Genomic DNA, 70,723 nt, shown 5'->3' on the forward strand with positions numbered 1-70,723 from the left:
CCGGGCTCGGCTCTGCTACCAGCCTCCACCATCCGCACCAGGCTCGGCTCTGCTACCAGCCTCTACCAAACTGCATCAGGCTTGGCTCTGCTACCAGCCCCGTTTCAATAAAAGCATATCCTTATTCAATCACTGGTGTGTTACTGAACTCGTGAATAGGCAATATCGGACAAAGTATCCTGCAGATCTAGCCTTCCAACTCTGCTTAAGTCAGTGTTGGGACCCTCACGGCCACCTACCTTTTACCAGTGCTTTAAATAGCTGCGTCTTCTTCATCAGGATGGCCGTCCAACTGAGCAGCCCACCACTGATCCTGCAGCCAGTGTGTTGAGTGCTGGGGCCATAGGCGGAAATTCCGGGGGGGGACACGACCCCCCCATCCTGGGGAAAATAGGATTTGTCCCCCCAATAAATCACTGTAAACATAAGGAAATTTAAATAATATTAATAATATACATTTAACATATTACAATGTAGGCTATGTGTTACAGCAGTAATTTTGGTGTCCCCCTCAGGAATTGCTCTTGAGAAAATTTAATATAATTGTCGCCCCAAAAATTGATAGCAGATTTTCGCCACTGGCTGGGGAACAAAGTACTGTCACTCGATAGAACAGTTAAACACACAGGTGAATGGGCCTACATTATTCCGGGCGGAGTGTCATTTCTAGGCCCCATCAGTTTACCATGTTGAGGATAAATATATCTCATGGCACGGTTTCTTGTGCACATCTCAGTGTGCCGTATAGAGCCAGGGTAGGCTACCACGTGTAACCCAATAAACAACATTAGATCTTGTAGACAGATTATTATGTTAATGCATTCGGTTGTATGTGTTCTTAGATTATAATATTATCACTATAAATGCATCCCTGCTACCAGGGGGAAATTATCCTTTTATTCTATTCTAATATAATCTTCATGTTAACAATAGTTAACTACAGGCTATCAGGTCTAATTACAGGGGTAATTCCGTGTTTTTTGTCTTGAATAAACGTTTCCAAAACTCAGATTTTGTGTCCAATGTGCTTTCATGGAAATCATTTTGAATATCCTAAGTTTCGTTTCTGTAAAATCGGTTCTCTGCACAAACTCCGTTAATTTCGCAGGTGTGACCGTCTGCTCCCATTGAAGTTGTTCCCCATCACTCAACACCATGAACCAATCAACTGCTCCGGTCGATCTAAAGGGTTGGGCTTTTTATATCAAATAATTGTCCTGTCGGAGTGTGAAATTCTGGAAATTGTTATCCCAGTGGTAGTTTGGAGTTCAACGTGTTGCATTTCAACGCGGACCATTGCCGGTAAGCTATGTCATAGATAACTACACATTTAGGGTATAGGCTGTTTGTATGGCATTAATTTGCTTCTCAGTAATCGACTGGGTAAATAAGTATTAGGATCGACACAGTGAAGTCTATCAAAATGTTAATTCGATTTTTCAAATGTCTTATGTTGACTGGTGCTTTACAATATAGGCTACTTCATGTGATGCCAAAACCGACTGTAATCGCGCTTCAGCATCTATGACCGTCTTTGTAGTTTCATACCAGTCAACAAAGCATTAAATGGAATGCCTTTACATGAACCGTAAAGTAACAGCCTTAACATTGTGCTATTTGTTGTTCCGTATTGCAGGCTGAAACCTTGTGCGAAGAGTCCGTCTACCCGTCTGTTTTTCTGAGTAAATCTAGGGTTAAATTTACATCATGGCTCTGGATCTGTGCGGACAGCTGTGCAAGGTTATTCTCATCATCTTCAACATCGTGTTCGCCGTAAGTAGGCTACAGTAATTTTGTTTCTCATTGTCAAACTGCGCACACGCTTCGCGGGGGAAAGTGGGGGTTTGTAGTCATTTGTCCACGAAAAACACTTTTCACCTGTGAGACGTAGCGTAGTATACGAAGTTTTTTTAATGCTAATGTGTATCGTAAATAGCAATGTCAACTTTAAAATATGGAATGCCGTGTCAGTCAAAATGTAATAAATAAATAGATAGGTAAATAAATAAATAGATAAATACATAAATGAATATGGCCATGAAATAAACCCTGAAATAATAAAAAATATGTTAATAAATATAGCATCATATAATTATATAGCTGAATCAATTTACCTACATCAATAAATAAATACATTTACTTATTTCAAAATGACATTTTTTGAAAGACAACATTTATTTATTTCACAGGACTTTTATTTGATTTCCTAATGCTACATTTATTTATTTTTTGGGACTTTTATTTCCTGCCACCACATATATTTCCAAACACCACATTTATTTCTGTGCTGTATTTATTTCAAATCTAACATGCAATCTAACATGCAAGCATACCGGAAAATTATTCCCTGAACCCTCGCAAAAGGGCGGTCGAGCAAGCTCCTGGAAAATGTTTAGCTAATTGAAGGCATGTTTATCTGAAAAAGAGAGAAAAATAAATGCTTGTCATCTATAAACATATTGATGAAAACTTCCTTTTACTATACAACCTCACTGCAAACTGGATGTGCTGCTGCTGTTTCATTTTCTCTTCATACCTTAAATTAGAACAGAACAGTTGTCATTGTTCTGCAAATACCCTTGAGTATGTCTCATGAGCATGATTTAAATAATCGTCTAAAAGAGGACATTCGTAAACCCCCTCCTCTTTGTCCTCACCCTTGTACTCTATAACAAGTAAACTACCTGTGCTACAGCCCAGTACTCTACCTGTGCTACAGCCCTCTACCCTACCTGTGCCACAGCCCACTACTCTACCTGTGCTACAGCCCAGTACTCTACCTGTGCTACAGCCCTCTACCCTACCTGTGCTACAGCCCACTACTCTACCTGTGCTACAGCCCACTGCTCTACCTGTGCTACAGCCCTCTACCCTACCTGTGCTACAGCCCACTGCCTTACCTGTGCTACAGCCCCACTACCTTACCTGTGCTACAGCCCCACTACCCTACCTGTGCTACAGCCCACTGCTCTACCTGTGCTACAGCCCACTACTCTACCTGTGCTACAGCCCACTGCTCTACCTGTGCTACAGCCCACTGCCTTACCTGTGCTACAGCCCACTACTCTACGTGTGCTACAGCCCACTACTCTACCTGTGCTACAGCCCACTGCTCTACCTGGATACCGGCACTCCAACCCATCATCACTATCTATGAACATGTGCTTAATTTTCCTGTCAATGTGTCTGCAGCACTGACACATACCTGACACAACTCCACATACCCCTCCTGAAAATCCGACCATAAATCAAACTACCACAGTCTCTTTTCCCTATCATATCTTACATGGAAAAGGGTCTTACCATTAACCTCCTTTTCCCCTATAACTGTGGCTCTGTACCAGACTTTAGTCCCATCCTCATCAACTTAACTACTCTCCTAAGATTCCTAGTGAGAGTCTCTAAAGGAAATATTCTCCTGTCCTTACTTAAATTGAAGACGCCAATCTCATTTTCATCCCTAGTACCACCCATCTAAATCTCAACTGTGCTGATACAGCTAACAGTTTGGATCTCTCACCTAAACTCTCTAGTTGCTCATCTATTTCATCTAAAGTTGTCCACAAGCCCCATACTTACCGATCTCCAATGACAGCTTTTGCTTTGTGGCAACATCTCTAACTTCCCTCTCTCTCTCTTTGACCCTAGACACCTGCAAAATCCAAAGTGTCTCATCCCTAATGGCTTGAGCACGCTCACGCATTATCAAACACATTGTAAACTGACATATAATAATAATAATAATAGATTGATAAGGTTCCCTATCCCACTGGCGTTGTTAATTGTCGTTGATTTGTGGACTGTGAAAGGGTTAACCTGGGAAAATAAACGAGGCGAGGTTTACACACCCATGTCTCACGCACAGACTTGAATCTGAGTGGTTTTATTTCCCCGCGGTGCAGCTGATTGGCGCTGCCATGCTGGGCCTGGGTCTGTGGCTGCGGTTTGGCGCCGACACGCAAGGCCTCTTCGACGTTGACTTCAACACACAGCAGTTTGCCATCGGTGAGTGACTGGGACTCCAGTCTTATCAGAAGGGGACATCAAATGCAGCAAAGAGGAAGTTGAACTTAATGTAGCGTAGCGACTTTCATAGCGACCTTTAAATATATTTTGACTGTTAAACTACCTGCTTTGTTTTTCCCCTCTCTCTCTCTCTCCCCCCTCCTGCCCTCCCTCCCCCCTCTCTCTCTACCTCTCACTCTCTCCCTCTCCATCTCTCTACCTCTCCCTCCCCCCCTCTGCATCTCTCCCTCCCTCCCCCTCTCCCTCCCAGCTGTGATTGTGCTGATCGTCCTGGGTGCAGTGATACTGGTGGTGGCCGTGTTCGGAGTCTGCGGCGCCTGCAGCGGGAGCAGCGGCGCCCTGACAGTGGTGAGACCAGAGCAACCACGCAGCGGCTTCACACGATCATTTGCAAACGTCGACGCTTTACCCCAGAAAAAACATGAGTTCTGCAGGCGTAGTTTTCTTTCTTTTCACCTACTAGCTACTTGTCTACTTGTTACTGTAAACATGGAGGTCTTACAGATCTGTAAGGTGCAGGTGTCTGATACACTCAAGTTGAGCATCTCAGAGGACTGGACAAAGAATACAGAAATGAATGGCAGTTAAATAGTATCACAATATGAGACGTTTTACTCTCAGGGGGGTCAACATAGTGTTCGCAAGCACGGACAGAAGATGCTGCATTCATGGTGCTAAATAGCTTTTGTTTATTATTTAGAGGGCTCCTAGAAACCCTCACAATAGAACAATGGATGTTTGTGTGTGTGTCTAGTGATGAAGTCTATTTTTTTACCGTGGCTGTGAAAGTCAATGAAGTCAGTTGCCAAGTACAAGTTCAAGACAAAATCCAAATATTTATTACAGATCTGTAAGGTGCAGGTGTCTGAAGTTGAGCATCTCTGAGGACTGAACAAAGAATACAGGAATGAAGGGCAGTTAAATAGAATCACAATATGGGAGGTTTTACTCTCACTAGAAACTTCAGGGGGGTCAACATAGTCTTCGCAAGCACAGAGAGAAGAGGCCACATCCATGGTGCTACATAGTTTTGTTTAATCTTTAGATAGGGCTCCTAGAAATGGCCTTGACTTTCCTCCTATTTTCCTTGTTCAAAGTTGCATGGCATTATACACTTTGGTAACATTGTGTTCTCTGACCTACAATCTAGTGTCACAGACATTTCCTAGTCGCATCTCACAAGCAACATAATTCATAGATGTCACGATCCCAGGTAGATCCCAGGTAGATCCCAGGTAGATCCCAGGTAGATCCCAGGTAGATCCCAGGTAGATCCCAGGTAGATCCCAGAAAGGGAAGAGGACCCAGACGCAGAGTAAAAGGTGTTTATTTCACACAAAGGACAAAGAAATAATCCAAAGGACTAGGCACAATACAAGGTCAAAGAAACGAGGCAAAGGTCTATAACACTAATTCAATCCAAATATATATATTCTCAGGATGTCGCTAACACAAACAATACCTCACAATGAAACAAACGAAGGGCCTGACTTAAATAGGCACGCTAACGATTAACAGGTGAAATCAATACAACCAAATGACAGCCAGAACAACACGGGACATAGAAACGTCATACTAGACAGTGGAAAACTAGAACCTGAACCAAAACCAAAAGAAACAGGCTACAAAACAAAACAAAAATGGAACATAATAAAACAACCCTCACAATAGATCTCTTCTCTTTTGGATATGACCAAGGGTCATGTTCTCATGAGCTAATATAGCAGGGTATAGATCAAACATTGTTTATTATATTCAGAACATTCAAAACAGTATAAAAGTAATAAAGCAATCATTAGTTGTAATCTTGAATTATTTTTAATTGATCAGTGGTTAATGACAGACCTCTTCACCACATGTGAAACATTGGAGTGGTCTGGTGACCCGTGAGAGTGTGTCCATGGCTCTCTGTCACAATACTGAAGTTCTCTCTATCCCCCTTTCCCAGTTTGCCATCTTTCTGTCCATTGTATGTGGGTTAGTGATTGCAGCAGGAGTACTCGCCTTCACAAGGAGTGATGAGGTGAGTGGGAGGGAGAGGGAGAGGGAGAGGGAGGGAGTGGGGGGAGGAGGGGAGGAGACAGTGAGGTCATGTTGAGCAAACAGCCCAACACGGATGCAGAACGCATTTCTTTGTTGACTATTGCAGCAATGGAGCTTAATATTGACGCAACTCGCAATCAAAGCTTTCGTTTGTTCTGGGGGGTGTTCCATCAACTTCGCTAACGCAAGTCGCGCTAACACGAATAAGTCTCACTTGGGTAAACGTCAACTTAGACTTAAGCCTCAAGCCGTTCCACTAACGTTCCGTTCCACTAACAGGCAACGCTAATTCAAGCTAGACCTCAATAAGTTTAGACTGTGCAGCCCAGATCAGGCGATCGTCGAAAAGAGGAGTTATGTCGCAAAAAGTATAGCGTAAAGCAGCAGAGGTGTGTTGTTTCAGCAGCGTAAATTGATTTTTTGAGGGTTTTTTTGTCCCTAAAAAGGGCAATGTTGCCGCAATTAACATGGCAAGGGAGACAACTTGTCAAACCATTACGACCGTTAAAATGCGTAAATTGTAGACCTACCAAATCTACTTAACATGTGTATATATATATATACACTTTCTGACAGGCTAGCCTATGGTCGATATTCTCAACAGGAGATTGAGAATAATAGCCCAAAAAAGAACGTGGCAGCAATTGAAAATTGTAGGATAACATTCAAAACACTGAAGAAGGCCATGGTTAATTGCACTTGATGTGGGCTAATAATGTTTTTGTCTTCACATCTTGAACAAAATTAATAAATTAATTCAAAATAACTTTGCCACACGCATTTATTAACTGATAGGCTAAATGCTGAGCTTTAAGATAAAAGGGAAAGATAACCATGACTTAAATGGGGATTCACTGAAATGACTAGTATTGCACAGATCCAGCACTGACTTTTTAGATCAGAAGGTGACCCAAACTGCACACTTTGTTTGGCAGAACAGTCATTTAAAATTGCTCAGCATGACTATCATTATTATATTACGAGTATTTCCAATTAACATAGTCTGCCTCCACAGATCCAGAGGGGGCTTGGACAGTGACAGACTGTGGCTGTGCCAAGTGTTGTCACAGCCTCACTTTGGGAAAGCATGCCCTACTACGAACATTAGGGGAGACTGTTTGGCACAGAATCTAATTGTCTTCTTTGGAAAGGGCAACATTTGGGACACTGTCATGTAGGGGCAGCATAAAGGGCACTTCATAACAGCACCTTTTTCCATTGGAAGTAAGGGCATGGGAACAGTCCAATTTAGGCCATTGTAAGGGCACCTTATAGGGTACTACATCACATTTTCTATACTATAAAGGAACTCTTTTTACATTTATAGAGGGCACACTGTCATTTATTGCATGGGGCATCCTGTGCACTCAAGCATATTTCACAATGTGAATGGCAGACAGTAGGGCACTTGGTCTAATTTTTGCCACTCTGGGCATTTTAGAAACACTTTCAACCATGGGGGCACCAGGCAGTCACCCCCTGAGTCTTCCAATGGTTTTGGATACACCCATGGGTACAGTATATTGCACCTCTAATATTGGGGAAGCCAGAGGAGAGGTAATATACAGGCTTGTCAACATATAGGCTACTTTAAACAATGAAAATACTTTATACAATTGAATAGAAAGTCCTCCTTGATTCTTTGTGTTTCAAGATTACCTGAAAAACTGATGATAATATTCAGGTACTGCTTTGGAGCAAGGTATACCCTTCATATTTCCTGGCATAGTTGCCCGTTCAAGAATGTCCCACATGCAAAGACATGCAGACAGACTGAACAGTGTCAAGGCTTGGCTACAGTGGGTTTGCTTCCTTGTGTGTGATTCCAGCAGACTACACAGTCTAGGCCTAGACTATGTAGTCTTTCTACTATTATAGTCTACTCTCCTTTCTATTACTTTTTACAAAGGATGGTAGGCTGCTCTTATGTGTTCATTGCCATCCTTAAGAGTTGCTAAAGTGTTATTTCATATATATATATTTATGTTTTTTATTTTTTTTAAGAATGACAATTACATTTATCTAGATAAACTATGCTGGGCCTGCTGAACCTATACTTCTTCCACAGATACTGGTCAGGGAACCATTACTTCTGTCTCTGAAGACCCTTGGGGCTGGTGGGATAAACGCTCTTTGTATAATCTGAGCACCTTCATCCACCACAGGGTTGTCAAAGAACGGATACGCCATAATTGATTGTAACTTGTCTAGACGCTCTGCTTAGTTTCTAAGTCCTTATTTTATGTCAATTAACCAATGGCTTTTGAAAACAAAAGTGACATTATTTCTTAACTTGTTTATTTAAATTAATATATTTTTTGGAGATGAAGTAAACATGTAGCTAAATCATTAATATCTGCACTTCAAAAAGTCTGAATTTACGTTTCCGAACACGGACTAAATTGGTTTGCGCGCAGGAATTTACTCGACGGAACTGTCTTTTGAGATTCTGTTTCCACCTGTTTGAAATTATTTGCAACACATTTTAGTTTAGCTTGACTTTTAGCCTGACACGGATCAGGCTAGTTCAGAAGTATAAGTTACCTTGGTTACGTAGCTAGAACTAAAATAAGCCACCTTAATGGAACGGAACTCTCGCTAAAGTAAGTGAGACTTGGCGAGATAAGTCTAGCTTTTCCTTAATCGACGTTGATGGAACACCCCCCAGGTCTTTCATGTGATGGAATCGAGACATACTTTTGTATTGATGACCAGTTCCACATCATTGGCTTGGTCTACCTTCTGAAGAGCGTTGCTGTGTGTAACAATACTTCTCTGTACCAGGTGGGGGAGCAGATGGCCATGTTCTACGCGACGGTGTATGCAAAGTATTTGAATACGGGTGACCCTAGCATGACGGTCACTCTGACCCTGATGCATAACTGGGTAAACAAACATCCCGTCACACACATACGAAAATTCTGTCTTTCACTTCCAAACCTACTCTTCACAGCACAATTCGAATAATGTTCCAATAATATTCTTCCTGTATACATTATCACCTGTACAGTGTGATTGGCATCTAGAATACAATAGAAATATGTGCAGTTTTGGCATATTCAAGAGTTGGAAAACTCAGTAACACATGCTGTCTGTCTGTCCCGCTCCATCACGTCGTAGTTCCAGTGCTGTGGATTGGTGGGAGCCCTGGACATTCTGGTCAAAAAGACGTGCCCCGAACACAGCTTCACCGAATTCTTCACTATGCCTGTGAGTATGAATGTAATGCACTGTAGAAAACGTCATTGAATGTTGGATCTCCAATTTCGAATGACTCATTCGTAGTGGCAGTTGTTGCACTTAAGTCGAGTTTGCTCTGGACGGAGACACTTGGGGACAGTGAGATGTTCTCCTGTCGTCCCCGACCCTGTTCTCATCCGCAATTTGAAATCAAGTGTAGACTGTGCCATCATTTGAACGGGCTTCCTGGACATGCTGTTGTATCTGCTAGGGGGTGAAAAGAATAGTTTTCAACTTCTGAACCGAGAAACCTAACATTTTCCCTCCCCGCCTTCTTCCCTCCACCCTCCTCCCCAAGGCCTGTCCCCCAGCCATCGTCGACCTGTTTAAGGACAAGGCTCCGTTGGTTTTGGGCCTGTTCCTGGGTACAGCAGCTCTGCTGGTAAGAATCCAACCACACACACACAGTACTCCTGGTATAGGCATGTCCCATTTAGACAGCTCCCACCTCTGCAAGGAAATCAAGCGCTCCTGAATCCCCCCTCCCTCCTCTCCCTTTTACATGATCCTGTCTACCTCCACCAACCTCCCCTCCACCACCCACCCTGACCCACACCAAGACCCTGTGGTCTCCCCCCCTCTGACACTGGCCACGTCTGCTGATGTCTAGGTGTGCTGCTAAGCAGGCACTCACACACTCTCTCTCCAGTATGTCTGCTTTATATACCTGTCTTCCTGCTTGTCTCTTTCTCCAGTCTGAATTAAAGGACTGGAGGTGAAACTGTGGGAATAACGTGGTGGTGATCTTTCAGTGCTTACTAGACTTTAGACTTTATTGTCCCCAAGGGGAAATACTAACTTGATAGAAATGTATCCTTGGTTTGGTGGCATTGTCTCGGCTGCGTTGTGTATCTGCACCTGCGACTGTCACGCGTCTCTGGTCGTGTTTATAGTGGCGTCCATTTTTGTGACCAGTGTCCACCCTGCATTAAGACCCTGAAATGAAATGTGGCATTAACCACTTCCTGGTCTCCTCCCCCTCCTAAACCCTGTTTCTAACATCCTTCCTTCACCCCCTCCTTTCCTAGGCCATATTGCTGGTATGCATTTCTATCCTTGTGAAGGAGATTAAAAGGACAAAGCAGTTCTCCAGTTACTAATGTAATGCAGATTGTGATGCTGCTATACAGGAAGCATGCATATATAAATGGATCCAAACAGGTACTGCAGTGTATAATATATTTTGGTATATTTGTTTGTTACAAGTGAACTGTTATAGATGGCTAGGAGTCTGCTTTTATATTGTATATGTTTTGGATGTTCAACAAAAGCACCTGTGTACCCTCCGCTTGAATAGCAGTCAATTCAAGTCAAGCTAATATTAGCTTACTTATATTTACATTTAGTCATTTAGCAGATGCTCTTATCCAGAGCGACTTACAGTAAGTACAGAAACAATTCCCTGAGGCAAGTAGGATGAAGTGCCTTGGCCAAGGACACAACGTCATTTGGCACGGCACGAATCGAACCGGCAACCTTCTGACTAATAGCCCGGTTCCCTAACCGCTCAGCCATCTGACGCTACTTACATTTTAAACATCATAAGTCCTCAATATTGATATGTATGCTCTTCCATACGCACGCCTAGTCTCACATTACAGAACCCAAACCAAACCCAAGGGCTTCTGTTCCAGAGAATCTCTTTCCCTCATTCCCATAATGACCACGGCCAAGCGCTGGGCCAGCGGCCTCTAAACTGAGCGTTTGACTAAATAAACACTTGATAAGGGCCTCTGGAGCCCCAAGTGTGGCCCTCAGAACAGAAGCGGTGTCACACCAGGTAGGGGGCTTTAGTTGTTGACCTCCATTATCGTTTCCCCTCTGGCTCGGTCTGTTGGCCTGAGACTGTTCACTGCTGATGAGACAGAGGTTCTACTCTGAAATGACCAAAGGAAGTTCAAGTGTCGAGTAGAATATCATTTTCTAAAACTTGTTTTTGCACTGTTGTAGGTATTTCTACTGTATGCATTGTACTACTGAGTCTGATGCATAGTCTGTTCAAAATAAATATTATTTTTTCTTAGCCCCAACTTGCTTAATTTCTTGACTGAATATTTCAGTAAAAACACTAACACATCATCAATATATTGTTTATTCAGCTCAACGATGCAGCTTTGGTCCTAGAAAACAAAATTACACACGGCAGCATTACCACATTAAGCCTCAAGAGATGGACAGTAAACATGCTCAGTAGTGTGGGGTAACCGTGGAAGGTTTTATATATTCCACATTTTATTGTAATTGTTGCATTTATCTGAGGTGGTACTAAGCTTACTATATCCTGACAGTTTGTGTAACGGGCCTTCTACGTCCTTCACATCTAAGTAAAATATTCTCAATCACCAGGTGATGTCATTTCAGAACCGGAGGGAGATTACTGGGCCCTGGTCAAGTTACATCCTTGTTATTCAAACTTTGAGATCCTTTACCATCTGTGACATATAGAAGGTTCTTGAAATCCAGTTTTCAGAGAGGCCTCAGAATGAAACAGTCAGAGCAATAACCATACAAGTCAGAGAGGCCTCAGAATGGAACAGTCAGAGCAATAACCATACAAGTCAGAGAGGCCTTAGAATGGAACAGTCAGAGCAATAACCATACAAGTCAGAGAGGCCTTAGAATGGAACAGTCAGAGCAATAACCATACAAGTCAGAGGCCTTAGAATGGAACAGTCAGAGCAATAACCATACAAGTCAGAGGCCTTAGAATGGAACAGTCAGAGCAATAACCATACAAGTCAGAGAGGCCTTAGAATGGAACAGTCAGAGCAATAACCATACAAGTCAGAGAGGCCTTAGAATGCAACAGTCAGAGCAATAACCATACAAGTCAGGTGGTCACATGGTTTCCTCCACTCAGTACATGCTTATCAATGAATGGTGTTAAATTCCAGTATCAGTTGCAACGCCACCTAAAAGAATCCATGTTCCACATACCTGACAGCGATGCAGCCCACAGAGCAGTCCCTGTCTGTGGGGGAACACACATCGGTGGAGCACAGGAAGTGGACCTGGGGCAGAGAGAGACCGTTATATCACACTGCATATACCCAGTAGCCATCCTATAGGGTCGACACTAGACTGCTCCTCCCATGGGGTCTACATTAGACTGGTCCTCCCGTGGGGTCTACACTAGACTGGTCCTCCCATGGGGTCTACATTAGACTGGTCCTCCCATGGGGTCTACATTAGACTGGTCCTCCCATGGGGTCTACATTAGACTGGTCCTCCCATGGGGTCTACACTAGACTGGTCCTCCCATGGGGTCTACACTAAACTGGTCCTCCCATGGGGTCTACACTAGACTGGTCCTCCCATGGGGTCTACACTAGACTGGTCCTCCCATGGGGTCTACATTAGACTGGTCCTCCCGTGGGGTCTACACTAGACTGGTCCTCCCGTGGGGTCTACACTAGACTGGTCCTCCCGTGGGGTCTACACTAGACTGGTCCTCCCGTGGGGTCTACACTAGACTGGTCCTCCCATGGGGTCTACACTAGACTGGTCCTCCCATGGGGTCTACACTAGACTGGTCCTCCCATGGGGTCTGGTCACCAGTCTAGTGTTTACTGTGTTCACCTCGGGGTTCTCTGGGTGGGGGGTAGTACTTCCTGTCTGGAGGGAGAGGGGTCTCTGTGTGGACAGGGCCTGGAAGGCGGTGACTGTGAGCCTCCAGGTGTCGCTTGGGGGAGGGGCCGGGAGTGCTCCGTCTCTGGGACAGCTAAACATGGGACACACACACACACACAAAACAGTATAGTTCTGTTTAGTACACTTCCCAGTACAGCCTACGGCACTCTTAAATGTCAAACGGTTGTTCTAGTTCAACAGTGCCTCATCCCTTCAGGTTGTACTCGATCTACCACGACTGGAAAGGTTGAAAATGTCTGCTTCGCCACACAGCTGTCACCCTTCCAACCATGTCAGATCAAGCATTTCCTCTCAAGTCAAGAGAACGAGGGTAGGTATGTAAGGCTGGTTGTCCCCCTGCCCCCACCTCTCATATGCTAAAATCTGGAGTCGCTGGACGGGGTCTCTACTTGATGGCTCTCACATTACATTGTGTAACTTCCTTTAGCATTGCTCGTCATATGTTGGTAAGTAAGGATCAAGAAGTGGTCTGATTGGTTGTCCTTGTGTATAAAGGGAATTGTAACGCATTGTCCTGTGGATCCTTGATCTCCTGAGACCTCCTCAGCTCTGGCTTGTCCTCATACTCATTCTCTCTGCTCACCTCTTGCCGTCTCTGATTTACAATAATCATGGTAGCGATTAAGGGTTGTTAACCATTTTGTAACATGTTTGCCTTGTAATTGATTTCAATGTTATTATATGCGTTTTTCATTTTAACCTTACTTTGACCATTCTTGCTCTGATTTAACCCATAAAGTCAAATAACTAATTCCATTGGTATTGGCATAATTTGGTTCATGTTAATACACTGTTCAGATTCCCATCTTCCTTTAAGGGAATTAGTTTTGGTTGTGTGGCCAATATTTAACCCCCTACAGGTACGACCATTGGGACCAGACCCCAAGCTAAATCTGGGTTGTGGTAGGATCACCCACCCGTCGTAGACGAGCATCCAGCCGGTGTGAGGAGAGTGTGTGTAGGCCAGGCAGTGGTGGACGAGCAGCACAGAGCCAGGCTCGGGGGGGTTCAGCAGGACCAGCTCCAGGTACAGGGGCCGGCCCAGGAGCAGAGCCAGGGGCAGGTGGGGCTCTGGGAGGAAGCTGTCATACTGCTCATCTGTAGGGAAGGGAAGCGTTGGGTAGTATGGAGTGGGGTAGGGTAGAGTATTGTATGGTAGGGTAAAGTAGGTAAGTACTTTGCCTCGGGGGGAATGTCCCTGTACTTACTGTAAGTCGCTCTGGATAAGAGCGTCTGATAAATGACTAAATGTAAATGTAACTTTATTCATCACCAGGGGGAATTGTTATAACCGTTAGAGCTCCAGTGACAATTCTGGACAACCTCATGAGGCTGGGATCCAAAACCCAGCTTACCCAGTCTGTCCAACCAGCCATCGCAAAGAGCTTTGAGGTGAACACCAAAGACTTGGTACCTGTGGCTATTCGCAGCTGGACAGCCATGGAGCTTAAGCTAGCCCTGCTCGGCGTCTGGACTGGAGGAGGCAGAGATGGGCTCATCCTCCTGATGGTGATCTTCCCTGGGAACCCGGGAGACCCCATACACTCCACCATCAGTCTGGAACACACACAAACACACACAGTTCTGGTGGGGGATCCCTGTGGACCAGAGTGCGGGAGGAAGGATCGTTGCTGTACCTGACAGGAGCTTCCTGGTGTGTGCCGCCGGCCTCAGTAGGCGGAGCCTGGAGACCTCTGACCTCCAACAGGTGGACAACCGTCTGCCCTGCCTCCTAACCGTCAGCAGCAGGTGCACGAGAGGGCAACATTTTAATTTACCATCAGATTAGCATTAAAGGTCCCATGACATGAAAACTTCAATTTAGGAGGTTATTTAACATTAATACGAGTTCCCCTAGCCTGCCTTTGGTCCCCCAGTGGCTAGAAATTTTGATAGGTGTAAACCAAGCCCTGGGTATTCTTCTCCGCCTTAGAGAAAATGAAAGCTGAAACGGCACATCCTGAGGAAAGCTCATTGTGTGACTGCTCGTAGTGGCTGTAATTCTGCACCAAGGCTGAATTTCGGGAACGAGACTTCAGATACAGTATGAGGGGACCACTAAGGCCTATATAAAAGCATCCAAAAACAGCATGCCATGGGATCTTTAATATATTAGCTTTGTGTGTGGAGAATCCACCATGCAAGTATCCAATTACTTACAATAGTCATACAATGAATAATTGTAACTGTAGGCTCAATTAAATACAGTGAACAACTAGAAACATGAGGCAGCCATTTATACAAACAGCTCATTAGTGATGTTGCTATTAAGGTGAAGTTGCTTAGCTAAGTTAGCTAGCAAGGTTTGGTAGTTTAGGCAAGGTAGCAGTGTAGATGAAATGGCTTCATTAAGTTGGTGAGTTAGGCCAATTAGGGGATCAGGAATTAGGTTCGGTAGCTAGCTAACTTGGTAAATGTCTTACATATTTCTGGACTCCACAGCCATGGAGGGGTACAGTGTAGACGTCAGAGAAGGTGGAGTCAGTGAACATCACCCTCTGGGGGGTGCAGGATATGTTACTGGCCTTCAGGGACAGGGGAGGGGTCACAGTGGACTCCACCAGGGTACTAGGCACCACAAAGACAAAGTGACGTCCTGCTGTACACCCTGAGGGTTTGGACACACACACACACGGTTGACATTCCCTCCAGATACTAAGCTGAGGCCTGAGCAGAGAAGCTACAGTTCCTCTGAACTGTGCCTTCCTCCCTCAGGAGTTACCACCACATGTCCTGCTGCATCTCCCCACACCACATTAATACTAAACCCACCAAGGCCTGTATTCACTAAACAACACTGAGCTGTATTGCTGTATTCCAGTCTATTCCATATATCCTCATGAAAAAAGTAGACCCTCACCACTTTGTGACTATGTATTCTTGCATCAAGTTATGCCATTGATCGGTGGTTAAGAGCCTCACCTTTGACAGTGTAAGTCTCTACAGGGCCACTGCAGATGGAGCCAAGACCACAGGGAGTCTGTGTGTCAGACACGGAACTGAAATCTGAACAGAAGACGAGATGGAGAATAAGAAAAAACATGAAATTCTTCAAAGAACATGTTTGTTTATTGTTCGCTTTGTGTCAACACGGCTCACCTGCCTTTCCAGTAACCTTCTCATCGCCTAGGAACTTTGGGTGAAGATTGGCAGGCTGCTGTTGAGACATGGGAGGGCTGGGCTGAGAATACAACATGCCTTTAAGGCTCGGACCTGAGGGAGGGGTGACCGATTGGTCAAGATCCAGGGGGGGTTTAGAGAGCTCCAGCACTGGAATCCGTGTACTGCCCCCTTCCTGGTCAGGTGTAGGTTCTCTGGTCTGGTAGTACTGGTGGTAGTAGTAGTAGTATGGGTACAGAGGATGATCAGGTTGGATATCAGGAGCTAACAGAGATTCCATGGGGAGAGGTTTGTCAGGTAGAGGACCAACCCTTGGAGGAATATGAGAGTCACCGGACGCCACTTTGGATTTATAGTCAGATCGTGGGGAGACTGAATGGTGACGGGGTGCCATGGTAACAGTAGGGACGGGGGTCTGAGATGGAGTTGTCCCCGGTGTTGTAGATGGAGGAGGGAGAATGTCATCAGGTAGGGGTGTCCTGTAAGGATTACCGCCATGGTAGTAGTGATGGTAGTAGTAGGGGTGGTAGATGTAGGGGTAGGGGTAGGGGGGAGGCAGGGGGTCAGGTGAGGGAGCAGGGGGGGGTGTCGCAGGGTTCTGGTCCTGCTGGGGGGTGTTACTTGTAGCTGATTTGGAGAGAGGGGAATTAAGGTAGTTGGGAGGAGGAGGGGGGTGATATAGAGGGACAAGGGGTTGGGATGGAGAGGGGAGAGGAGAAGTTCCAGTTAGGATTTGGGGAGGATCAGAGGAGGGGGGAAAGGAGGGGGTCGGACCGGCTAGACGAGGATCTGGCAACCATGGCAACCATCTGAGGCGGCCTCCCGGGCGTGACTCATAGCCCGCGTCTGCAGGGGCGGATTCCTCAATCCGTTTGCCCAGGGGGCGAAAGGGGTTGTGCAAGTCTGCTCTGGGGGGGTGGTTGAGCTGGGGGGAAGGCGGAGGGACAAACCGACCCGCCTTGGGGCGGGGCCGAGGCACGTTGGGGTAAGAGATGGTCACGGTCCGGGAGGTAGGTGGGCTGGAGATGGGGGCAGGCGGGTCGATCCACACTGCTCTTTTACTGGGGACGGTCTGTTTTCCAGGTCCGGGTTCTTCAGCTGGGTCTGGGTCTGGCTCTGGGAATGGGACAGGGATTTTGGGGTGATGGTAAAAGGGATAGTAAGGGTGAAGCTCCATGTCAGAGGTCTGGAGGGGAGCGGACCGGGGATGAACTGGCGCAAAGGAGTGCAGGATGGAGGTGGATGTCTGTGTGGTGTGGGCCTCAGGGTAGGAGTCTCGACTAGGGGTAGGAGGAGAAGTGGTGGGCGGCTTAAAACCAGTTTCTGACCCAGCTGGACCCACGGCGGGTCTAGGGTGCGGGAGTAGGTCGTTGGTGGGGTAGGAGGCCCAGTAGGACTCACTGAGGGGCCTTTGATGTTGACGGTAGAAGTGATAGATGTGGGGACGAGGTTGGAGGGGAGGAGTGCTGGAGGTGTGGGTGTAGAAAGGTTGGGCCCTGGCTACCAATGTCTCTGAGGACGGGTTGGACGGCCCCATGTTTGGGTGTTGGCGAACCGGGATGGCAGGTGCCTCGTCTGAGAGACCAGCAGGACAGACCAGGGTCACCACTTCCTCTCTGATCCGAAGGGCCAGGGTGTGCTGGACATCCTTGATTAGGACACCACAGGCGGTGTAGCTAGCAGACACTAATATCTCTCCTCCATGCTGCCTGTTGAGACTGTAGCCACACTGCCAGGCAAGAGGCAGCAGAGGGAGCCATTCCCCTCTCACTGCAGGGGAACATGACAACATGTTCACTGAAGGAGAGCACCCCAAGCTGACACACCCGACAGTTGAAATGCGGAAACTGCCTGGTCTGACCCATTTACGGATCAATATTGATACGCTACTGTGAATAAACAGTCCTACCCTTGACTTGTAGCTCGGCTGTAGCCCCTTGTCCAGGGAGGGTAAAGGTCAACCCACGAGAGGCGCAGCAGACCGAGGACTTGAGGAACTGGACCACATGGGCCAGGGTGGGAGACGGCCGGGTGCGGGACTGAGTTTGGGTCTCCGAGACCGGGCAGGACATCTCCACTGGGATGCCCCTCCAGATAAGGGGAAGAACATGCCTCCCGTCCTGTTCACAGCACATACACTGCTCATTAAAGGAGGGAAAACCGTGGTTATGTTGGAGGGGGGAAACATGGGATTGGGGAACAACAACCTCTTGTTGGACGTGGCAGGCGTTGTATGGCACTTCGAAGCTCAGGTCCCTCGAGTTGGTCTTCACCAAGTAACCACACTGAGGAGGCAGCCGGGAGAGAGGTAAGCCTGATGTGTTGGCTGAACGAGAGGATGAAAGCAAGAGAGCCAGAGAGAAGGAGGTGGAGGAGGGAGAGGACGAAAGGTGGTGGGATGGCGAGATTCAAAGATGGCGGAGCAAGAGAGAGGAGAGAATAAACTATGAGTGAAATATACCGAAGGTCATGTGGAGTGAGACTTTTGATCAACATCAAAGAATCACACACACACGATAGTTGGATAACAATCTCTACGCTGGCTAACAGGCCAGCTGCTTATTCTCCTCCATCTCACCTCTGTCTACCATGAGTGAGGCTCTGCCTCCTCTGACTGTCAGGGTCATGGAATCTTCTCCACACTCCACCACAGGTGGCTCCAGCCCTAGCCCTCTCTTCTCAGGGTGGCTTGTCTGGTCGTTGGTTAGCACCCAGACTTCATGGTTACCTTAATAAAGACAACAACAACAAAAACAGACTTGCGGTAATTTGGATGTATACACTGAAGTGTTGTTTATTCATTTAACTAACTCACTTGGCAATTTAGAAATGGCTTTACGTTCTCAAAACGAATTTAGAAATGGCGTTAGGTTCTCACTACAGAGGGAGACGCAACGTCAGTTTAAAGGCTTAATTGGCTCTCATGTATTTTATGTGTATTGGCATTTGCTGCTCTGGGTTTATTTTGCTGCAAACTTGTGCTATTACCTTTTAATTGTGCAATGTCCCTGAAAAAAATAAATAAAATAACTACATTTAATATAGCCAGACCAACGTGAGTCTGAATGAAAGTATTATTTATGTTCGTTCGTGCCAAGGTGTCTCGGCAAATCTACCTCGATTAAATTGCACAATGTTTCCACTATTACGATTCACTTTAGAATTGCTAAGAAATTAAACTTACTCCTCTTACCTCGATTGTCGCGGTTGAACGGTTGGTCACCAAAGGATGCAGATTTTCGATTGTACTTTCTTGAGCGATGACTAATTACGTTAGCCACGTGTTGGCCGTTTTGACAGTCTCCGGGGGTCGGAATTGACCATGCCTCTTGGAACAGTCTTCTTGGTGGTTTCATCTTGTGAATCCCTGTATTAGTTGTCTTCGATTTGTCAAATCTGATGATTTGTTTCGTACGAGTGTCCTCATCCCATCCGTTATAATGGGTAACCTTTTGAATGTTTGAATGCGGGTTATGTTGTGCGGATTGAACATGATTTAGTGCACTCAGCGTTACAATAAGAATGTGCAAGAGAAGGATACCTTTAGCGTATCTCATTGTCAGATTCAGTTTCATCTCCTGTATCAATACACTGGGACGAGATCATGGGAAGCAGTAGTATTTTGTACAGTTTGTTAGGCTACCTCAGGAAACACCTGGCACTCATCTTCAATTAGTAGACTAATTGGTAAGTTAATTGTCTAACGAGGCCGTAGCTATACAATCCTCCCCGATCCTACAACATTCTAGATGATCTTGGCCTCTGATCTGACATCATTTAGCCTACTCTTTACTATTTTATCTAGTTGTGCGAATTTAATTGTTTACTGGACATCCAATGACAGTTATCGTACAGAGTTTTGAATACAAGCCCACTATTTAATTAATCTCGACTGATTAATTCTGGGATTCAAGATGCTTAGAGGACTGGTGAACGAACAACCCCTTTGGACACACATCAGGTCCTAATTGCGAGAATGTCAACAAAAGTCTGCCATTCAGAATTAGAATTATTTTTAAATTGTGTTGTGTTCAACTGACACCGACATCAGTAGAGTAAGGGAACCATTTATTATCAAATTATCCAACGTTCTAGACACCATTATCGGTCAAGAAGGTTTCTTCTGTTAATTTGTCAAAATAAAAAAAAGATTTGATGCAGCAACAAAATAAAGTAACTGTGCGATATGTACGCACCTTATGTTGCACATATTAGGGCTCTCAAGTCTCACGCATCCGACGTGAGACTTCGCATTTCAACCAGTTCACACGCTGTCACGCAACACCTTGTATTTCTCACGCTGAGAAGTAAGGGATAACTTGTCCCGCTACAATTAATGGACAAGGCGCAGGCATACGGGTTAGTTTTCTGCCGAGTTGATAGCTGTCTCGAGTTATACAGAGTTAAATGCCACGTACCAGCCAGGATTTTAGGACCCAAACCTTGGCAAGTATGGTAATCTCATGCCAAACTTCTGATACAACTTGAGAGCCCTGAATCATTCACTAACATTCACTATGCCATGTACATTTAGTATTATTTGAAAGGGATGATGCTCTAATAGACTGGGCCGTTTTAATGTATGGCAGAACTCTTAATCAAAGTAGTTTATTAGCTAGAATGGAAAATGTTAGTGAAAGGCCGAATCCTCACATATAGCATTGGTTTATTGACATACACACACACACACAGCCAAGGTAATATTGGATTTATTGCACTAGCTAGAGAATGGTCTTTCAGTTCATTCAGACAGTGCAACAGGTTGATGCAAGAGGGATTTGTCTTGATTGTCTTCTTGGTACTGGACTGCTCTCTCATGGTCATGTGAGATGTTATTTGCCAGTAGACCCCGCAAGCAAGTCTGGTTGGTCTACATTTCTTTGAAGTATTCATGAATTACATCAATAAATTTGTGCTTCTCTTGCTTCAACAAATTTCGCTGTGGAAAAGGGAATGGAAAAAAAAGTCGATGTGCCCAGTCCAGAGTGAATTTCTGTAAAGAGAATGTTTTGCAGACGCCAACAATTCACTTGGTCAGAACTCTTGAAAAGTTAGTTTTGTTCAAGTGGGGGTTTCTCTGGTTCTATAGTTGTCCTGAATTTTCCCTCCATCTGTCTAATTTCATGTTGGTCATTGACCTCTCCCCCTCCATTCACTGTCAATTGGCTCTGTTACTGCCAAATCATTTGAACACCATTATGTGATGCTAACTGGGATGCTAACTAGGGAGTCAGGTGGCTGAGCGGTGAGGGAATCGGGCTAGTAATCCGAAGGTTGCCAGTTCGATTCCCGGTCATGCCAACTGACGTTGTGTCCTTGGGCAAGGCACTTCACCCTACTTGCCTCGGGGGGAATGTCCCTGTACTTACTGTAAGTCGCTCTGGATAAGAGCGTCTGCTAAATGACTAAATGTAAATGTAAATCCAAAGTATAGGAATGTTATAGTTGAGTTACTAAGTACTTTTGACATTAAAAGATATAGAGCTGGATTTGCTGGATTAGATGCTATGATGCAGTTAAGTATGGGGTCAAAAGGTCTAATCCAGGAAGGGTGCTTTATTAATCCTGTTATTATGCAAGTCGAGTGATACTGACAGTCACGGCCATTTCATCTCACAGGCTGCATGGTCAGCAGCTACAGTGCAATATCATGCCTGAGTTTGACTGTGTTGTCCACTAGAGGGAAGCATTGTATTAAGCCTCAGCCCAAGCCACTCCTACAGTGAAGGTGTAGTTGTTGATCTTCAATTCTTCTCTCTACCAGGGCCGAAATGTGATCTTACGACGTGGGGTTCATGTGATCTTTAGGCCCTCTGTGGGCTGTCCACATCCATCCACAAGGCCCTCCATCAGATTCTGTGGTGCACTACTTACACAATGGCCAAACTATAATTCCAGTTTCTCAATAAAGGTGAGAGAATTTAAATTCCTAGAAATATACATATTTATACTGTATGCAGACGTTCTATTCTAAATTGGTGGCTAGATAGGCAGGTACAATTCCTGAATGTCTCAACCCAACTCTTTAGCACTCTTCATAGTAGAAAGGACCGGGGGGGCTGCAGCTGATGGGCGCGGCAGAGTGATGACTCACATTTGGAGTTGCCTAGTAACAGTGCAGAGTTGTTTTCTTTCCAATGTTTTGTTTCAGGAGTAAATTCAGCCTGTCTGGGTTTCATTCAGAGAAAACAGCCAGGGGGAGGGGCCCCTTACATTAGTGGGCGGGTGGGGTGGTGGCCTGGACAGGGAAGGGCTCAGCTCAAACAGTTTCTAGAGGAAGAGATCATGTGCCAACAAGAGCTAAACGCAGCAAAAATGCGAGGTCTAAAAAAAAGAGTGACTCAGACTGGGAAGTAGTAAGTGAGGGAGGGGAAATGACCAAAAAATAACTCTGACCGGTCACCATGGAAACGGGCTTAACTTCTACGCGAGACGGTCTCTTTTGTTGAATCCAAACAGCGGTTGGAAAGCCACAACAATAAAGGCACAAGCGCACACGGTTAGTCACACCCAGAGTCTCATCGATACAGACGCACATTTTCACTTACAATCGTCCTTCTGGTTGAACTGAAAAATACCTTAGAATAGCCTTTTCACAACAAGATGTTATAATCACATCTAGTGGAAACACATCTGCCAGCTGCCATCTGCAGCTACTTTCAACACTGTAGGCCCAGGCAAGTTAGTAGGCAGTCCGTATGACACAAGCTTCATTAAACCAGACAGGCAAGGATCGACATTGCCATGGTAACACATCTACTAGACGAATCACATATTTGTTCCTTTCATCATTTGGGGTTTCTATGTAGTTGCCAACACCAGAGTGAAAAACAACTTGTTTTAGAAAACTGTGTTGGAAGTCCCCCTGTCTGAGAGAGTATTAAGAGAACTCTTAAACTGACTATTTAACTGTTAGCGTAGCTGTTTGTGTTCTAGGCATTTCGTGACCAAACTGTGGAGTATTAATTATCATGTGAACATCTGAGAACTAAGCATACATGATTTCATGTGAAGCCACTGTTGAATAAATCCAAGGAAATGTACATGATTTCATCTACAGTACAGCACAATTTGGCCCATTACTGTTTTCCCTGTCAAATACTTGGGTGGGCTTGTTTCACCTCACTCGCTGCAGTTGAGCCAACAGATTCAGTAAGAGCCAAATGGGAGACAATTCAAACATACGTCAGGGATTTTAAAATGTTCTCATGTGATTTATCTCTGTTACAGACCCAGGTTTGGTTCATATACAGTGTCTTTGGTTCTGTTCAGGTAACCCTGGGGGGAAAGTTACATGCAATTACCCACCCACCTTTAGTGGCAATCAAATTCAGAATGATGGAGTGATTCAAACGAGCAGTTATTCAAATGGCAGTGACATTGAAGTCAAATCCAGATGAGGTCATTTGCCATTCTACAGTTATCTATGTTATTAGGCTATATCGATTCTGAAAGTATATTTTGGATTTTGATCAATACTTGACATGCATACAATTGGATGTTGGATACATAAATAATTGCATAAAGTGACACTTTCATTTGGTAATTGTAACAATCCCTGTTCCCTCTCTTGTCTACTATGTTATCTGTTACTTGTGGTGTGACTTGTATAGCTCACCACACGCTGATGTGTGTGTGTGTGTGCACACGTGTATAATTAAACATGTGCATGTTGTAATACAAGTTGGTGTGTGTGTGTGTGTTGCAATCACTGTGACATACCTAGGACAGAAACCGACAAAGCAGTTCCAAGTGGGAGTGGTAGGATCAGCTGGATCACTGAGGTTTACAATTAGTCTATTGTGGGTATGTTGTTACACACAAACTATGTGATGACATTTTCCCCCTTCCACCCCACCCCTTGCTTAGAACCACCCAGTAAATCCCATAATGAAGTCTGGGTTATTTGGAAAATCTAGGATTCAGACATGTCAGACACAGAGGGAATGAGACAGAATAAGCCAGTCAACCACAGAGGCAGACAGACCTTGTTAGCCACGTTAGCATCATGACCAGCTAGCCACGTTAGCGTAGTGACCAGTTAGCCACGTTAGCATCGTGACCAGTTAGCCACGTTAGCATTGTGACCAGTTAGCCATGTTAGCATTGTGACCAGTTAGCCACGTTAGCATTGTGACCAGTTAGCCATGTTAGCATTGTGACCATTTAGCCACGTTAGCATCGTGACAAGTAAGTCATGTTAGCATTGTGACCAGTTAGCCATGTTAGCATCGTGACAAGTAAGTCATGTTAGCATTGTGACCAGTTAGCCACGTTAGCATATTGACCAGTCAAAAACATAAGCACCGTGACCAGCTGCAGGGGCACCGGCAGGCGTGTGTGTCTGCGCTCACGTCGGTACCAATGGCATGCGGGCACGCCGCTGCCACCTTTTCACACAGGCCTGTGGAAATACTCTGTCCCTGTGACACCCAGACTCAGGACAGCCTCGCAGTCGACTGGCCGGCGTTTCTCGATGCCTAAACTGAACCCCTCTCTTTCTCGAGTCTCTGAGACCCACGCTGGGCAAGGTGACACGTTTATTCAGAACAGCCCTGAACCGGATCAGCCGGAAAAGAGGACAGGGATTATTTAGCACTTTATTACTGTGCACACAACACTTGACATTTCACACTCTGTCACAACTGCACTGAGGTTCTCTTTACATGCTGGTCTTTCCAGTGTTTATTAGACCAGCCAGACAAAGACTGGATTGTCGAAGAGGCCAGCCCATTGGTTCCCCTTCGAAAGCTGCACAGGGCATGTGATCCATCCTGTCTGGAGACGCAAGGCCCTGGGGTTTGGGCCGGTCCTGGGGTTCACCCTTCCCCCGCCTCTTCCTCTTCCTATGGCCCTGGTAGTGATTAACAGCAGCACATTGAGATCCATATAGAAATACAACAGAACTAACTTCTCACAATTGTCGAATGTAGATGATAGTCTCCCTCTGTTCTACATCCAAGTTCGGTGTAAGGTTGCAGATGAATCTTATTCAGTAAAGTACAGTATGTTAGTGCAGATGAGGTGAGGGGAAGTTCTAGACGTACACAAGCCAGTGTTGAGACCACTGACCTCAGAAATGCAAGATTATCGGTTGGAAACCTCAGAGAACGTGATGTTGCACCACGGTGCTCTCAGGCCCAGGTGTGTGTGAGGCAGAGCTGGGACCAGGCTCATCCACACCTTGAAGGGCGAGGCTCACAAGGCTGGGACACAATCAGGTTCGACAAGATTTCTTGTCCCCCCCCCATCTCTCTCTCTCTCTCTCTCTCTCTCTCTCTCTTCCTCTCTCTCTCTCTTCCTCTGTCTCTCTCCTTATCGCACTCCTCACGTCTCACATGGGTGTGTCAGCCTGGCAGTTGTGATTTATGGATCTCGTATCTAGAAGTTTGCCAAGATTGATAATAAATATATACAGTATATCATAAAACAGTGAAAGATTGACTGAATAAATATTGATGTTTTTTTTGCTTTTTTCATAATTTGAAAGCGATTATTGAATGGCTATGCTGGCGAGAGAGGTGACCTGCATGCTGGTTGGTTGCTACGTGTCGTGAATGCTTGTTTGACACATACCAAGTGTTTGGCAATCAATTGGTTACCATGGTTATGCTTTATGTTTGATCATTATACTGAGGAGCTACACATCTGTCACTGTCTTTTGTGGAAGTCAGCATACTCATGCCCCTCCCCCTTGGGGCTAGGGCAGAGGCCATTGGCCGGCGGTCTTTCAGAGCATCTCTCATTAGTGCGATGGTCCTCCACAGATTTCCTGTCTGGGCTCCAACCCCTGAGATTCTGTATGTGTGGGCAGGATTCACCCACAGTGACTGGCTGGAGAGGAGATCACAGTTGGCCCAAACTGCCAAACACTTGCACTTGATGGGTGCACTTGATCTAGTACAGTGAAGCCAAGAATCAACAGACTAGCCTAGAGGACAGGTCTGACACCAATCCAGTCGAACACAGTACAAGGTGAATCCCAGGTATTCAACACAAAAACAAACACAGGGTGCACCGGATAAAGTTAGTACTGGAACATGAAACCAATGACCCTGTCTGTCAGGTAAAAACAGATAACTAAACCAAACACCATCTCTTTAACAAGAAGATGACTTCCGTACAAGTCATTTCAGCGATTTGACCTGTGTGCTTGACAAAGAACAGCTACGCTAACGCTAGCCTGCCATCTCCCTTGAGGCAAAAGCAGCTGCACTCTTTGAAACTGCCTTCTGGCCCACCTATCTCACTCCTCCTGTCATGTTCTGGGTGTTAAACTCTTTACTGAAGGAACCCTTCAACAATCCTCTGGGGACAGACATCCTGTCCCTGCAGCACAGGTGTGGAGGGAGGGGTCCATTGAGTCCTATTGTGTCAGAGGATCATTGTCATCTCTGGCTCTGGGGACGTCTTTGGGCACATGGGCTAGACGTGTCCAAGTGGTAGTCTAGTCCTGCCTAGCATTGCCACTAGCGGAGTACAGTCCAGTCATCACATCCAGCATGATTTATAACAGGCAGAATCTGCTCATGGCTTTCTCCCTCTGTCTTTCTGTCTTCTTCTTTATGTGTCTGTCATTCTTTATCTCTCTTTCTCTCAGTTTTTTTTCTCTGTCTCTTTCAGACTGGAGTCATTGCACTCAAATACTCCCACCTCTCTCTCTCTATCTCTCCCTCTCTCTCTCAGCAACATTCTTTCATACTGACTGTCCTTCCATGGGAGAGAGGGAGTGACAGAGAGAGAGAGAGAGAGGGGGGGGGGGGAAGGAGAGAATAATTTGGAAAGAGTATGACCTGTGTTAGTGTGTGTGTTTTGGATACAACACCAACATCGTGACAGCCCCCGTCTGATCTCCATGGCAGCCTGGGGAGGAATCATGACTGTGTGATGGGAGTTCCCTCAGCAAGCAGGGAAGCAGTGAATCGCTGTGGCATCTGTACAGACCAGCATGTACTCACAGACTGAGAGACTGAGAATGACAAATACGAGAGTGACAAATACGACGGACGGCAAAATAAACACACACCCTGCCACAAAATGTTTGAATTTGTGGTTTGTGTGAGTGTGTGTGTCAGCAAGAGAGAGGGGAAGGGTGTGTGTGTGAATGAGAGAGAGAGAGAGAGAGAGAGAGAGAGAGAGAGAGAGAGAGAGAGAGAGAGAGAGAGAGAGAGGAAGGAAGGGTGTGTGTGTGTGTGAGAGAGAGTGGGGTGTGTGTGAGAAAGCGAGGGCAGAGAGGAAGACAGAGGAGTGAGATATTTTGGGGTGTGGACAGGAGAGGGGTGGGAGGAGCAGAAGTGGGTGGAGGTGTGGTGGAGAGAGTGTTTGTGCGTTCCTGCACGGGGCGGGCTGAGTCGCACAAGTGGAACCCAGAGAGAAGGAGGACTAAGGCTTCTCAACACACAGGCAGCGAATCAAACAAGTAAGTACAAATGTCTCTTCTCTCCCAAAACCTCTCTAAATTTAAGTTATATACATCAATCAAACTTTGAATCAAACTTTCAATCAAAATTTGAAGTTTGAAACTTGAAGTTGTGCAAGGTTGTTAATTGATTTGTGATGTTGCATGTCCATCAGGTTCAGTATGTTGATTGGAAAGGTACAATCAACCCATAGTCAGCAATAACATATGTTTGTTTAATGTAGTGTTTTATGTCTGGTGGCATTCAAAATGGAATTGTTTTTAAAATGTATATCGTGAATTGAGATCCTTGTGTGTGTTGATGCTATAAACTTTTTTAATATTTTTACATCAAGTAAAAAATGAATAATTCTCAAATTTCTCATGTTAGTTGAGCTTTTTAAGGTATGGTAGACAGCAGATAGAGACATCCAGTTTGTCATGTGCTTCGGTGTTTAAGGTGTGTGAGGGTGTGTGAGGGCGTGTGTGAGTTAGCCCGCATCCCACATTATATAAATATGTGCGATTCAGAGAAAGTCCTGGAGGGTTAGGAGGGTGTAATAAATAGATTTGATGAAAAAGTTCCCAGTATCTCAGAAGCGTATGACAGAGACTCGACTTGTTTGGTCCTCTCAGGACTACAAAAGGCGAGAAATGACACAGAATGCCTTTTGTGTAAACAGAATATCTAAACAGAGCTGAGTTAATTAAGTAGTGCGCCATCACAATTACAGTAATTTAAAATGTATATGAGACTGTGTTGGTTCGGGGGGGGGGGTCTGTTTTAGGCGGGGTCACACCTGGGGAAGTAGTTGTACGACCCTCAGACCGCTCCCTGGTCCCAGAGGTCTGGTTCATACCGGATATTCTAACTCCACCCCCACCTCCTTCCTCCACCCACATCTCCGCCCTTTTTCTCCCTCCCTCCCTCCCTCCCTCCCTCCCTCTCTCCCTCCATCCATCCCTTCTCTTCTCCCTTGCTCCACTCCTCCGCTCTGTCCCTCTACCCCTCTTCTCCTCCACCCCTCCTTCTGCTCCTCCACACCCAGTTCCACTCCATCGTAGTATGAGGTTTAGTATATAAACATAACCCCTAAATCATATGATCCTAGTGGAAGAAGTTGTTCTCCCAACATGCCTGCATGAAGAAACCAGTTATCTCTAAGTCTGGTTTGTACTTCCTTAAAACAATAGGATTTGGTGGATACGCCTTTGTGTGCAAAAAAAAAAACAATGTTTGTTCTGCATTACTTATGTTAGGATTTGTTTGGTGTGTGTTTGTTAACACAAAGAGGTATGGCGTTTGGGTGGGGATTGCTAGGTATTCTCTCTAGTTATTTCAAGGAGTGGCGGGTTTGTAGCAAGCCGAAGACAAGTTCCAACTCATCCACCCGCCAACTACTTCACTCTTTATTCCTCTTTCTCTCTCCCTTTGTCTCTCTTTTTTAGAGCCTGTGGTGTGACGGATCACTATCTTACAAACAACCTACTCTTACTTATCTCTCTTCCCTAAAACCATGATATATATCTATCTAGCACCTCACCACCCACCTTTTCAGGGTGTGTGTGTGTGGTTTAGGATGCCTGCGGCAATAGGGTGTTTGTATGGGGGTTTTATACTACAAATATTGTTGTCGTTAAGTCCATCTCTCTCAGTCCTACAACTGACGGGAGCCCAGTCTGACACTGGAGTATGTGTTAGCTTCCACACTAACCCTGGTGTCCCTGTCTGGACCATGCCCCTCACCTACTATCACACACAGTGTCAAACAGAAGACAAGAAGGCCTGAAAAGCTCCTTTTGACTTAGGCTCTCTTTCTCCCATATCCTCTCTCCATGCCTTTTAATAACAAACCTCTCTCTCTCTCTCTATCTCTCTCTCTCCCTCTCTCCCTCCCCAGGCAACATGTTGGTCCTTCTAGCCCTCATTTTCCTCCTACACGTCGCTGGCATTATCCTGCTGCTGGTCGCCACCATCGACAATGTAAGTACTCGACATCACATTGTTGCCTCCCCACATCCTGTTTCCTCCAAGCGCATCACCCACACACACTGAGAGACTGAGTAGGAGAGATCATTTTATTATTATATTCAGCCGCTATTTCTACAACCAGAGCAGTATCATGTAGCGTTTCATTGACTCTGTCAGGAATGTTAGCGCTAGGTGGGAAGGTGCCCAAAAAATATTTTCCCGCCCTTTGACAAGAACAACCAAGCCCAGATTCGTATTTGAAAGGATTTAAATGTAATTTCCACCTACAATTGGGGTGGTGACGGTCAGATGGAGTATATTGATTTTATTTGAGCAAGTTGAACCTGTGAATATCCTCAAGACCTGATACCTGCTGAATGTGTGTGCAGTGTTGAACTAGAACTGCTGCTATTGGCTCCTCGGATGATCTTCAGCTCTATGATTGGTTGTTGTGTCTGGTCCCATTGTTGAGCTGTCTGTCATAAGCTGTGGGTGACTGATAGCCAGGTTGACCCACGTGGGGTCATCATTCTGTCTCTGTGGTATGTTTGTGTGTGTGTGTGTGTGTGTGTGTGTGGTGTGTGTACGTCAGCCTGCGCTTGTGTATTTCACGTCCTGTGTGACAGCTCACCTGCACACCGACGTACCCCCGCGAGCGTTACATTCCAGCCTCTCTTTCAACGAGAAGGTTCTAGTGACAGAGACATTCCTGAGCACCGGTGGAATGTCGACTCACATCCTAACAACGTTCATTCCATCCTCTCACTGTCCTCAGGCCCAAAAACCTTCCTCACACATGTTGTGACAGAATAGCCTTTCAGGGCACATAAACTGGCTCCATAAATTACCTCTGCTTTGTTCGCAAGACATCTCTTACCTTGTTGAAATTGATTATTGTTGATGGAGTGGTTGTACAGCATTTCATTGGCTATGCACCTGCACAGTCATGACAATAACGTTGAATCTATTTTTATCGAATCTAGAATAGCCGACAGTTTTCACAGTGAAATTCACAAAAATAACTAACATCCTTATCCTTTGTCAACTGGTCATCAACACTTTGGCCGTGTTTCTGTCTCTATGAACACTGCTAATGTTGATATAGGGGTTTTAATAAAGATAATGTAAAGACTAATGTTGAAGACTAATGTTGCTGTTTTTCTGTTCTCCCTGCAGGCCTGGTGGTTTACTGACAACATGGCTACAGATGTTTGGTTCAGGTGGATCAAAGTCAACGGAGTGTGGAATACCACCGACCTTCCCTCTACCTACCCCCAAGGTACACACACACACACACACACACACAGGATTTTGATGGGTTTTGACACCCAGCTTTGAGCCTCGAACTAGGAACAAAGTTCCCACTAAGCAACTGTACAGTCTATGTGTGTGTGTGTGTCTTGTGTGTAGAGTGGCTAGATTGATGAATCGGTCTGCCAGTGAGTCAGAATACCTAAACAGAAAGAAACAGGGCGTGACATCACATAAGGGCCGTCTGCCGGTATTGTTGAAGTTTAGCCGAAATTCTCGCTAAATGTTTTCCAAATGAGTCATGGCCCATGTGTAAACTATGTTAACTGAAAGGATAGACATGGAATTAACTGCGTGACAGGCTGATGGAGTAGAAGTTAGCTTTGCGATTCCTTTCATTATCTTGTTCTCGTGTTGTCCAAACATAGTTACACTGGAAAGCAAAGGGAATGAGTTTCTGTTACAGTTGGACAAACAACTATATGTTGACTTGCATGTGTGTCTGTGTTAAAGCTCAATGATCTGACTAGATACCTGGGAGTCTGCATTTTGAAATGCTGTTGTATTCTGGGTGTGCCATGTTCGTATCTAACCTCTCTCTCTCTCTCTCTCTCTCTCTCTCTCTCTCTCTCTCTCTCTCTCTCTCTCTCTCTCTCTCTCTCTCTCTCTCTCTCTCTCTCTCTCTCTCTATCTCTCTCTCTCTCTCTCTCTCTCTCTCTCTCCTCTCTCTCTCTCTCTCTCTCTCTCTCTCTCTCTCTCTCTGCCTCCCTCTACAGAGTATCTACAGGCGGTGCAGGCCAGCTCGGTGCTAGCCTGTGTATTCTCCATCCTGGGCATTTTTGTGTTCGTGGCTCAACTCTTCACCCTAGCCAAGGGAAAGAGGTTTACCTTCTCTGGAATCTTCCAGCTGTTAGCCTGTGAGTACAATCTCAGATCCCTCTGAGTGTGTCTGTGTGTGTATTGGTGAATGTGTCTGTGTGTGTGTGTGTGTATATTTGTGTATGTGTCTGTTTGTGTGTATTGGGGTATGTGTCTGGGTGTGTGTATTGGTGCATGTGTCTGTGTGTATTGGTGTATGTGTCTGTGTATATTGGTGTATGTGTGTGTTTGGTGGGAGTTTTCTATTCTTTTTTTGCTGTGGTACGTGTCTGTCTCTTTATCTACCTCCATTTATCTTCCTATCTGTCTCTCTCTCTCACACACCCACTTACACACATACTTACACACACACACACACACACACACACACACACACACACACACACACACACACACACACACACACACACACACACACACACAACACAACCACTTCTCACCAACAACTTTTCCCTCCCTCTGCCTCCACCCCAGGCCTGTGCATCATGATCGCGGCCTCCATCTACACGGACATCTTCCACCAGCAGGAGACGAACGGCTGGTACGGCCACAGCTTCATCCTGGCCTGGATCTCCTTCGCGTTCACCTTCATCTCCTGCGTCATCTACTTCGTCCTCCGCAAGAAAACCGCGTGAGGAAGAGGACGATGAAGAAGAAGGGCGAACGAGGCCGTGCAAGGAATGAGCATCCTCGGCTGTGATCTTTATTTGTATTTTTTTCGTACTGGCGAGTTTCTTGGTTTTTCTCGTATGGTGTTTAAGTTTTTGTATTGTAAGGCCTTGAACTTTGTTGATTATTGATATAGCCCTCGACGTTCCTATTTCTTGCGTCGCGATGACTCCAATGTACCGTGTTCCCACTCCACTAACACCTCAGACAAAGCCAAGGATAACATACACTTTATGAATAGTTGTGTTCGCATATTGAATCAAGCATCACCTCGTTCCACCTTAAACTGAAAGTAATATGATGTTGTGTTACTACACAGTACTGTTCTGTATTGTTCATATTTCGTTATTTAATTTGGAATGGGACTTGTGGGAGAGAGTTTGCATTTAAGATACCGCCCCCTTTGCCCTCTCTTTCAAAACAGGGTTCAAAGCATGGTCATAATTGCAGGCGCCGACTTAAAACATTGAGCCTTAGCTAGATGAATCTCTCCGTTAGACACAATAATATTAGCGTACAGAGAGAAACGCCCAGAATCAGATGGATTGTGACCTCATCAGAACGCAGCAGAGCGGATCCTATTTCTGGCTGAGTTGAAACCCTCATTACTCCAAATGACTTAGAGCTCCTGTAGGGTGTGCTGAACGGAGCCGTGTCATCACCGGCCACTCGGGGCAGCATCTGCACTTCAAAACCCAGATAGACAGGCAGACAGACAAGCAGACAGGCAGACAGGCAGACAGACAGACAGGCAGACAGACAGACAGACAGGCAGGCAGGCAGGCAGGCAGGCAGGCAGACAGACAGACAGGCAGGCAGGCAGGCAGGCAGGCAGGCAGACAGGCAGGCAGGCAGGCAGGCAGGCAGGCAGACAGGCAGGCAGGCAGACAGGCAGGCAGGCAGGCAGGCAGGCAGGCAGGCAGACGTGCCACTAAGATAAATCACCCCAGGGATGTGTCTCACGGTTGGTATGGGACGAGGTCATTCGAATCAAGCGTACCTTAAGTATGACCTGTTTTTGTGAACAGTACATGTCAGCGAGATAGAAGACAAACAGACAGACAGACAGACAGCATGACCGCGGACAGAGATCATGAATGCCTGGTGGCTACAATGTTCCCTTTTACTGCACGTTCAAATACATGTGTAAAGAACATGTTTGGTTACCTGTATGTCATGTATGTCTGATGTAAGTTTATTTTTGTTACTTTGTTGATTATTATTATTATCATTATGATATTGTTAATGATTTATATTAAAACTAAATTGAAATATTGCTTGAGTTGTTTCAAGTATAATTGTAATATTACAATTATATATATGATATCACTATTGTTTGGGTTGTTTCAAGTATGATTTTAGGGAACAGAGTATGGCCTAAAACCCATACAGATTTTTGCAAGAAGAAAAAACTTGAAGTGCAAATGTTACCAAGCTTTATTGAAATCAAATCAAACACACTTGACGGATGTTTCACCTTTCATGATTAGCAATGCGATGCTAGTGCTGGTTGACTCTAAACACCATTCAAAATCTTTCCAGTTACTTGAACGCTTGCTTGAGCCTGGGGTGTCACGTGGGTTTGGTTAGCATTAAGAACCGACCCCATGGGTTCCACAGTGCCAGACAAGACCAATCAAGCACAGCACAACACAGGATTGAGAGGATTTGCCCTGGTGTGTGGACCCAGGTGTGGGGAGAGTTCCAGGTGTGGTACAGGTGTCCTGTATGTACAGTCACAGGGGGCTGTACTCCTCTTCAGGGTATTCCTCTGGGCTGTAGCTGAACCCTGACACAGGCAGGTACAGGGAGATGGAGGGCGAGGGTAGCGAGAGGCGATGGTAGGGAGACCGAGGGGCCGGGTGAGAGGGGGGGCAGCGGGAAGGAGTCGGTGCGGGCCAGGGGGAGGGAGTGGGAGTGGATGAGGCGGGGCGAAGGGGGCGGCATGAGCAGCGGAGGAGGGGAGGGCGAGGACGGCGGGGAGGGCGGGTCGTAGTAGGGCGAGAGGGGGGAGAGCTGCGGAGGAGGGGGGGAGGGGGGAGGGAGCAGGCCGGGGTGCGGGGGGCAGTAGTAGGGGGCGGGGGGTCCGTGCCGGGGGTCCCCCAGGGGGTTGAAGGGGCAGGGGTAGAGGCGAGAGGAACGCCGCCGCCCCACCATCAGGACCTTCTTGGTGTAGTTGTTGAGGGTGGAGACACCAGACGCCATGCAGCAGGTGAAGGCCAACCAGGCAATGCTGGAGGGAGGGAGGGAGGGAGGGAGGGAGGGAGGGAGGGAGGGAGGGAGGGAGGGAGGGAGGGAGGGAGGGAGGGAGGGAGGGAGGGAGGGAGGGAGGGAGGGAGGGAGGGAGGGAGGGAGGGGGTTTAGTCTTGACTCTTGATCAACAGCGTTGGGGTGGTAATGTTATGATTATTTATTTGTGATATAAAATTTACAGTTAGTGTGTGTCTGAGTGTGTGTGCTTTTTGGCCCTAACTCACTAGAATGCCCAGGAGTATCCGTAGCTGTGAGGTTTGAAGTCTTCCGGCCCCATAGAAGCTGTGGTCTGGAACACCTGCATGAACATCATGTGAGCCACCATCCCCAGCAGCCCTGGCAAAGAGAGCACAGACCCTCAGTCTCCATAGCATAGCATAGTACAATACATTATAGCATAGCATAGTACAATACATTATAGCATAGCATAGTACAATACATTATAGCATGGTATAACATAGTACAATACATTATAGCATAGCATTGTACAATATTTTATAGCATAGCATAGTACAATACATTATAGCATAGCATAGTACAATACAAAGAATAGCACAGTATAGCAAAGCCTAATATCCCACAGCATAGAATAGCTAAATATACAGTACAGCCTAGCATAACATTGTTTAGAATAGCATAGCATAGAATCAGAATCAGAATCAGAAAGGGATTTATTCGCCATGAAAGTTTGCACAGACAAGGAATTTGCTTTGGCAGGAAGGTGCATACAATAAACATATACCTAAAATTTAAATTAGTGGACTAACTATACTAAGGGTACATAAACTAGCAGTACTAAGTGTGATTAGAATAGAATAGTCTAACAAGGCACAGCATAGCATACTATAATACAGTATAGCAGTATAGTATTGTACTATGCTATGTTATGCTATAATGTATTGTACTATGCTATGCTATCAAGACTTGTTATGTAAAAAGCAGAAGAGTACAGCAGAATAGCGTAGAACTTTCTAGAACAATTCAACAAGATATAGCATGACTGCAGTGAATTGCATATACTGGAACAGTACAATATGCCATGGTTTAGTGCTGTCTGATACGACCCCACGTCGTACCTCCGAGCACAGTGAAGATGGCCGAGTACGCGTTGAGCATCTGTCCCCAGCGCCGTGCGGACGGGAAGAAGCTACTCAGACACAGCTGCAGAGACAGCAGCACACAGCTGATGAACAGCAAGCCCACATACATCAGCTCCATGGACACGGACAGCCACATCATCCCTGCAGGGGAAGAGAGGCCACACACGCACACACACACACACACGCACACACACACAGGACGGTCAAGTCCTGGGGTCCCCCAGTGCGTCAGTGTGTACGCGTGCCAACTTGATCTTTGCTTACCAGACCCTCATTTGTCTATGCTGTTTATGTGTGTGTGTGTCTGGTTGAACCTGACCCTTGTTGATGTATGTAATCTTTGTGTATGTGTGGCTTGAATGTTGGTATCGAAATCTAACTTACCCTTTTCAGATCTTGGGGTCAAAGTGTGGAAACCGCGACACTTCTCCTCTGGAAATGGACGAGAGCGTTTGTTGAACACAAAGCATGGTTACCTTCAATTGATAGTCGACCGTAATTGACAAACACGAACCAATCGGCCTAATATCGAGTCAGTCAGACAGGGATGGATTAAACGAAGAGAGAGAGAATCCTATTAGCTGTACACATGCGGTGTGTGTGGTGTGTGAGGATGAGCTCAACAACAACGGAGATTGAGACAATGGTTCTCTGGATCAGATTAGACCGTGATGAAAACAGGGAGGATTAAAAGAGGCGATTTTCTCCTCCCGCGTAAATCCACCGGCAGTTTATCTGGGAATGGTTTCTGTTGCCTGAATGAATGCAGGAATGGTTGCCCTTGCATTTCTAATCATGCAGATTCAGGCAGGAGAGAGGGTGAGGGGGTCAAGGCAGGAAGGAGGGGAGAGTTATATTAGAGTTTGTCCTCTCCGTGCCACTCTCCCCCCAGCTGAGAACAGGTTCATACAGATCCTCATATGATGCTGGATGTTAACGCGAGTCTGATTGAAAGCAAACGACTTTACGAATTCTCAAATGCAGCATCTGGAGGCCAGGAGCAGAAAGGGGTCTGCAAATGCCTTCACATTTCTGTCTGTCTCTGTCTCTGTCTCTGTCTCTGTCTCTGTCTCTGTCTCTCTCTCTCTCTCTCTCTCTCTCTCTCTCTCTCTCTCTCTCTCTCTCTCTCTCTCTCTCTCTCTCTCTCTCTCTCTCTGTGTCAGTAATCCCTTGTTGAGTTGTACCATTAGGATCTAATGCTGGGAGAAAACACGGGTAATAATCTGGTATGCCCCCCTCCATGCATATTAGCAAACAGACACACACAAACACACACGTACTCACTTGCATTACACACTCACTCGCACACACACACACCTCCCCCATCTGCCCTCTAACTTCCCCCATCATCCAGACTTCCAATCCATCGCACTCATTTGATCCTGTCTCACCACAGGTCACCCTCCATCTCCCTTTCTTTTCCCAACAGCCAATCCCTGATTACCTGTCACCCTCTGACCTCTGACCCCTGACCCCTACCCCAAGGTCCTCACCCCAGGCGTCCGTGTAGATGTTTTCCTCGCAGCTCATCCACAGGCCGGCGTGGAACACCGGGAAGACGAACCGGTCGTCCCCGGTCTCCCAGGAGATCGCGGTGGAGTTGGACAGCCCCGGTACTGGGATACAGTTCTTCTGCTTGATGGCCGAGCACAGAGGCTTGGGCACCTTGTTTGGGTCGTTGTTCGGTCGTGCATGCAAACGCATGCACACACGTACAGAGTTAGTGGTTAACAGTGATTCTTACCGATACTGTTCCACAAATATGTACACGTGCTACGAAATGTTCAGCTGTGCCGTTCTGACAGAATCCATTACAAGAAAATGTTATCTTGAGGAAAAAACTTCTTTTTTTTAAATCCATCTGCCACCCAACAATCATAAGATAGACATATACTAGATAGGATATAGATCTAAGAATGCATATACACATGATACAAAGCCAATAATTAAGAATAGTGTTCGGGATACCTTTTGCTGGCCCTCACACCAGTAGGATGACAAGAGGGCCACAGTCCCCAGGGAGAGAGACACCAGGGTCTGGAGGAAGGAGAGGCGAGGGGAGCGGACCTTCTCTAGGAAAGACATGGAGGAGAAAAAGGGGAGGCAAGGGTCCGAAGCAGAGAGATAAACAGCCAGGGGGGGGCGCACTGGAAGACAGGCAGAGGAGAGGGTTGGAGTTTGAGGGAGATGAGAAAGAGAGAGAGACAAAGAGAGGTTTAAGTATTACCTAGCACATACACCCTCTCCCATCAGTTCTGAACAATGTTAAAAAGGAGTGAAAGGTGAACTTTCACGGGCAGGGTTTCTTGAGGGACTGGAATCTGTTGTGATGACAACAAAGGCACAAGTGTTAGTGAGAGCAAGTAAGCGTGTATGAAAAAGGTGAAGATGAGTAAAAGTAAGAAACAAGAGAGCTAAAAGACGAATGAAGAATGAGAATGTGGAAAGAGCAACAAAACCAAAAACCCTCTAGCTCTATGAACACTTTGAGAACAACAGTGTAACAAAAGTGAAGATGCGTTCATTCCCAGTTCCCATTTTTGGATCGCTGTCGATGCGCACTGTTGTTCTCAAAGTTGTACTCTAGGGCAGGAGCTAGATGGGAAAGCAAAAACCTTACAAGTTACAGCAAGTGAAAATGGATTGGAACAGCACAGTCGCCGGTGAAAATCAGTTACAGCCAATGACGTCAATTGCAGAGACAGTTGTTTGGAAAGAGGGAGGGGAGAGACACTCACCTTCTACAGCTTGATGTGTCTGTATCCTTAGAGAGTCGTTCTTGATGGCTGCAGTTTCATGCACCTGCTTTTCCCGTCTTTTCCTGTTCCTTCGTCCGGTTCTCTTTTCAGGTGATGACCCTCCCAATGCCCTCTGTTGAGAGAGAGTGTGTGTGTGTGTGTGTGTGTGTGAGTGGGTGAGAGTATGCGATTGAGTGTGTGATAGTCAATATGATTTTGACTGGTCAGTGAGTCGGTAAGTTCCCCCTCCACCCTCTTCTTTAATCTATTCATACAACTCTAAATCCACAGTGGACAACACAGTTCAATCTGTTTTCATTTGAACCCCCCTCCCCCTCCCCCCTCCCCCCTCCCCCTCCGGCCCATCCCCTCACACACCTCTCTTCCTGTCCCCTGTGTGTTTGCAATGTCACTGAAGAATGTAGAAATTATGGATCATTTATATTTCTATTCATCAAGATCATACTGTAATACATTGAGGTTTAAAACGCCCGTAGTGTGATTCTAGCTATATGGCGGGGAGCACACGATCTACCACAAGAGGGCGCTCTTTCTCCAGATAGACTAGAGAAAGAGAAACAGACTTAACGGCACAGGCAGATAAGAATCATGGACGCAGGCCGATAGTGGATGCTCAGATCTTCAGAAGTCATGTCAACATGTCATCCCAGAGAGAGAGGGACAGAAAGAAACAGTGGCAAGAGCAACAATTGAAAGTAAAAAGTAAATGGAAGACAGGACAAAGAAAGCGGGTAAATACGATTTGAGGACAATAATGAAAATCAACAATCACGAAATAGGAAAACAGAAACTGAATTGTGATGTAACAAAATTGAATGCCTTGATAGTGTGTCATTTGGAGTGTAACAAAGTAAAAAGAGAGAGCAGTCATTGCAGCATTTTTGTAAGTGTATTCATAATTCATATACATATTGACATTTTTCTAGTACGGCATGTTTTCAATAGTGTCATTGTTTTCTTTTAGCTCAACTTTTTTTTTTTTTACAAGAATAACGATAGAAAATGATAACGAGAGACAACACAACATACAACTCACTGTTTTAAGTTTATGGCAATGTATCTTTTCAATGGATTTTGCAACTCTCAGTTAAATCCAGTTTCAATATCTCATTGAGGAATTAACCAATTGAGAAAGTACTTGAATTATACCGACTTCTCATTGATCAGTACATGTCAGGTAGCCCCTCTCACTCAGCCTATCACCACCTAGATTCCTTTTAATTATATCTGTTGGCCAATCTTGACCTCCTATTCAAAATAATGTTATGGGGAAGGATTCCCCTCATATTCACCGTCTTGTCAACTGTATGTAACCTGACACCCTGACAACCAATCAGGATAGAGATGACAAACATGCATCAGTCCAGAGTGCCTCGTCCTCCGCTTGGTGTACATGTTGCTCAACTGCAAGCGACTGACTGCTAATATTTAGTTTGAAAAATAAGATTGTGTCCATCTGATTTTTCATGAATACTATTTGTACCGTAAAAACCCCAAGGATGAAAAATAAGAACACTTTTTCCAAAAAGACCAAAATGGACACTTAGAATCCATGTTCTCACACACACACACAAGCACACAAATGCACACACATATGCGTGCACACACACGCGCGTTCACCACCATTCACACACTCTGAAAAGGCAACAGACGTCCACTCTCCAAGGCAATAGTCTTTGTGGCGACTCGACCCTGACATTCCAAATGATGTCATTCTGGCTCCACCCACTCCAGGAATGATGAAATATCCAAATGTCCCAAAACTGATATGTTGACCAAGTATAAATCGCAATACACTGATATCAATTGATGAGTAAATACTGACGCAGATAGAAAAAAATAATGATGCCTAAAAATAATAACCATTATCATGATGATTATGATAAAACACTACTTAAAAGTAGATACTTAAAATACACATTCTCCTCTTTTCATTCACTTTTTCAGTCCACTCCAACATTCACCTGCTGTCCATAAACAGGCTCCCTCCCAATACTGTGCATCAAAACAATTTCACAAAAGATGAACTGGGTGAACTCATGGTAGCCATGATGGAAACTATAATCAACCAGTTTGAGGGTATCTCCAGAGACACAAAGTGAGCCTAGAGAGACCATTGGTTTCTTCTCTTCTTCACAGAGGAAGTCCCTTTTGCTTTGTCGTCTGCAGACGTATAATTTTGTCTTTTTCTTCAGCTTCACTTCCTCTGTGTTGCTTTGATCTTTTTTTGTATCTTTTTTGTATCTTTTTTTTTATGGATAGTTCTCTTAAGTTGCTTCCCCCCCCCCCCTTGTCTTTAAATGTTTTCATGTAAATCCCTCCAAGAAATTGTACATTCCTTATTCCTAAGTATATCCTCGCTGTCATCCATGTCCGTCTGTTGGTGGCTGCTTGTCCTGCTCAAGGCTGTTCCACAGACCGCCCGTAGCTCCTCCTCCCAGACTACCTGAGACACGAGGAAAACAAAGTGTGAGGAATCGTGTCACCTGTCACCTGTCACGTGCAAGACGGAGGAAGGCAAACACACAGAAACACAAGGCTGTAGGTCAGCGGGTGGAGTGATCTCTGGCTGACAGACACGCCCACGTACTGTACACACGCGGGACAGCCGGAGTCAGATCTTACCCCTCCTGCACCACCTCCTCCTCGCTGTATCCTTCAGCCTCTCTCTGACTGCTCCAGGTACACTGACTTGGTAGGTCGACTGCTCTGGGGAAACTACGACGAGAGAAAGAGATCACGAACAAGAAAGCAATTATAGAACATAAGATAGACTTTACTGTCTTGAAGGATATTTGTCTCAGACACATACAGTCTCTGTTAAAATACAATTATGGATAGTGGATACATACAAAACATTGTAGATAGAGGCTCTACAAAATGATCACTTTCTTTGAATTCCCTAGTAAGGATTCGAACCAACCTCTTTACCTTGTGCTGTGGACATCGCAGGGAAAAGTTCTCTTCGTTCAGAGAGCAATCTGAGGGGAAGAAAACACAGGAAAAGAGGAAAGGTGAGCTGGAGAGGGAGAGGCAAGTGCTTCCAAACCAGTTTTTTCTTTCTTCATGTGACCATGTATTTATCATCGCAACCTACAAGCTTGTAGCTGGACAAGCTGGACTACTTACCGGCCTCCATGGCGCATAGGTAGTGATATCTCAATGTGCAGCCTTTGCTATAGCAACCGAGGGTGGAGCCGGTCATCTCACAGAAGGAGCAACACTGTTGGGAGAGACAGAAAGAGGTGGAATGTCACAAAAAAAAAGAGATGTCACAGCTGAAGAACTAAATAAACGGCTCGGTATACTGAGCTACAATAGTGAGATTCTCATGGAAAAGCACAACAGAAGAACATCACGTACTGCCTCTCGAGCACCATCTAGTGCCTCCTGTAGGCCATACACCCTTCCGTTGACCAGGAAGACCCCACTAGCCCAGACGATGCAGCCCTCGTGGACCCACAGCTCCTCTGGGTCCATGGGCATCTGTGGCAGCTGGGCCAGCTGTGCGAGAGGCCCCAAAGAGTCCAATGCCGGTGGAGGGGGCTGGAAAGGCAGCGAAGCCTTGCTATTCGACGGCACCATCCTGGGGGAATCATCGCTGGATTTATGCCTGCGTTTGAAGCGTGGGTGCGAGGTGAGTTTCCGGTGCTGGGGTCTTTGTTGGGAGTCGTCGACTGGCGGTTGCTTGCTGGGTTGGCTGGTTGGGTTAGGTGTCTCTGTCTGAGGTTCTGGTTGTTTCCACAGCTCGGGTATGGGTCGTATGTCTGGCGCCGTGTCCCAGCTTCGAGCTTTTGTGTTACTGGTAGAAGTGTTGGTACCAAGCTGGCTTGCCAGATACATCATTATCTCTTCCCCGCCGGCAGGAGAGGCAGTGCCCACCATGGCACCAGGAGACATAGGGTTGACAGCGTAGTTGAGGCTCCAGTCGATATCAGCAGAGGACTTGATTACGGGTGCCTCCTCATGCACCTGGGTTTCCTGGGTATTCAGTACATTTGAGTTTGTTTCTAGACTGGGTCCGGTTTTGCCTCCTCCCGTCATTGCAGGACCTTGTCGGACCTGGGGCTGGTTCTTAGGAAGCTTTGCAGCATATTCAGCCGGGTAATATGGCCCATAGAGATCCCCCAGGTTCTTGTAATTTGCCCATTTCTGGCACAGGCAGCAGAGGAGACGACCGGAGTGGTTTGTTTCGGTGATTACAGGTCCCGAGAGGACATACCCAGACAAAGGAAGAGCCTTCCCTGTCTGAAGAGTGGTCTCCGCCTCCTCTGCCTCCTTCTTCTCTCTCAGCCTCTCCATCTCCTTCTCCCTCCGGGATAGCTGAGAGGTGAGAGCAGAAGTCAGAAGTGCTTCAATCACACTGCTGCTGGTTTTCACTCCGGACGCCCCCCGCTCTCCCTTTTCTTTTTTCTCCTCCTCTGCATTTACTATCGTACATACGGCCCCAATCTCAGGCACCTTCCTCTCCACGTGAACGTAGGGTGCAAACACATTCTTCCTGGAGTCAGAGAAACCTCCGCTTATGCCGGTGTTGCTTCCGGTCCCCACAGATGTTTCAAAGTCTTCTTTGGCTGGTATGGTCACAGCTGTTCTCCTCCTCCTCCTTTGCCTTCTTGTCAGTCCCTCTACATCCCCCTCTGCCTTCACACCCCTCCTTCTTCGACGGAGGGGTTTGACCTCTGTCTCGAGGGGAATGTCCTCACTCTCTGCATCCACCTTCACCTGGGTTAGGGTGGGTGGAGTAAGAGAGGGTGGGGGCTTCTGGTCGGCTGGAGGAAAGACTATTAAGGGAGGGGTGGTAGTGTCTGTGCCTGGGATTGCCTGGGGTACAGGGGCAGCAGCAGCAGGAGATGTAGCAGGCTGGATTGGTGGAGCATTAGGGTTAGCATTCTGAGTCTGGGCCTGCTGGACACGTTTCTGCTTGTTCACGCTCCCAACTGGTCTTCCCTTCTTCTTGCCTGAAGGGAAGTAACCTTTTGGAACAAGGTTATCTGACCCTTTGTCTTGCGGTGATCCCGTCATGGACAATGAAGTCCTCCCAGAACACATCTGCCTGTTCATCAAGTGTCCTTGACCCTGACTGTGGTGAGGTGGTGTACTTCCATAATAGTCAGCGCTTGGATAATCGTCAAATCCCATCGCAGTCTCCTGGAGTTTCTGCCTCAGGAGGTTGGCAGCTGATTGCTCTCCTCTGCGAGTCTCCAGTTGCTGATAGGTGTTGGTAAAGTGTTGGATATCTGACAGGGCAGAAGAGGATGGAGGGGAACCCTGCACTGGGCGAGGGAGGGGTGGGGGTGGGGGTAAGGGTCCTAGCAAGGAAAAGTCTGTGGCAATCCTTAGATCTTCCTTATCAGACACGGAAGACGCTGTAGCCCCCAAGCCAAAGTCAAAATCTGCCTGCAAGGCTCCACTTCCGCTTGTATGTTTCAGACCTTGGGATGTCTGAAGTGGGTCGCAGGAGTATGCAGATGGTGGCAGGGATCCGGTCTCATCCACCCCCCTATAGGGCATCATCTCATTTAGGGAGTGACTGTCATCCATGTAGTCTTGGTCCTGGGAGTCGCTAAACTGGGAAATCTCGGAGAATCCTCCGTAGTGATTAGATTCTGCATCAACTTGGCCACCACTGTGAGGGGATTTCCGGACATTCGGTGTAATCTTCTGCACGATAGCCTCCAGTTTCAAACCCCGTCCTTTCCTGGGGGGCAAAACCTTTTTACTACCTGAAGGAGAGAGCGACTGTGAGTAGTTCTGTCCAGGTGTGGGAGAGGAGAGCCTGGAACAGGTGATGTCCGAGCTGGAGGAGTCTTCATCATTGAGGTGGCTGGATTCTGAAAGAGCTGCTGGGGAATGATGCGAATTGGTCACCACCCTTGCCTGGGCCCCATCTTGATGCTGTCTCTTGGCAGGTATAGGAGAAATAAAAGAACGGACTCTTCTCCTCAGCATTAAAGGGTTGGCATCTCCGGAACCTCCCGTTTTGGTCAGGCGAGGACCTTGCTGAGGCATCACTGAATTCACCTCACCAGACATTTTCACAGAGTTGGAGGCCAGAAGCGGTTGAGGGGGCTTAACGTCCTCCAGGACTCCTCTTGAGACCTCTAGTTCTAGCGAGTTCGAACCTCCAGGTGGGACCTGAGAGGAAACTGGGCAGGGGGGAGCAGCTGGATGAAGGGGTTGGGTTCGGTGGTAGGGGTCTCCCTCCATCATGACAGCTCCATCCCTGCCTGAATGAGTTCCCTCCCACATCTTCATGTCATAGTAAGCGCTTTGATGAGGAACCTGCTGCTTGGACAGACGCTGCTCATTGGCCAACATTTCCACCTGTGACAGCGTTCTTTGACTCTGCTCTGATTGACCGAGTTTGTTTCTACTAGGAGACGAAGCAGACTGCATCATTATGTCCTTGGTGGGTCTGGTCAAGGCAGAGGTCCACTCATTCATGGGATCATGGGGGTGGTGAGGGGTGCGTGAGTGAGGATATGCTGTTAGTTTGTTTGCAGATAGTGGGCTTTGAAGTTGATTTGTTGGGGACAGAGGGTGGTAGGGATGGTGGGAGGGGAAATGTGGGCTGCGTGACATTATATTCCGCTCTCTTGTATCGCCATAGCGATAGCCAGAATAGCCACTGGCGTGTGCACTGGAGAGATCCACATTGTGAGGGTAAGCTGGGTGTCTGGGGGGTGGGGACATAGGGTTGGTATTGGACAAAGGATAGCGAGGAGCCTGTTGGCTATGGCGAGAGGCCATGACAGTTATGTCAGCCTTTCCTTTCCTGTAAGGGTCCACATGCATAGCCACAGACTGGTGTAAAGACTTGTGATACTCAATCTCAGCCTTGGCTGTCAGAACACTATGATGATCAGGATGTAGATGTCCAGCCTCCGGTGTAATTTCCTTGGTGGAAACCTCCATCTTGACCTCATGTTTTTCTCCCCCCTCTTCCTTACTGTTTCCTGTCATGTGCACATTGGTCCTTGATGGAGAGGAAAAGGATTGTTGTTGAATGACTGAAGACCCCGTGTGACTCTCCCTTTCTTTGTCAGTCTCACTTTCTGGTGTGCTGCGACGAACTGGTGACACGTCGCAGATGACGGATCGTCGACCCGAAGACCGGGGTAGAAAGGAGGCTGAGGACTTCTGAGAATCAGCGGCCCGTAGTGGGTCGGCTTCCTGCAGAAGGAGTTCCTGAACAGCAGAAGAGGAGGAGGTGGGCTGACTGGAGGGAGGCAGAGGCTTTCTCTGAGGTAAAGAATAGTCTGCTAAGTTAATGTGTTTTGGAGGAGTGGGTGGGAAAGAGTCTGTAGTGTGTGGTCCATGAGCTACTGCCATCTTACTCTTCTCTGCACTATGTAACCCTTTGGTGCCAACTGCCTCAGCCTTTATGAAGGGAATGGGACCTTGAGGTCCAAAATCAGCTACAACACCTACTTGTCGCTGGTGGGGTTGGATAGGTTTTCCAGATGTGGCCATTTGTGAAGGTTGTGGGGTGTTACCCATTCCAGATTGTGTTCTCATGCTTTCAGCTATACCATATGGATGTCTAGTTTGAAAATTGGCCAGGGCCACGTTCTGAGACTGAGTGGCAGGAGGGACCTGCTCTGGTCGACCATAGCGCCGATCTAAATGATAACCCTGGAGAACCTCCTGTAATAGACTGGGAAATTGCTGTTGTAACTGAGAATTATCATCGTGGCCCTTAGGTCCCGAACCTCCTCCTCTCTTCGCTGGTGCCTCTACTGAATCGCCTCCTGCTCCCTTTGAAGACAGTGAGCCATAGTTCGGCTGAGGTGGGTGGAAATCTTGGTACCTTGAGTTTGTCTCCATCACCCCCCCTGGACTTGGCCTTCCTCTATTCTTCACGGCCAAACCACCATAGAGTGACTCCGGGTAGCCACATTTGTTAGCGGCAGCGTGGGGGTTACTTTGAAGCCTTCCAAAATTGGTTTTCAGATTAAGCTGGTGATGAGAAGAATACACACTCAGATCCACCCCCTTCTCTCCATTGTGACTGCTAGACTCTCTAAAGATAGTGTGCGGAGGTTTCTCCTCTATGCAGTTGTCTTGTGGACGGTTGGGTTTCTCCGGTTGCTGGGATTCAGAACGCGCCGAGACAATAACACCTACCCCACTTGCATTCTGCTGCCCTTCAAGGTCAAAGTTTGAATCGGTGTTGGCAAAATCTTGCGTCTTGTGGTGTTTGCCGTCTCTCTCACCACTGTGGACGTTGTGTAAACTGGAAAGTCTATTTTCCTTATCCTGCCCATCTATGTGTCTCTCTCCACTCTGCTCTCTGCCTTCATCCTCTCTTTTGAACCCTTTCTCTCTTCTTTCGGCCCCTTCCTCTTGAAAACCTTCATTTTTTATTTCTCTTGTCTTCCTATAGTTGTGTTTACTATTGGCATCGGCAGCACCAGGCTCTGAGACAGAGTTGGAATAGAGAGGAGGACCGTGGGAAGGCATGGCAACAGAATGGCTACGATGAGAGTTAGAACATGACTCAGCACTCTGCAGGGCAGGGGATTGAGACGATGGTGACATAGGAGTCTTGGTTTCAGAGACACTCTGAGGATTCCTGGAACTCCGACTTAACTGCTCCGAGGAACGCATCTTGACTTGGTCACCTTGCGACGAAGGATAGTAGGTTGTTGGTTCCGAGCCACTACTGGCTCCACTCATCTGTCTCATCCTCACTTGCTCGCCTTCTGAAAACTGCTCCTCCCGCTCCATCCTGGCTCCAGGAATTCCTCTGTCGGACAGCACAGAGGATTCCTCATCTACTCCACCCTCACTGGCACCATCGCCTCCACCTAGCCCACTTCCTTCTCTGACTGTGCTGGTGCTGGAGGCAGCGCTGACATTCCGACTCCTTGGACGGCCAGAAGGTGGGGCGGGTGGGCCCGCCTGCATCTGACCTGCTCCCCCATCTTTACCCCTCTTCTGTGACAACACTGTGTCGGTCAGAAGCATGTGTTGCACTGTGTTTGGTAAATTGGCCACCTGTGACGTCAAGGCATTTAGACTATTGAGGCTGGTGTCCTGTAGTTTGCTGAGTGGAGAAGCTGGATAGACTGGCGCAGAGGCCTCGTCTCGTGGTCCAGGTCCTGCCATTCGGCTGCGGTTGGAGACAGTTGCGTTCAGAGCTGCAGCTTTCTGACTGCCACTGCTCCCGCAACTGCTGACGCTGCTATTGGAGTTTGGGGTAGGGCTTAGCTGAGGAACGGTCTGCAGGAGCCTACCATGACCATGACTGGAACGAGGGTTTGGTGGATGAGGGTACGAGGTCTGTCCAGGGTGGTTTCCCTGGCCCTCAGACACACTCATCAAAGGAGAGGGGGAGGAGCTACAGCTGGGTGACTGCACTGCAGAGGCAGCTGGAGAAGGGTTGGAGATGGGGCTAAAGTTTTGGTTACTTTGGCTCTGTTGGGTTTGAGAGTGCATTGGAGATTTGGTGACTTCTTGAGAGGACTGATGAGGTATACTTGAGTTGGAGGCTTGGTGATGTTTGGAGTATGCGGAACTCGATGGAGGCCCATGGTGCTGCATTTTATGAGAACTATCATATCCTCCTACTCCTATATTGTGCTGCGAATTGTGGTGCTGGAGGGTAGGTTGTTTGTGGAGTGAATGTGTCTGAGGGGAATAGCCTTGGTAACTAGAAGAATGATAGCCTTGAGGAACATTCTCCATTGGCCCGACATTGTTTGCAGGAGCTGAACTGGAGACAGAATTTGAATTTGAGTTCATACTAGGCAAGCTGTTGGCCCCATCATGGTACCTGTGAGGTGGGGGGCTGTACATTCCTGTTGTCGACCCTGTAGATGCCCCTCCCTGTGGGGAGTAGTGGGGGTACTGGGGGGTCATTCTGTGTCCAGAGTGATGGTACGCCCTCTGCTGCTGTCCGTGATGGAGGGCCTGATGGCCGTGGTAGCTCTGTCCATGTTGCCGATGCTGCATTGGAGACCCAGACACGGACTGCAAGGCAGCGTTCTGACTCATGTTATACTGGTGAGAAGGGGAAAAGGCTCCAGCGGCACCACTAACACCACTGCTGCTACCACCTGAACCCCCAGTGGAACCATAATCCAAGGGATAAGGAGACATCATCCCAGATGACGAGGCTGGGCCAGATCCGGCATGTCTGTATTGGTGAGGTATATGACCATCCATATTGGAGTAGCCAAAGCTTGCCCCATACCCCATACCGCCTCTTCTCTGTCTGTCTTTGCCACCCATTGTCAAATAATAATCCATTGCTTCCTTCCGATAAGGGTTGCTACTACCGCCACCATGGAGGTTTCCCTGCGTGGGGTCCCCAGCCCCTCTATTCCTCCCAGGAAAGCCAAGCATGTGTCCAGCCTGACTGGGGTGGGGGTGTCCTCGATGGAGCGGGTGCTGGCTATGACTCTGGGGGTTGGAAGGGGCCTGTTGCTGCTGCATTCCACTGTAGTCTTCTGGCATCCTAGGGGAGATCTGTGGGTCTAAGGGCTGTGGTTGGTAAGTCGGTCCTCCTGCACCGCGACCAGAGAAACCAGGGGGGAGAGATGGTGGGGCAGGGCTGTTGGGAAAATTCTGCATTATTTCAGATTTAGTTTTTAAAGACTCTTAGATTAATTAAAATATCTGTCAAGGAGTAGTGTGTATTACAAAAGGTGTATGAGGTCTTAGGATGGGCTGAAACTGATTTGAATCTGATGACTCAATCAAAAGGGTTATGATCTTAGTGTAGCAGCAATTCAAAACAATGTAAATAGTGAGGTTGGAGTGCTGGGAGATTGTTATCAATAGTGAGAAACAGATGGTATTAAATAAGCACTTCTGAAATCTGCTGATGGTGTAGCTTTTTTCGTTCTTCCTTTTGAGAGTTCCAAAGCAATACGTGGTTGCTGTAGTGGTTGGATCTTTCAATTCAAATGAAAACCAACTACTGTTTGTCACAATGCTACAAAGGTTTGATACAGACGTTGCTATGAAGCTGAAGCACTTTGGCACTAAACCGGTGATGTTATCAAGTGCAACGGGAAATACCAACACTTGAAATTATTAACTTCAGACTTTTTCCATGGTTGTAAGAGCACAAGCAAACACAGTTGCAGTAACGTTCAATTTGATGTGGAATTCCACAAAGTCCCATGTGCAAAAACTCATCAAGTGTCACTGCAATATCAAGACAACCTGGTTGCTGTCAGTTCTCTAGCAGAAGCACTTGAAGTTTATCACTTTTTTCCTGTATGTTTCAATGCGATTGGCCAGCACCCGAGTTTAAAATATCACTCAAATAATGCTAACCAAGACAAGGTTTTCCTTCCATGTACTATTTTCTGAAACATTCTCTTCCTGTGTGTAATTCCCTTTCAAAATTGTTACTGTTGTATCTGATGAGAGTAAGTTGGATTGTAGAAGTCTTTGGTCCCCTTGTTGTCACTATTTTTTCATCCAAAGGTTTGTTCATTCCTCTTCTCTCTGTGTTTTTTATCCTGGTGAAATCCTTTATATTTTCCTTTATAGTTAGGCTATAGCTTCTTTTTCTAGCAGTCATTGTTTAATTTGACCTAATCCCTTAATTGTTCCCCGAAAAGGGTCTTTCCGTTAAGTCATGTCCTATTTTCTTCTGTTTATCTGTTTCTCTCCAGTATTTCCATGCATGTGAGGTCATCTCTCCTGGGCTGGTTATAGGAACCCTTTGAAAATCTGAAAGCACAAACAGGAAAACAAACACCTGAATTTAGTCAGTTCAGCATTGGCTTGTTTTACTCTTACAACATTTGTAGCAGTTGTGCCTTCACTAAACTGTAACCAAAGGTATTTAAATGAATATAGTTCTAAAACAAGCCCCAGGTTTGATGCCACAGTGTCAACCACACAATGCTTTCAAGGGAAAATAATAAAGATGGGAAGTTGGTCACCTAGTTCAGGTGCAAAAAGCATATTACATTTCTACCTCAGCATTCTTCAGTAAATTTCATTCTGCAATTTATGACAATGTCTGTTTGACAGGGTGGTTAGCTTTTAGTCTATTTGTGTACAAATGTTTGCTATATAGGCCATGTATTGCATCTCATAGGGTATATAAACATGTCCCACTTGCCAACTTCCATGGTGGCAGAATAAGTTATTTAAGTTCCTGATTTATAGTGCGTCCAGCCTCTACAAACGAGGCTAAAAGGTTACTGGCTGATGACAACAAAACGCACCAGTAAAGAAACACGACACAGTCAAGGTCATGTAAACAACCATATCTGACCAAACGAACGCTTTGTATCTTGACTGTATTAAGGAAACTGACAGTTATTAAGGAAGGCCTTCAGTCCTACTGAACTACATGTATTTAACAGAGGTATTTAATCAGTAGGGGGTCTAATTATATAGTGACACCACCTTAACAGGGTCATTATTCACAATGGCTCTTAGTGACACAAGTCCCCATTGTCTGCCTCAAACACACTGTAAAATGGTAAATGGTTCACACTGCTCTGCAGTCAACATCAGTGGCCCTTTGTTAGGGTTGTATGCTTAGGCATTGCAGATATATGATAACTGTCTGGTTTCATTGTAAGTTATATGTGCACACTGTCCATTTCAGTCCAAGTACCGCCAAGTACTTTTTAAATCTCTGCTCTGTGAATAGGCTATTTCACCCATGAATTAGTGGACCCCAGGGTAAATTCTACAACCTAACAACAAACCACACAATGATATGACTGGTGGTATTGGCATGAAATAACGTGCTAAATCTAAATTTTTAATAACGATCATTCTTAAAAAGTAATTGAAATACTGATGTTTGTTCAATACAACTGCAGCCAGCGATTAAATACTTTCCAACCTCCGTTTTTTAGAGAACGGCATGCTTGACAGTAGCCTACTAAACATGTTTAGGTAAAGTTGGAGACGTCCTGCAGAGATGGAGGTAACTGCTGAATAATATGGCTGTTATAGCACGATAAACAACCCTTCTTTTCAGTAAAAGACGTATGCCTGTCCAAAAATAAGATTCTGCTAAATGCTAAAACATCTATTTAGCTTGGTATCCATTCTTGTTGTCTAGTAGTCACCTAGCTCTACCCTTCTAGAAATTGTACAAAGCAATCAGATGTTTGCCTGGCTGATTAATTAGGGTACGCGCAGTATTTGTTGCAGACAAACTAGTCTTCCCGATATTACAGCCAGTTTCTAACCAAATAGCCCTACTAGGTTTATGCAGTCTTGTCATACTGATACTAACTGGCTAGCCTGTAACTGTTATCCTGATTTGTGCTGTCATTGTGCCTAGACTACAATTAGGTTGTGGGGTACCTGAATAGCAATACATGCTATCTCCGTTCAGTGTTCTCGTTGTGATAGCTAGCTAAAGCAAGTCAATAATGTAGTAGTATACATAGCGTGGCTGCAGAATTTTTTATATTTCTTACAAATGAATACAATGGTACTAGTGGCAATTTCACCTACTAAACTAACATTTACCGAGTCTAGTCAGTCCCCTAGCTATGTCTAACGTTAGCGTACAAAGGAAATTATTGTACCAAGCAGACTAGCTTGCTAACTAGCTTGCTAGCCAGGGGAACGGGGGAGGCAAGCATCCTACAAAAAGAGGGTGATTAGGTGCAGATGTTTCCTCCTTAGAAATTCAATGGGAAGTGGGTTGGCATAAATAGCGTTCTGTAAACTGGATGCTGCAATGGATTACCGTCCACTCCGACATGTTAGTAGCCCCAAACAAACGTAGATAGCCAGCTAATCAGTTAGAAAGACAAGACAAACCCACTCTTTCAATGCCTACCTGAGAGAACGTTCAAGGCCCCTCGAACAGTGAAAGGGTGTTTTGTGACAATCCCGCTGCTGAGGCAGGAAACCCCGGTCTTGAGTCGACTGCTCCGCCGCTTTTCCTTCACCCTCTGTCGTCCTGACAACCCCGACCAGCGGCGGCGAAGTCGGGGGCCCCGTCACAACACTCAGATCCCGGGCCTTTCCACCGATTTTCCCCCTTCTTTTGTCCTCACCTCCAAAAAATATGAGAGCACAATCGGGGTGCCTGTAGGTCCCGTTACCACTGAGGTCCATAAACCCCCGCCCCCTCCCCTCTTGTTCCCTCTCTCCTTTCCCTCTTTCACACACCGTTTAGGTGATCCACGCTCCACCTCAAATTAAACGCATTGCCTCCGCATTAACTGTAACCGCCTCAAAACAGTTATAAATCGCTAAAAAGCTACTGCTACAAACACATCCTTATAGGCCATGAATTCATCGGTAGACGTATTCGCTTTCCTGTAACTGTTTTTTTTTTTTTGTGTGCAACTGAAAGACCGCCTTGAAAATGCATACACACTCATATTCCAGGACCCCCTCCCTCATCCATCTCCATCATATCTTTGGCTCTCCCCCTCCCTTACCACAGTTTTGCTATTTCAATTATCATTTTAATATAATAATGATCATAAACTGCCTACATTGGACTGAGAAATAATTGCAATTTGTCCTTTCATTGGGTCTGCATGGTGAATGTTTCAGACTGCCTCTCTTTGTTCTTATTTCATCCCCCAAATGAATGGTCAATGATTGCTGTGTACAAAGGATGAGAGATGAGACTGGCTGGATGATGTGAAGAAGGAAAATGTAGACAGTAACAGTTTTAATGAAAACAATGTTGATCTAATTCCACTGTTCTGTTGAGATATAACTACTATTGACGCCTGAGAATGAGGCCTGCATGTGTTCAGTGTACATTGGAATCTGCACATATGAAATCCAGGCTAATCAGTTCATGTAAAGAAGAAAATACTAACAGTAGTATTTTTAAGATGTTCCTGAAATGCATTCGATTTTTTTTGTCATGCTGAAATGTGATTTATAACGTATCATTTAGGACAAAAAATCAAGGTAATCGAAAACCATAATAATAACTGAGAGAGAACACCACAAGGTCTTTCATCTATTGAATTTATTGTGTTGTCTCAGAGAGGTTATCTCTTTCTCTCTCTCTCTCTCTCTCTCTCTCTCTCTCTCTCTCTCTCTCTCTCTCTCTCTCTCTCTCTCTCTCTCTCATCATAAAGAGGTGTTCTGTACCTTTCGTCCACACTTATGCACTTTTAATGCACTGCACATACACACTCATTCAGTCACCGTGTCAATCACTTATCAAATACTAAACCAGGATTTGAAAGAAAATCTGTTTCTCTGTTTCAAAACAATTCAATTCATTCCCATGCAGTCATACACATCTATTCCTATCATGGTTGCCATAGCAACTACATCACAGAACCCTAACTGTGGATAATTTGTAGGTGATGGTGTGGCATGTGCACTGCGCAGGCAAGCACACACACACACACACACACTCTCATACTCTTTCCATACCTAAAGATAATAAAAATGTGAAACGTTTGAAAATGCAGGCTTTCTTTACTTGCAGAGTGTACATGTCATCGGATAGACTGTGAATTCATGTGACCGGCCAAGACCAAAGGAAGACAGTTACAGTTCATGAAGGTAGACAATAATTTACTCAATCAAAACAGAGAAACAGAGAAAACAAGTCTTTTTCATAATCCCATCCAAGTGACAGAATTTCAGCCACACATGGTGTGAAGCACGGAGACAGACTCCAAGAGAGAAGGTACGCCAAAGGGTTTTAATAGCACCTTTTGGTACAAAACAAAAAAACATTAACAAAAACTGAGTCACGTCGGCGTGTTTCTTGTTCTCCCAGGGTCTCTTCCTTCAGCCCTCCTGGCTCATGTGGTTGGTCTCGTTTCTCCTACGGCGAGTCCGTGTAGCACAAAACCATGTCAACCCCCATATTTCCCCTGTTTGTCCCCTTTTGTACTCACCAGGCGTGAGGTAGATGAGGAACAGGTGTGCCTCGTTGAGGCTTTGCTCCTGTAACGAAGCCAACGGGCTGCCAGGCCCATGGCTGACAAGGCCCCCTTGTTACAATGGATGGAGACAGACAGTGAAAGGAAACTGGAGTGACTTGTTGTCTATATGGCTACAGATGACCTAAAAGACCCAAGTAATACAGATGTTCTGGCATGTTAAAAGCTTGGCTGTGCACTTTACTTTTGTATTTATTTTTATTTTTACAACGGGTCTCGAGCACTCAAACGGGAGTCTGGAGGGTGTCAATCAAGCCTCTGAATGGGTAATTAAGGCCCAGTAGGAGAATGGCTCTCTAACCTGCTCCCATGCAGCGAGGAAAAATGAGAATGTGCAACATACGTGGACTGACTTTCTAAAGAGTAAAGCCCGCACACAATTTCTAACAGGAGAAGGTAAATGTTAGGTTGATGAATATCGTGGGTTCTCATGTCTCCACTTCCGAGTTTTTAGGGACATCCTGAAACTTCACATTTAAAGTAAATGTATTTATTTTGAGTGTTTAGCCTTTTGGTATCATAAATTCCTTTTCCTTACATAGGGAAGCAACACAATTTGTGCTGTAACATTGTTGGTAGTTTACTTTACTGCTGGAGGTTAGTTTTTGTTATTGATAATGTCAATGTAACTGAAGAAAATGACTCTAATCGCAAAGTACAGAACTACCTTTCACACATTAGTGGATGATTAAGAGGTGTGTGGATGATTAAGAGGTGTGTTTGTCTGTAAAAACACAAGTGGGTAAGAAAACAAATCCAAATATTTTTTATTTAACGCCATCGACGAAAAGACCAAAGACCTGCTTACAATTTTCATAAAGTAGTTGTTCTACCCACTGACCACTAGATGTCAGTGTCACACAACATGCAACACAGTCTAAGAAGTCCATAGCTCCAAAAATGAAAAGCGAACGGGCTGAAGTGATGAAACACCAGTCCGAACCTTTGAAGTGTGTGGGTATAAGCCATGCATAACTACAATTTTCTGTCTCTTTGATCTTTTTTCCTTTTTACTCCAGCGTCCAACTCTATCACAATTAGCAAGTCGTCTGACCATAGCCTTGGTATCAACAGAATGGACATGGTCTTTGATGATACATTGTGGCAAATAAGTTCCTCCGAAGCTTATTTGCAACTCCGAGCTACTCAGATTAATTTATCTGTCTTTTTTGGCCCCTAACTTTCTGGCTCTCCTTGACTCAAGGAGATGCTATCTTAAAGCGGAAACAGCCAACACGCACGCAAATCAGTTATCCTGACTGTGTAGACAAACATATCATTGGCCTCAAGTCTTTTTAAATAAAATATTAGGAATGGTTTCCTGTTAAAAATAGACAATCGTTTTAGACTCAAACGGTTTAGGCAATAGTTTCCAATCAATTCACTTGTCAATTGTAGATAAATACAGATTATATTAAAAGTATGCCTACATCCAACTATAATATAGACAAAGGATATTCCTATTTCATTCAATGTCACTGACAGCAACTCATGTTGTAGAATTCTAGAGCAAGAGCAAAGCAGAGGACCACCGAGACAGTGACCAGTTACTGCCAGCAGAGGGCGTCATCTCCTCCTCCACCGTCCTCGTGGAGCCCAACACTTCTCACCACGGCCCGCCACCACACTCTCCCCACATCTCCTAGCAACCGCAGAACCCTGCCTCAATCACTATGGATACGAGGAGGGAGGGAGGGCAGGAGCGAGGGGGGAGGAAGAGGATGAGGAGGAGGGGCTGGTGGCTGGCTAGGCACCCGGCATTCCAGCGAGGCCCTTCTCTCTCCATAGCGTAGAAGAGAGAGATACAGAGAGAGATACACAGATATATACATATATACAGAGAGAGATACAGAGGGAGAGAGAAGCAGAGTGATATACAGAGAGAGACAGATACACAGAGAGAGACAGAAAGACAGATACACACAGAGAGAGAGAGAGACAGAGAGAGAGAGAGAGAGAGAGAGAGAGAGAGAGAGAGAGAGAAAAGGAGGGCAAGAACAGACTTCCTCTACAGCAGGTTGAGTGTTGCGTGTTAATTTGCAGGGGTGAGGGTTTACAGGAATGAGGGGTGGAAGGGGGTCAAGAGGGAGGAGGGAGGAGGATTGCTTGAGTCACTGAGCGCCGGTTCAGAGGGAACATATTGAGATCGTATTTCAAACCAGCCATGTTACAGAGGTTGGACGAGGGGAAAGAGAGAGAGAGGGTTGGGGGCAGAGTGATCATCGTAATTAAGCAGTTTTGTCTTGTAAGTACCCGTTGATTACCTTCAGCTCATCAGTCCCCCCCCCCCCCCCAAACTCTCCCAGCCCCCATCTCCCCAACTCCCCTTAACCCCCACCCCACAACCATCACCCGTTAAACCTGACAGTGCCATCATCTTCCTTCTGTCCTTGCGCCTTGGCTCATGTCACGGCCCCCCTCCACCCCCCCACCACCACCTTATTATCACTGAACCTTGCTTGTTCCAACCCCCCGACACCCACTCCCCCTGCCCCCCTCACAACCATGATGTATGGTTCACACCTTCGCCCTCAGCCCCCCCCATCCCCCTCATGGCGTGATGTCATGGTAACCTTCGCCTGCAGTAGCCATCACTCCTCTCCCAGAGCTGCTGGTGAGGCGGTGGGCCAGAGACACGCGCCGACACCCGGAATGAGACAAGCAACATTAGTCTGGTGATTTGTCGAGATTATGCTGTTATGGATGGATGGATGGATGGATGGAAGAAGTCAGGTATTGCTCATGTGTTTTGGAAGATATGCAAACCTGCGACCTATTGCAATAAGCCACCCCAGGGCTTCCATGTACCCCTGAATGCTGCTATCACTCTGCAGAAGGACAGCCATAGTGTGTTGTAGAAGGACTGAAGGTGGTACACAGGACAGCCATAGTGTGTTGGAGAAGGACTGAAGGTGGTACACAGGACAGCCATAGTGTGTTGGAGAAGGACTGAAGGTGGTACACAGGACAGCCATAGTGTGTTGGAGAAGGACTGAAGGTGGTACACAGGACAGCCATAGTGTGTTGGAGAAGGACTGAAGGTGGTACACAGGACAGCCATAGTGTGTTGGAGAAGGACTGAAGGTGGTACACAGGACAGCCATAGTGTGTTGTAGAAGGACTGAAGGTGGTACACAGGACAGCCATAGTGTGTTGGAGAAGGACTGAAGGTGGTACACAGGACAGCCATAGTGTGTTGTAGAAGGACTGAACGGTGGTACACAGGACAGCCATAGTGTGTTGTAGAAGGACTGAACGGTGGTACGCAGTGTTTTCTACGCCAAAGTAACACACTGGCAGACACACGAACGTAACGCTTCTCCCCCTCTTCCCACACACACACACACACGCGCGAACCAAAACACACACACACATATACACACACGTACAAACACTGTTTCTACCTGGCAGACAAACTTTTCGGCTCAGCACCAACACAGAGAGAGAGAGAGGAGAGAGAACGAGAGTGTGAGAGAGAGAGAGAGAGAGAGAAAGAGAGTGAGATAGAGGGAAAAACGCCTGCTCCTGTTGCCGCGGCAACAACCCCCTCCTTCCCCTCTCCTCTTTAACCCTTTCCCCTCCGCGCTTCCTCCCTCCATCCCTCCTTTCACCTTCTGTCTTTCACCCTCCCAGTGTTCTCTCACTTGCGAGTGTCCTCTCCCTCCATCTGTCATCCGTCTCTCTCTCTCTCTCCAGTCTTGTCTCCCTGAGACCATTGTAAATCTTTATTATCAGGCCTATCTACTGGCATCATAAGCCTAATCTTTCATCCAGATGTACCTCAGCCTTCATCTCCACTCCATGGTCTCCCAGCACAACTCAGATATCCATTAATAACCTGGATGACACAACCGCTGCTCCGGGACAGAGCTGTCCTAACCTAGCCTTGGTGACAAATATCAACACGTATCAACAAATGGTCTCGTTCGCTCACGCAAATCGCCATTTTGCAATGCCAAGACTAGCTGCTAGCCTGCATTAAAATGATCTATATTGTCGAACGTTTTTCGTTAGATTTTTTTTGTAAGAGAACACATCCTAGCTGAGAAGAACGGGCCACTCAGGATTGCTGGGTAGAAGCTGAACAACAGTGTGATCTAGAAACGTGGCACGTTCAGAATAGCCGTCGGTTCCCTGAGGGTTGACAAATATGACTTTTCTCTTGTCACTCCGTCTCAGAGAGACCTCTCTGCCTTTCACTTGCATTACATATCCTGTTGCTAGGTAACAGTTAATTGTTAAAAAAGTCGGCACTTGTGTCTCGAGGTGCATTGTGGGATTGTGGGGGTGATTGTGGGGGAGGTGAGCGAGGGGGGAGGGAGGGGCCTGAGATAAAAAGAGAGTTTGGAGAGTAGCGTGTCACAGACAGAGACTAGGGCAGTTGGATACTGGGGAGACAGATGGAGAGGGAGGGGGGGAGGGGAGGGGGGGTAGAGCCTGAGGAGGACATGGGTTTAGAGGATAAGGTGACAGTCTAAAGGCAGCTATTACCTTTGCTATTGTCATCTGTCCTTTTTACCCCACTATCCCATCTGATTCCCCTCCCTCCCATCTCTCTACACCTCCCTCGCTCTATCTCTCCCTCTCCTCTCATTCTCCATAATCTGGTCGACTCTCATCCATAACTCAGAGGTCTTTCTCTCTTTTATTACATCCCGGCTGCCCCTCTTACCCCCCTCTCTCCGTCCTGATAAGTCAACCTGACATGCAATATAAGGGGGCCTTGGAGTGTGAGAGACATGAAGGGAGAGCGAGAAAAAGAAAGAGAGAGGGAGAGTGAGAGAGAAAGAGGGTGTGAGAAAGGGAAAACAGGAAGGGGGGGGGGGAAAACATGATTAAAAAGGAAAGAGGATGAAGGGAAGAAAAGCAAAGGAATTTAAAGAAAAAAGGGGAAGAGAGACATACAGGAAGAGAGGAGAGAGGGAGAGAACGGGAGAGAAAGAGAGTAAGACTTTGCATAATATTAAAGGAGGAAATGAAGTATGGCATCCAAAATAACTTGCCTTACTTCCTTAACCTTGGCCCCTTAACACTCACCCGATGGCTAGTCAGCACCTCTCTGAATTTGTCTGTTATCTCCCTACGGTGCTCCCCTCCCTCCCTCCCTCCCTCCATCCTCACCTACTAAGACTAAACGCCCTCCCTCCCTCCTTGTCCCTGGTGTCTGCATGCCCTAGCATCCTGTTGTCTCTCCCCCAGGTTTTCTCACGCCTCGTCCTCACTATCAATAATTGAATACAGGAGAGAAAGAGAGATAGGGAGAGAGAGCGAGAAAGACAGGAGGGAGAAGGAGGGAGAAGGAGGGAGGGAGGGGGAAAGAGAGAGAGAAAGAGGATAACTTTGAGATGATGGATGGGTGGCTAGGTGTTGTATTTATCTAAGAGGAGCAAGGCAACGTGGATAAAGGGACACACACACACACACACGCACAGTAAAACACGCGCGCGCGCACACACACACAGCCTCTCACAGGCTGTAATGTTATTGTTTTGCTGTGTTCCTCCATCTAAACACGACTTCCTCCCAGCCGGTACTCTGAGCTGTGCCCTGGGACGGTCTGGGGTGAGTCTACGTCTCCTCTTGAGGAACAGGCCAAGTGACGCTAGCAACCTTCCACCCCTCCCAGACACACAGCGCTTTGGGTGTGGTGTTGTATCAGCGATGAAATCGAAAGAGCTAGAAGGAGAGAGGTGGAGAGACACGGAGTGAGACAGAGGGAGAGAGCCGAAGGACTGCGGGTGGACTGAGAGCGAGACAAACGCGCGTGTCACGGAGCTGCCGGCCGGTCACAAACGGCACAAAGGGGAGGGGTAAGGGGGGGCGGAATCACGGGAGAAAGAACAAGGAAGGGCTGGGACAGGATCGGGGGGGGGGGGGGGGTCAGTGGGCTGAGACAGAGAGAGTAAGGGACAAGGTCAGAGGGGGAGTGAGAGTGAGGGATGACGCTGTGCGTGACAGGGGCAAAGAGAGAGAGAGAGAGAGAGAGAGGGAGGGAGGGAGGGAGGGAGAGGGAGGGAGGGAGGTTGAGGGATGGGGTGAGAGGGGAGACAGGCAGACTGCAGTTGTGCCCAGCGGAGTGGGCAAGCAGACTCGGCATCTTGCCGGTGAAAGCGATGGAACGTGAGAGCCATGCACAAGCAGGCTGCCGGGGGAACTTTACAGGAACATAAATACACCGGCAGGAATGGCAAACCAAAGAAGAAGGAGGCGCAGGTTGGGGGCGCGGGGGTGACAAATCATCAGGATGTCAGGAGAAGAAACGATGCCGAGAGACGGACGGAGAGAGAGAGAGAGGAAGGGAGAGCAAGAGAAAGCTTCGGAGAGAGACAGATAGAAAGGGAGGGAGAAAGAGAGCAAAACAGAGAGAGAAGTGAGAGGGTGGAGAGCGAATGAAATAGAGAAAGATAGTGAAAGAGAGAGGGGGGAGACAGTAAAACAGGGAGAAGTGAGGTAGAGGAGGGAGAGAGAGTGGGGGAGGGGGGGGGGTACATGAAGCACAGGAATGACGACTCAGTCTCAAAGTCATGAAACTTATCATTTTTTATTAATACATACTTAACACTTCATTTTGTTTGTCATGTACAAAGAGAAATAAGTCTTATTTTAGCACTTATCGTTGTAGATATCAGTATTATCCTTATCAGAGGTACAATGAGAATGATTCCTTGCAAATCTGCAATGAAATTGTTAATTTATTATTGTGATTAATTAGATAATTTCCATACAAAAAAAGAAAGAAATAAGGTTTAAATGTTTCCCAATATTCATATTTACACAATCTGTACAGTTATTTGTTTTTGTGGCGTTTTTGTTTAGTCAATAAGGTGTAAAAACTTTAAGAACCTTTCAAAGGAAAAAAGGGTCACAAGGAGATAAAGAATGACCGAGACAGTAATACTGCGTGTGTACAAGTGATACTATCTGTGTTACGTTTCTCCTACGCGCTGTGAATTCATTCTGGAACTGCAGTCTGAGAAGAGAGACCGTAGACCAGTCTGTAGGGGGGAGGGGAAGGAGAGACTGTGTTTCTGTAGTCATGCACCTCACCCTGAAATAAGGGTGTCTCCGTGACAACCTTATGAGTGACAGGCCTTAAGTCACGACCCCTTAATTGATGTTTCTATGACAACAAGTTCCTGCCATTCATCTCGATCACAAAGACATGAAAAAGTAAAATAAACGGAATCCTAAAATGCACAGGTGTACAAATATCAAATACGCTTATGGGTAAATAAAGATGTCACACACACTAGTGTGATTTCACGCACAGTACAGCACTCATATCAGATTTAGCAAATAAATGAAAGAAAAACTGATATTTACTGCTGCAAAATCGTCCATGTACAACATTAACCCTCGCTACAAATGTGTTAGTAATTAATTAATTAATAATAGTCATCAGAATAATATGAATTCTCATAGAACATTTGAAGCTGACTTTCAAACACACAGAAAATGGTAGGACGGTGATTCATCAAGATAAAAACTCTTTGTTCAAGCGCTGCTTTGTCACGCACACAGCTCATGTCTCTAGCAAACAAGTGAACGGTGACCAGAATGTGGCAATAACTTCAAAGTACATTTCTGAAAAAAAAAAAAAAAAAAAGGTTTCTCATATAAACAAACTGTTATTCGTTCTCAAATGGCCTTGGTGCGTTCGATCAACATGCGTGAACAAAGGTGATGTATAAACTAACCCTGAACCTGTTCACAGCCCACTGCCCCCTACCAGAGGAAGCGATTTTTCACATTGAAAAACCTGATGTTTTTGTTTTATTTTTTGTCATATACCCTATTAAAACAAATGTTTAGGCCTCTAGGACATATAGATGAAAAATGTCTTCATCTTCACGGTGTACTGGGTGTGTGTACTGGCAGGCAAGAGCAGAGATAAAGAGACAGAGAGAGAGAGAGAGATAAAGAGAGGGCCTTAACATGTCCTTGAGCAAATAAAGATGGCTGCTTTAGTGTGCTTACTCGCATTGTACTGTTCGTACAGTTGCCATGGCAAAGAATTGGTGGTAGTAGTAGGTAGAGTTGCTATGGTAAACGGCAGTGGCTGGCAGGGATGCTAATTTGACTAGCTCACTAATTCGGGGGCCAGTCAGGAAAACTAGCAAGAGGCAGACGATATGGCGGACTAGTCAACATTTCCTTTCGAGGGGGGTAAAGGGATACTGTGGCATGTGTGTTACAGTGTTTCTCTGTTCAAGCAGCAACATTGTTTTACTTTAAACTAAGACAGTGTGCCCAAAGCGTGAGTTCCTGAGCTACCTTAACACAACAGGCACGCACAAGGGGATGCTCTGTTGCTCAAGTTCTATCAACACAAATTAGGACAGAGGGGAGAAAAAGCCCCAGGGAACATGCAATTTTATTGCAAATGAGGAACTCAAATATATCTCATAAAATATCTAAGCAAAATCCAGAACAGTATGGACGTGAAATCATATGGACACGTTTCAGTAATACATTTCTTCTTCTGAGACACAAAGTATGATTGAGAGTATAAGGTACCATTCCAAAGATTGAAATCGTCATCGCTCAAAAATATCAAGGAAACGTGTTGACCCTTATTGTATTCAGTTACACAAAATAACGTGAATCTGCGTCTCAACACGAAGGTGACCCAATCACACAACATACGTCTTAAAATTGACCAAATGTGATAGATATCACAGGACAAAACATTATTCCTAAACCAACACAAACAATATGAACTCATTGCCCTGAACAATATTTAGCACATGATATAGAGGTGACGCATGAGAAATCCACCATCTTTGTCTTTAATGGATTACTGAAATGCTTTCAGTAATCCATAGATTCCTCAATATGATGAATGTAGAGCGAATATCCCTTTTTGACACCGCTGGCCTTAAAGTGAGGGAAAAATACGAACACTCTGACGTCCAATGAGCTTGTCTTGCTGTTCCACAGTGCAACAGTTAGAGGGCAACAATGAACCAATCACATGTTTGCTCAAAAAAAAAGATGTCCAATCACCATTGGATCCCAGGTCCAAAAAGGGCAACATAACACGAGTTATCTTGTATTAAATTACTTAACAAGGATTGCTTAAAAAAGGAAGGATCACAATATTATACTGCCTCTAAATGCAAAACGCATCTATGTATACATGTAATATTGTATTACATAAATGTATAGATAACTTTTATTTATTGTGTAAAGCGTGAAGTGTAGCCTAAAGTTTATTAAAAAGAGAATCTAACACAATTCAAGGGAAACATAGCGAAGACTTTGAAAAGTAAACTCGCCTCCTTATCACCAGACGTCTACACCTACAGCAATAGCCTTGACTTCCAACAATTTAGTAAAAGTAAGCAAAAAAGCATATTCTTAAAAGAATAATTTGATTAATTGGTAAACTATCTTTAATTAAGTAAACATGAGATTTAAAGCAAAAAGAGTTCAATTATATCACTTATTATGATTAGTAATATTGTCTTAACTATTTTGCATATTTTTGTTTATGTATTTTTGTGTATTTTATGTGTTTTTATTATCATTTTGATTATTTCTTAAATTGCTGTAAAACATATTGAAAGTTACATCCTGACTGTCTGCTTACTGTACAAAGTGAAAAGAGCTTTTAAATAGATGTATTTACAGCGGAAAAGAGAACACACTGATGTGCTAACACTGATTGACGCTGACATCACTTCCTTCTTTTTTTCCCTCCACTCTGCGCTCCTTATTCATTCTCTTTTTCGATCTCTCCAAATCGTCTCCCCATCCATCGCTAGCTAGTGCGTACAAAAGCTCCAACCTCACCCGTCTAGCATCTAGCCACTTGTGAGGAGAGTCAGGATTTGGCGGGGAGGGGGGGTTGAATCGTTTTGATTTAAGGCTAACTTGGGGGGGGTTCATCTCAATGAAATTACATGGAGAGAGCGAGAGAAGAGAAGGTGGGAGAAGGGGGGGGGGGAGCTGAATAAATGAACCGTTTTGATCAGCGCGGCCCATGAAAACGCAGCTGTTATCGTTAAATCACATCTTCCTCTCTTTCGCACACCTGCCTATCACGGAGACGGGCGGAGACCGGAGAGCGGAGGAGAGACGGACACTCAGCGCGATCATCTCCCGCACGTCCTCGAACCGCACAGTCATCGCGGCGTCTCCAGCAGCCCTTGAACTCCTCACCTCTCGCATTAATTGAGGACGAACTTCTCCATGACTATTAACTTCAGTTCTGTACAATAGTATGACTCACCCAACTCTTATATGATAAGGCATGTGTCCCATCAACGTGTGAACTAGCAGGCAGGGGCTTTAAAGGTTCAGAGTAATATTGGCTAAAAGGCCTGTCAACATCTGTCATCCAGCCAGAGTTCTTTTTTCTTCTCAAAGTGGCCACCACCTTGCATCCTGCATGGCGTGACCTTAGAGACGTCCTTCACGGCACACGTTGAAGCTCCTGTCATCCATAAAAACCATTGTCATTAGGCAAATGAAAGGTCTCTCCGAAGGACTATTTAACCCGCCGACGGGTTCACGGGAGCGTGATGCGTCGCACACGACGATCTTTCGTCACTCCTACAGAATCCAGCGCAAAGTTCAGTCCACAGCACCTCCATCTTTTTGTCTGCACCAACCTTCACTACTGGTGTGAGTGAAAATGGAGAAAGGACGAGAGAGAGAGAGAGAGCGAGAGAGAGAGGGCGAGAGAGAGAGAGACAATGGGGGTGGTGCACGAATAAGCCTAGTCGAGATTAGGCTGCTGGCTGTTGTCTTGTCTTGAACCTGAATCCTGTAGTGAAATGCTTGTCACTGTTGTGATGGGAGGTACAGTAAGGAGGCCTGTGAACCATCAGAGCCGAGCACCTCTCATGGTCAGCATGTGTGTGTTTGTGTGTGTGTGTGTGTGATACGGTCCTCCGTTCGCTCTGATCATACATGTTCGTCGTGACACACATCACGTTGCTGTCTTGACACACGCTCACGCTAACTTCCACACGTGGACAATCACCATTTGTTGATTCCTCACTGGTCTGTGACAGTACAGATGATCTGTCCCCATAGGTCACACACACACACGCGTCAACTGGGGTCCGTTAAGGCACGTCCTTCCTCTCCACGTCTACAAGCGGAGGCTTGAACCCGACCAGACATGTCTTTCACTGTCGGCGACAGACACAAGTCGAGGTGACCGTGTGTGTGCAGTGTGTGAAATCCCCTGAAAAGGTCTTGAAACTAAGAAGGGTTGTGGGCAGCAGACCATCAGCTGTGTGCAAAAAAACGTAGCCTGTTCCGGATTCCTCTCTGAGCAATTTGTGTCATTCGAAAAAAAACAAAGCTAATTTACGCAAGAGTGTAGAGGCATGGTTGTCGACAATTAAAAACAAGGGACCGAAAGACTATTCTTTCATGTTTGCCGGTGGAATCAAATAGCAAGCCTACATTTGGCGGCCACAGGGGCCAGACAAAGGAACAACTACAAATATTAATGACAAACAGCATTTGAAATATCGAAACATAAAACTGGAAAAAATCTCCTAACTGGTATTATCATAATGATCACTAATGTCGTATCTTTCTTATTCACAATGTTATTCATATTATTGTTGTTTGTACCCTGTTATTTCAGTAAGAATATGTTATTATCGTTCCATGATTGTATTCTCAAAGCGGACCACAAAGCTGCGAGGGTGGTTTTGGTGACGAGTGTTCTAGGGAAGGGAGGAGGAGAAGGAGGAGGAGAGAAGGAACAAGGGAGATCTTGGTGTTACAGGGAGCGAGGGAGGTATGGAGAGCAGCAGGCTGTCGACTCACTTCCTGTCTCCGGGCCCGTGTCACTTCCTGTGTGAGAGCGCCATGGACAAGACAACGCCTCCCTTCTGAGGTGACGGCAAAGCAGATGGAAGGTCCGCCTCCGCCTCCCCCTTGCCGTCCCCTCCACCCCCGCCAGCTCCTAATTACCCTGCAGGAGGGTCTGAGAGGCGAACACACACACGCACACACACTCCATTGCCACTACAAGGAGGTGTCACTTTCTGGTGCTAACTATCTGGCCAGCTCCCTCTCTTGTGTCCTCTGGTGTGTGAACTGCAGGAGGTGTTAGGAGGGAATGCTAGTTGGTTCCGGTGTAGTACCGTAGCCTAATCAGAGAGGGTGAGGTTTGTTTGACCCAAACATGTTTTCTTTAGTATTTGATGGTAGCCCCCATGTTGTCCCTGTGTTTATTGTGCGCCTTCTTGTGCCACCTCTTGTGTCCCTCAGAGGTGAATGCGACATTTCCCTCTTCCTCTATCTGTCCTTCTCATTCCCTCTCCTCCTCTCCCCCCCCTCACTCCTCCCATCTCCACTGCTCCTAACCCCTCACCTCCTCTCCCCCCCCCTCACTCCTCCCATCTACACTGCTCCTAACCCCTCACCTCTCCCCCCCTCACTCCTCCCATCTCCACTGCTCCTAACCCCTCACCTCCTCTCCCCCCCTCACTCCTCCCATCTCCACTGCTCCTAACCCCTCACCTCCTCTCCCCCCCCTCACTCCTCCCATCTCCACTGCTCCTAACCCCTCACCTCCTCTCCCCCCCTCACTCCTCCCATCTCCACTGCTCCTAACCCCTCACCTCCTCTCCCCCCCTCACTCCTCCCATCTCCACTGCTCCTAACCCCTCACCTCCTCTCCCCCCCCCTCACTCCTCCCATCTCCACTGCTCCTAACCCCTCACCTCCTCCCCCCCCCCCTCACTCCTCCCATCTCCACTGCTCCTAACCCCTCTCCTCTCTCACACGTCCGACTCGATGCTGGACAGTTTCTCGTAGACATGGCCGTTGCTGCCGTTGAACGGTCTCGGCGGGCCCACCCCGAGGGTGGAGCCGTGGTGGTTCCCCATCCCACCCAGACACTGCTCCTTGGAGAACCGGGGCGCCATGTTCGACATCACCCCCGCCGACCCCGGTGCCGGCAGGAAGGAGGCCACGCCCACGGAGCCCCGAAAGTCGGAGCGGACAGATTTGGGCGTGTGTTGTTGCTGCTGCTGCTGTTTCTTCATGTAGTACTGCTTGGCTCCGTGCATCAGACACTGGTCGTCGCCGAAGGTCGGGATGAACGGGTTGTGATTGGCCCTGTCGGGGTACAGAGACTTGGACAGCGGGTAGCCTCCCCCGACTCCGCCTCCTTCCATCATCGACCTATCCCTGTCCCTCATGTCTCTCTCGCCCACCGATCGGCGGTGGAGACCCTCGCCGCCCCGGAAGAGGCCGAACGGCGAGCTCGCCCCTTTGCGGCTGTCGCCGCCTCCGTAGAACAGCGGGTCCCGGTCGCGCTCGCGCTCTGACCCGCCGTGGCGCTCGAAGATGTGCGCGAAGGGGCTGGCGCCATCTATGTAGCGCTCCTTCTCCTTCAGGCTCACGCTACGGGGAGGCGGGAGGACCCCGCCCATCCCGGCCCCGCCCATCTGCCCGCCGACCCCGCCCATCACCCCGCCCATGACCCCGCCCCCCATGCCCACAGACTCCTCCTTCTGGAGATCCACGAAGGCGTCGTAGGAGTGCTGCCGCCTCAGGGGCTTCCCCAGGCCCCCCTTCCTGCGCTGGCCCTGAGGCTGCCCTCCCCCCTTCCCTCCCCCCATCTGTTCCAAGAGGTGGTTGTTGTCCTCGCTGATGTCGTACAGGGTGCCGGTCTTTTTACAGCCCTCGCATCGCACGCAGGAGGCCGAGCTGGGCCGACTGCCCCCGCCGCCCCCCACCCCGGAGGACCCGCCGTACCCTCCTCCCCCGCCCCCGTGCATGGACATCTGCTTGCTCCCGCTCGCGCGGCAGTTCCGGCACTCCCACTCGCCCCCGGACATCCCCGCCCCGGCGGCTCCGCCCCCTCCCCCCTTGGACTCTAACTTCTTGGGCTTGCCGCTCTTCAGGAAGTCCTCCACCGACACCAGGCTGGTGCAGTTAGCCCCGCCCATGCCGCCGCCACTCCCCCCCGGCCCGTCCGTCAGATCCACGTGCTCCCACTGGGGCACGCCCTCCTTGGGGCGGAACTGGTCCAGATAGAAATCCCTCAGACCCTCCTTATCCCTGTACAGGTAGGATGAGGGGTTCCCTCCGTTGGGGCCTCCTCCCCCCCCTCCGCCCCTCTTCCGTTCGGAGGGCGGGAGTGGCGGGGAGGCCGAGCGGTGGCCGTGGTAGTGATGGTGGCTGATGTGGTAGGGCTTCCTCCGGTAGCCCAGCTCGATCTCGTCCAGCTCCCGTCTGGACTTGGCGGACGCCGGCCGCTTCTTCAGGCTGTCGCGGTACTGCTTGCGCTTCTTGGCGTTGCCCTCCAGGTTGCCGTAGGTGACGGTGTGCGTGGAGATGTCGGACACGTCCGAGCGGATGTTGCCGTCGTCTCCGCCTCCGCCGCCTCCTCCGCAGTAGCGCTCGTGCCCGGGGATGTACCCGGAGCTGGAGGCCCCGCCCTTGAAGGAGAACTTCCCGTAGAGGTCGGGGAGGCCGCCCTTGAAGCTCTGGCCGGAGGGCGGAGTCTGCCCCGAGATCAGGTCGAACTTACTCATGTTCCGGTGCGTCAGCGCCGAGCGCGGCTGCGTGGTGAAGATGGGCGCCACCCCTCCGCCGAGGCTTTCGCAGTCGAACATGCCCCCCTCCAGGGAACTGCCACTGCCCAGGCTGTGGGGGCGGTTGGCCGGGGGCCCGCTGAGCCCCAGGGCGGAGCCCCCGTGGTGGTGCAGGTAGTGGTCCTGGTACAGGTTACTGTCCTTCAGGTGAAGGTTCCCGAACGTCCTTTCCACCTCGCTGATGTAGTCGCTGAACATGTTGTCGTCGGGGAGGTACGACGGCTTGCAGTCCGAGTGGCCGGCCAGGCTGCGGCGGTGCTCCGAGATGTCGTAGACGGACGACTCGCGGCGGATGAAGTCCAGGGCGCTGTGGGGCGAGCCGTTGACCCCGGACAGCGAGGCCATGTTCTTGGCGGTGCGGAGGAGGCGGAGGATGTTGGAGTGGGTGTTGTTCATGGTGGCCGAGGGCGAGTCCAGGGCCGAGCTGCTCTTCTCCTCGATCTGGACGCCATGGATACAGCTGTAGATACCCTGTGGGGGGAGGGGGGAGAAGAGAGGGGGCGGGATGGTAAAAGCAAATCAGAGAAAGAAACAACAACAAAAATCTCCTTTGTCTATTCTTATGTTAACAATTTTGGGGGGGTCAGAAATTCCCCTCAGGCTTCACAAAACCAAACAAAAGCCCGACAGAACACGACGCAGATATGACAACACGTGTCAGAGCTGAAGAACCCAAGGATGGTGTACAACTGATGTCCAGACAGAAACCACTGCGGTTTCAAAAGAGTTGCAGGTAACCAACTGGCTACATTTTAAACCCCAGATATAGGTCTCCTTAGTCATTGCTAGAAATGTAACATTGCAGACCATACTGCGGGAGGGGACGGAAATTATGTAAGAATGCTAGGAGGGAGGGAAGAGGACGGGTAAAGGGTGATTGATAACGAGAGAGAAGCAGTAAAACCTGTGGGTCTTCGGACGATCAATAATATGTAATCAATACCATCAAAATAGCCAGCGGCAGCTATAAAAAAAACACAAAAAACACCTAACCCTGGGCTGGTTGGGCTGTCCCCAAGATGTAATAACGTTGAATAACACTTTAATATATATGGGGGGCAGAGGGAGAGGGGGGGGAAGGATGCAAAACGACAGAAAGACAAACGGCGCCATTTGCATCCGCTGATGTATAAGACGATATCCAGATCAACATCCCAGTGCGTGGCTGCTCGCAGGACCATCCGTGAAGGATGGCCCCGTGCGTCGAATCAATCACACCCAATGATTTTCCGAGGCTCCTTCACCAGTCGCCAGATGATGGCGGCGTTAATGGAAGCCTCCGGACGTCATTAGGGGTCAGAGGTGACAAGGTCGTCACTGCTGGTGCCAGCATTTGAACCAGGCCGGGGGTCAGAGTCACGTGAGGACAGACGGCCTGACGATGCTCTCGTCGGCGGATATCGTTCGCTGTGGCGCAGAGAGTTAGTTTAGTGTACCTTAGCACCCCTCCTGTCTCCTCTGGGCTGCTCCTGTCTGTCGGTTTTTCTCTCCCTGTCTTCAAACAAGCTTGTCTCCTTATCTCGCCCCGTCTCCCTCTCTCCTCAGCTGCATGCTTGACTGTTTCTTCACTCCTGGATATTTCTAGATGTCACCCTCTCTGTCTCTCTCTCTCTCTGTCTCTATCTCTGTCTCTCTCTCTCTCTCTCTGTCTCTCTCCCTCTGTCTGTATCTCTCTCCCTCTCTCTGTATCTTTCTCTCGCTCCCTTTCTCTCTACCTCTCTCTCTCTCGGCTGCCCCCCCATCTGTTGTTCTCCTTCTAAAAGGATGACAGTCAGAGAAGGAGAGTCTCCCTATTTGGCTTGGTTGGCCCCTTTCACCCCCTTGTTGACATCCCGTCGGGGAGCACACTCTCTCAGCCCTTGGCTCCGGTAGCGACGGGGCGTGGACCTATCACAGACCGGGTCAGGATTT

The 70,723-nt window shown here is 46.9% G+C and overlaps 5 protein-coding genes across 6 annotated transcripts in view; 2 read left to right on the top strand and 3 right to left on the bottom strand.

The window, feature by feature from the left end:
* Nucleotides 1-1,251: 1,251 nt before the first annotated feature.
* LOC136940489 (CD9 antigen-like) lies at nt 1,252-11,332 on the top strand. 2 transcript variants are annotated; one of them, XM_067232665.1, is made up of 9 exons: nt 1,252-1,302; nt 1,637-1,773; nt 3,903-4,005; nt 4,277-4,374; nt 5,975-6,049; nt 8,854-8,955; nt 9,190-9,279; nt 9,608-9,691; nt 10,338-11,332. In XM_067232665.1, the coding sequence occupies exons 2-9, from the start codon at nt 1,708-1,710 to the stop codon at nt 10,407-10,409; spliced, it is 690 nt and encodes a 229-aa protein (XP_067088766.1). In that variant the 5' UTR covers nt 1,252-1,302; nt 1,637-1,707; the 3' UTR covers nt 10,410-11,332. The 2 variants fall into 2 exon arrangements, with proteins under 2 accessions (XP_067088766.1, XP_067088767.1); XM_067232666.1 differs by lacking the exon at nt 5,975-6,049.
* Nucleotides 11,333-27,379: 16,047 nt separating this feature from the next.
* Nucleotides 27,380-33,046, top strand: LOC136940997 (epithelial membrane protein 2-like). Its single transcript, XM_067233363.1, has 5 exons — nt 27,380-27,499; nt 29,380-29,462; nt 30,627-30,729; nt 31,478-31,618; nt 32,055-33,046. The coding sequence occupies exons 2-5, from the start codon at nt 29,385-29,387 to the stop codon at nt 32,213-32,215; spliced, it is 483 nt and encodes a 160-aa protein (XP_067089464.1). The 5' UTR covers nt 27,380-27,499; nt 29,380-29,384; the 3' UTR covers nt 32,216-33,046.
* A 939-nt stretch (nt 33,047-33,985) lies between these two features.
* Nucleotides 33,986-37,687, bottom strand: LOC136938395 (germ cell-specific gene 1-like protein). The gene is given in 7 exon segments (XM_067231693.1): nt 33,986-34,126; nt 34,128-34,482; nt 34,727-34,838; nt 35,579-35,743; nt 35,987-36,034; nt 37,096-37,267; nt 37,571-37,687. Coding segments are annotated over 7 exon segments (1,110 nt in total).
* A 1,552-nt stretch (nt 37,688-39,239) lies between these two features.
* On the bottom strand, nt 39,240-48,942 carry tcf20 (transcription factor 20). Its single transcript, XM_067233577.1, has 5 exons — nt 41,725-48,942; nt 41,491-41,584; nt 41,285-41,342; nt 40,987-41,079; nt 39,240-40,807 (listed from the first exon to the last, which is right to left on the bottom strand). Exons 1-5 carry the CDS (start codon nt 48,940-48,942, stop codon nt 40,804-40,806), a joined length of 7,467 nt encoding a protein of 2,488 aa, XP_067089678.1. The 3' UTR covers nt 39,240-40,803.
* An 18,046-nt stretch (nt 48,943-66,988) lies between these two features.
* The window catches only part of grin2ba (glutamate receptor, ionotropic, N-methyl D-aspartate 2B, genome duplicate a), a 16,717-nt gene continuing 12,982 nt past the window's right edge, over nt 66,989-70,723 (bottom strand). Inside the window, exon 7 of the mRNA XM_067232440.1 lies at nt 66,989-69,283. Coding sequence (XP_067088541.1) covers nt 66,989-69,283 — 2,295 coding nt within the window. The remainder of the gene's footprint in view (nt 69,284-70,723) is intronic.

This window comes from Osmerus mordax, chromosome 3 (assembly GCF_038355195.1).
Source record: "Osmerus mordax isolate fOsmMor3 chromosome 3, fOsmMor3.pri, whole genome shotgun sequence".
Lineage (NCBI taxonomy): Eukaryota > Metazoa > Chordata > Actinopteri > Osmeriformes > Osmeridae > Osmerus > Osmerus mordax.

Excerpts from the sequence above, each read along its gene's own strand:
- LOC136940997 (XM_067233363.1), top strand. The coding sequence starts at position 29,385 with ATGTTGGTCCTTCTAGCCCTCATTTTCCTCCTACACGTCGCTGGCATT. Across the intron at positions 29,463-30,626 it reads TGGTCGCCACCATCGACAAT|GCCTGGTGGTTTACTGACAA; the intron begins GTAAGTACTCGA and ends TTCTCCCTGCAG. Across the intron at positions 31,619-32,054 it reads AATCTTCCAGCTGTTAGCCT|GCCTGTGCATCATGATCGCG; the intron begins GTGAGTACAATC and ends CCTCCACCCCAG.
- LOC136940489 (XM_067232665.1), top strand. The coding sequence starts at position 1,708 with ATGGCTCTGGATCTGTGCGGACAGCTGTGCAAGGTTATTCTCATCATC. Across the intron at positions 1,774-3,902 it reads TCTTCAACATCGTGTTCGCC|CTGATTGGCGCTGCCATGCT; the intron begins GTAAGTAGGCTA and ends CCCGCGGTGCAG. Across the intron at positions 4,375-5,974 it reads GCAGCGGCGCCCTGACAGTG|TTTGCCATCTTTCTGTCCAT; the intron begins GTGAGACCAGAG and ends CCCCTTTCCCAG.
- tcf20 (XM_067233577.1), bottom strand. The coding sequence starts at position 48,942 with ATGCAGAATTTTCCCAACAGCCCTGCCCCACCATCTCTCCCCCCTGGT. Across the intron at positions 41,585-41,724 it reads TAGATGGTGCTCGAGAGGCA|TGTTGCTCCTTCTGTGAGAT; the intron begins GTACGTGATGTT and ends CTCTCCCAACAG. Across the intron at positions 41,343-41,490 it reads CCTATGCGCCATGGAGGCCG|ATTGCTCTCTGAACGAAGAG; the intron begins GTAAGTAGTCCA and ends TCTTCCCCTCAG.